This window comes from Seriola aureovittata, chromosome 8 (assembly GCF_021018895.1).
Source record: "Seriola aureovittata isolate HTS-2021-v1 ecotype China chromosome 8, ASM2101889v1, whole genome shotgun sequence".
Taxonomy (NCBI): domain Eukaryota; kingdom Metazoa; phylum Chordata; class Actinopteri; order Carangiformes; family Carangidae; genus Seriola; species Seriola aureovittata.
The window spans coordinates 10,458,455-10,530,543 of record NC_079371.1 but is presented as its reverse complement, the minus strand read 5'-3'; the positions used below and the strand labels follow the sequence as shown (position 1 = coordinate 10,530,543).

The 72,089-nt window shown below is 37.2% G+C and overlaps 4 protein-coding genes across 6 annotated transcripts; 1 reads left to right on the top strand and 3 right to left on the bottom strand.

The window, feature by feature from the left end:
- Positions 1–47,611: 47,611 nt before the first annotated feature.
- On the bottom strand, positions 47,612–54,278 carry eif4ea (eukaryotic translation initiation factor 4ea). 2 transcript variants are annotated; one of them, XM_056383763.1, is made up of 7 exons: positions 54,186–54,278; positions 52,807–52,910; positions 52,296–52,391; positions 51,861–51,924; positions 50,303–50,416; positions 49,762–49,901; positions 47,612–49,030 (listed from the first exon to the last, which is right to left on the bottom strand). In XM_056383763.1, the coding sequence occupies exons 1-7, from the start codon at positions 54,201–54,203 to the stop codon at positions 48,916–48,918; spliced, it is 651 nt and encodes a 216-aa protein (XP_056239738.1). In that variant the 5' UTR covers positions 54,204–54,278; the 3' UTR covers positions 47,612–48,915. The 2 variants fall into 2 exon arrangements, with proteins under 2 accessions (XP_056239738.1, XP_056239737.1); XM_056383762.1 differs by lacking the exon at positions 54,186–54,278 and adding an exon at positions 53,791–53,829.
- Positions 54,279–56,009: 1,731 nt separating this feature from the next.
- On the bottom strand, positions 56,010–60,106 carry LOC130174130 (alcohol dehydrogenase class-3). Its single transcript, XM_056383759.1, has 9 exons — positions 60,026–60,106; positions 59,355–59,456; positions 58,857–58,998; positions 58,669–58,756; positions 58,209–58,428; positions 57,358–57,618; positions 56,957–57,092; positions 56,323–56,461; positions 56,010–56,218 (listed from the first exon to the last, which is right to left on the bottom strand). Exons 1-9 carry the CDS (start codon positions 60,041–60,043, stop codon positions 56,194–56,196), a joined length of 1,131 nt encoding a protein of 376 aa, XP_056239734.1. The 5' UTR covers positions 60,044–60,106; the 3' UTR covers positions 56,010–56,193.
- A 483-nt stretch (positions 60,107–60,589) lies between these two features.
- gar1 (GAR1 homolog, ribonucleoprotein) lies at positions 60,590–63,441 on the bottom strand. Its single transcript, XM_056383764.1, has 7 exons — positions 63,348–63,441; positions 62,900–63,093; positions 62,058–62,212; positions 61,873–61,932; positions 61,641–61,767; positions 61,238–61,348; positions 60,590–61,114 (listed from the first exon to the last, which is right to left on the bottom strand). The coding sequence occupies exons 2-7, from the start codon at positions 63,075–63,077 to the stop codon at positions 61,104–61,106; spliced, it is 642 nt and encodes a 213-aa protein (XP_056239739.1). The 5' UTR covers positions 63,078–63,093; positions 63,348–63,441; the 3' UTR covers positions 60,590–61,103.
- A 21-nt stretch (positions 63,442–63,462) lies between these two features.
- Positions 63,463–71,775, top strand: LOC130174131 (alcohol dehydrogenase class-3-like). Of its 2 annotated transcripts, none has more exons than XM_056383760.1 (10): positions 63,463–63,560; positions 63,636–63,682; positions 63,933–64,034; positions 64,469–64,613; positions 64,688–64,775; positions 64,874–65,093; positions 66,072–66,332; positions 66,418–66,550; positions 67,339–67,477; positions 68,602–71,775. In XM_056383760.1, the coding sequence occupies exons 2-10, from the start codon at positions 63,665–63,667 to the stop codon at positions 68,624–68,626; spliced, it is 1,131 nt and encodes a 376-aa protein (XP_056239735.1). In that variant the 5' UTR covers positions 63,463–63,560; positions 63,636–63,664; the 3' UTR covers positions 68,627–71,775. The 2 variants fall into 2 exon arrangements, with proteins under 2 accessions (XP_056239735.1, XP_056239736.1); XM_056383761.1 differs by having other exon boundaries at positions 63,520–63,560; positions 63,652–63,682.
- Positions 71,776–72,089: the final 314 nt, after the last annotated feature.

Genomic DNA, 72,089 nt, shown 5'->3' with positions numbered 1-72,089 from the left:
TGACTGCGCTTTTGACCTCATTCAGCTTTAATGTTACATTGTGCTAAGTGTGATGCCACAGTACATCAACTGTAAGAAAAGCCTGTGTTTCATCTGAAGGCTTCTCACACGAGCATTAAACAGCCAGATCTTGCAGCAAAATCATTGCAGTTTAATTATCAGCATTAGTGGATTTGCTTGCAGAGGTTAAATAAATACACACTTTTATTCATGTTGTGTTGAACTTTGGCGAACTTTGATGTGCAAATTTGTGCCATGTATCAATAGGAAACATTTTACAGCAGTGATCTCTGAGAGAATGAGGAGCTGGGGGGTCCTAAACCCAGCTATATTATTAGCTGTGTTGCACTGCACACGTTTTTAATCCTCCTCTGCTGGAATACACACTGATCTGCACAAGAGGGAATGTTTGCAGACAGTTAGGAGACAGATATGAGCTGATAAACTGTGTGAACATACTGTATATTGTCCCATAAGCAACCCAGGTAGCCAACTTGCTAAGTGACAGTTAGCTAGTGAGCAAGCTACCTCATTTGGAGAATTGCTGCGACTAACTTGTACTAGCATGTTCTCAGCTAACTAGCACGTTGCTGGCTGTCGCTGCTACACTCCCATGGGTTGTATACGAGGGTAGGGACAACGACCTTTATGGTCGTTTAGGTTGGAGGACTTGTTGCAGCTACAATACTTCACCAACTAGCCCTGTGAAAACTACATCACTTTATGTAACCTCTATTTGTACCACAGGTACAAAATATGTGCATGCACAATGGTCCTGACTATAGAAATTTCCTTGACAACTTTATTAAGTTATTTCTTTGTCAGCTTGACAAATGGATATAATAGACTGACACACCATACCTCCACCCTCCATCTTCACACTTCATAATCACCGACAAGACATGATAATCACTACTTCATCTCTAACTTTATCCCACATTTAGATAGAAGTCATGTTTGTCTTTTTTGTATTTATTCCATTTTGTTTTCCCACATTTACTCAAAATCTTTCCCACATGGTGATGGAGTATGTTGGCTCCTTTCCTGTAACTTCAGGAGACAAGAGATCAAATCAAACCAATGTGCCTCCCAGCACCTCCTAGCTGTTGTCTGCCGGTAAGGTTAGTAAGATTTGCTTTTACCTATGGGCTTCTTCCGTGTGCACAGTGAACTTGGACTGGCCCTTGGCTCTTGGCCATTGCAAAAGAAGTAAAAACTCCACTCATAAGGATATTTGCATACTGAAATGACATTATTGGTTGCCCTGATGCAGCTGACTTAATGCTGCTCCTTCAGTCCCAAAGCCCCAAAAGTTTCTGTCAGTGATTGACACTGAGTGAATTGCAAAAAGCCTTTAATGCCAAAAAGGATTTCAGATATCCCAAAGCAACAGAAAACAATATTTATAATCCCCAAATCATTTTGCAGAATTCAAATTGCCATTTTAAGTACTATATATACCTCACAATTCCAGCACAAACAAGGACATTCTTCCATTTTTGTGCATTTCTTATGATGGAAAAACCTCAAAACATAAAATGTCTGGTGAAGACAGTACATGGGGTTGATAACATTTCATTAGGCAGGCACATGCAATCTCTCTTCTTCAAATAAATCATGACTTCGGTCTTGATGTATGAGAATTGATGACTATTTGGCCCCTATGGGATGGAATAGTGTATTATGTTTTACTTTTGTATAATCTGATATTGGTTGATGTCTTAAATATATAAACATGTATAATGTAGTTACCTTTTGTTTTTGTCTAACTTATGTGTCCTGATCCACAGGCAAGGTCCCTTTTGTACAATCTTAAGTACCACCCTTTAGGTGCACTTCTCCAGGCTATGAACTAAACATGGTGGCACCCATATCCTCTATTTGACATTCCCTACCAGCCTGAGACTGAAATTGGCCTAAATAAATATCTTTTTGTGTCTCATACTTGTGTTTTGTGATGACCCTGATGAAAGGCCACAAACTGTAATGCATCGGTCTAATAAAGTTCTTCTGTATGCTTCAAGTATTGCTGGAGTTTTAACCTCTCCTGACCCACAGGCCCCAGAAACAGTCAGGCTTCACTAAGCATCTACCTACCTCAACATATTTTACAAAGACTACAAAACCCATGAATTCGTTTTATGGTTGTATTTGACAGTAACCCTTATGTTCTGTATTCTGTATTCTGAACTCCCCAAACTTCCTAACTTGTTTCAAATGTGTTTTCAACCACCTGATCCTCTGATCTTAACAATCACATCCAATTACAGTGAACATTATTTGGAAGTACCTTCAATATAAGGAAGCTGAGTATGGGCTTCAGTGACTTTGATAGCTTGGAAACAAAGATCCATTGTACTGTAATCCACTGCCTGCTTATATTTGCAATTTAATACTTCCTTGATGGCGCCATACTGTAGATGGACTCAAATGGAGCTGTAATGTCAAAGGAAGTTAAATTATTTCATGCTGCATGTGATGTACAGTGATCCTTTAATAGTATAAGCTGAGGTTCATGGTCCATTACTGCAACAATCTGATCTGCTGAAGATATTCAATCTATCCCTGTTGCAAAGGGGCATTTTTGCTGCTGACCATGTGCAAGCAAATGACTAATTTCTCCCATGGGTGATGAGGGAATTAAAAAAGCAGGGGCTAATTGGCAGTTGCAAGAGCTAGACTAAAGGCCAGAGGCTGTAGGGCCAGAGCTACCTGGCACATCACGTCTGAGGCGTTACGGCTTCTAAAACCCACATAATCCGTAAAACCGCCTCTTAAAACTATTTTTGAGGACACGCTTTATGTAATTGTTTTCATTCTTATCATGTTTTCTTCTTTATTAATTTTTAATCCTCAAAAAACTAATGGCTGAATTAATTACTTTAATTACTTACTTAAAGACTTTGTTTGTTCGAGTTTTGTTTTTTGTACTTTGTTATTTTGTTCAGTACAAAAGAAGAAAACAGTCATTAATGAGGATCACAGTATATCCAGATTGTTAAAGAACTTTCATACAATAATTCTCATCATTTTCAAACAGCTATGCCCACATTTAATTACAGTATGTCAAACATTTTGTTATTTTTCTCATTTCAGAAGGAAACTATTTGTTTGTATATGTCCATTGTTGTAGTGCTGGTTTGGAGTGGTGAACCAATCCATTCTTTACCTGCAGGAACCATCTGCCCCTCACATTATAAACCTCTGTATGACTTGTTCAAAGCTGTAGAATTTAATCCTCACCTCACAATCTTTTACATCAAGGCAGTTCACAGGTCCTCCCCCGAGAGATGCGGACACTAGTTGGTGATGGACACAGGATCTAATACAATCAGGCTCTGGTCATGATTCCCTCAGGGACCTGCTTTATTCACTTGTTTTCCTCTGTTTGGACTCCCTGATATATGTGCATAGCTGAGCCCTGGGGAGCGGGAGGCATTCAAAGAGGCCTTCTTGATATTCCACTTGTAAAGAGCCCCGAGGTGGAGTGGAGAGGTAGATTGGTGAGAGGGACAGGATAGTTATTTCATAGTATTGGCCACGGATGTTGAAGCTCTAATCTCCCCAAGGTCAAAGGCAGGTATTTCTGATGAGGAGCCTGATTCCCAGGTTGAAAGGTTTTCATTTGGAGCCCCTCTATTAAATAGATGGACCACAACATGCAACCTAAAGCACCTGGAACAGCCTCTCTGACTTCCCTGGAAGATTATCTCACCCAGGAAGAGAAATGCGGTCCTGTGTTCTTGCGTGTCTACATGGATGTGTGTGTGTGTGTGCCTACTCCACTCCTCCCTTGTGTGCCTGTGACTTCCCCTTAAAAGATGGAAGCCATTACATTTGGCGGTGAACATGACACATCACAAATGGAAGGAGGTCACCGTGAGCCAAGCAGACTGGTGAAAGTTTTCCACTTTGATGACAATGAAATGTCATTCCGCTCAGGCAGGGAGGACTGTTCTCAACGACGCCAAATGCCGCCGTTATTAAATGGGCTTTCCTCTTGCGCGTGGCTCCGGCTGCTAAAGGTACTGCAGGGATGAGAAATGCTCAAATTGAACTGAGAGTCATCCAGGCCACCTGTGTCTTTTGAGCCCAACATCTCCAGCTGATCTGATATGATTACACCTTAGGAATAGGAAAATTCCCCACCCCTTGACTCACATCTTTCATCACATCAGGTGCCCTTTTCTGACGGGTCAGGGAGAGAAAGCTGGAGAGAGAGAGAGAGAGAGAGAGAGAGAGGTCCAGGCAGAGGAGGGAAAAGGGGGTGAGATAGGAAAATGATAGAGTAAGGAGGATGTAGAGGGAGGGAGAGACAGAGTGGAGATGGAAAATGACAATATAATATGATTTGATTTGTGGGGCAGAATGGATTCTCAGTGCCCATTTTCTGAGAGAGGAGAGGGGGAACAGGGAGAGGGAGCGCGAGGAAGACAGTGGTGGGTGGAGGAGGTGGGCGGAGAGTGAACAGTAGGACCGCGGAGTTCATTTAGCACTGGAGCCATGAGATGGCTTGACAGCTGCTGGTGGAGGCATTAGGCTGCTCACTTTAGTCCAATTTTGCTCTCTTTTTCTGCCTGTATCCCCCTCTTTCTCTCTCCCTATGTCTCTAATAGCTGTCTTTGTCAGATCTGAAGTGTCCATCACTGCTTTGTGCGGGCCGCGGCTATAGATTTTAGTGGCCGAGCAGAACTCATCATAGTTGCAAAAACAACATTACAATTCATTAATGGTCACAGAATAGCTGCAGGCGATGGGACATTTTAGAGGTCGTAAATTTGGAAAGTCGGTTTCCATAAAGTCTGTAGCTCCAAAAGTTTGGTGCCAAAGTGAGCTACTATATATCTGTCATTTCAGAAACATGACACCTGCTTCCAGTGAATGATTGACAGGAAAAAATTTGAATAAATTTAGATGAATTTGATATGCCCACCATTCTGAAAACAAGACACCTGCTTTTGCAAAGTGAGTGGCAGGAAGAAAATGTAAAAAAAAAGTCATTTCAAGGAGAGTCAGTCACTTGGTTGACAAGTAATAGCTCTGCTAAAGGATAGATTGTCTGTATAGGGATTAATTCACTGGCATCATGTAATGATTCAACATGATTTTGGGAAATGAACTCTTCAATTTACAATAATCAAAAAAATATCGAACTTTAGTTTTGTTTTTTTGTTTTACGTGCACGTAGTATAATAATCCTCGTACTGCAGATTATGGAATCAAACTGCTCTGAATCAAAGTGAATCCATTTTTGAGGCAATGCTTCAACAGAATGACAGTGGTTTTTATTAGCAGCTAAGAAGAAGCCATAATTACTTCTTTCAAGGACCTGAACCCACTCAGCAAGGAGCAAAACAACATTACCTGTCAACAAATCTGTCTGTGTCATTCTGTTTCTATCCCTGTCTCTCTTCTTCACAATTCTCAGTTCAAAGAGCTTCGGTGGTGTAAAAAGCTGAGCAATATTTTCAGGAATTCTGAGTAAAGCATTGGTATAAAAATAACCATATAAAATATAACGCAAATAAAAATAAAAAAAACTTGTGGTCGATAGATATCCGCCTCTTCTCGAAGACGTGAGTAAGTGTGCTACTTTTGGAGAGGATGATGATGATGTTCTGATGAATACATTTGAAACCCTATCAAAACATACATATTTAAAGGACCAGTGTGTAAGATATACTGGCATCTAGCAGTGACGTTGCAGACTGCAACCAACTGAATACCACTCCCATCAACTTATGAAGCTCACGAAAGAAGACGTAAAAGCATGACAGGCCCTCTCTAGAGCGAGTGTTTTGTTTGTCCGTTCCAGGCTACTGTAGAAAACATGGTGGCGCAACATGGTTGGCTCTATAGAAGGTGACCCACTCCCCATATGAAGGGCTCACTCAAAGGTAACTAAAAAACAACAATTCATAGTTACAGTTGATTACACACTAATGAAAACATGATGAATATTATTTTCTGCTATATTTCTGCTAATAGACCCCTGCTAAAGCCTACACAGTGGTCCTTTAATCACTCTCCCAAGGTCGAGCTTACACCAGGGGCCACCTGTGTGCTTTTGCAATGTTCTGTAGAGAAGTAAAAAGGAAACGTGATCAACATTTTATGTGGAGACTTATTTTTTCCAGCATAAATGGTATAGGCATCTATAGCACCAGCTAACATCTGTATTCTACCAGTGTCTTTATTACCCTATAATGATTTTTATCAGCCTGCAAGTTTTCAGTCACCAGATCTGCACATGATGTAACCTAAGGACACCTTTCCTATAGATCTAAAGAGAGAGTGTGTTTCTGTCTGCGTCTCCATCTTTTGATCATTGACCAGACCTGGGAGATGCACAATCTATTCATTTCTTATCCTGAGGTGCTTCCAGGATAGTTGTTCTAAAAACAGCAGGCTTCAAACTCCAAACTGAGCTCTGTATTTCTAATTGAATCCCGTTTCTCATCTGGTTCTGATGCTATTATATTATCTTGTTCCTATATTAAGCCTGGCTGATATTAGCTTGTACAAGTCATAAAAGAATTTACATCACAGACGGTTGCATGTGTATTTGCTTGCATTCTTCTCTTCATTGCATGCTGCACACGTGCTGTATTGTCGTATGTGCCTGTATGTGTTCAATTAGGTTGTCAGAGTATAAAAGTTCTGCACTGACAGACAGTGTTGTTCTACTTTGGTGTAAAAAGGGGTCGTGTCTGGCAGAAGGAGAGGCTATTATAGTTCCTTTATGGATTATGAGGCAAGAGTGTGACCCTTATCTCAAGGTGAAAATCAGTAGCTGCCCTTGTCGCAGTCCATCACAACACTGTTCCCTATTACATTACAGGTGATGGCCCTGGCAGCACCTCATTGCAAACAGTATCCATCTTAACAAGTCATTTCACCTGGTAACAATCCTTACAAATCTTATTTCCCTTAAAACAAGTGAAAAATTCTAAAAGCGAGTGAGGTGATTTTATTTTCCTCCAATGCCCTTTGTCCCAGAACAAGTGACAGTGGCTGGTAATAAAGCCGATCACTCAGTCTCGCTATCAAAGATAATGTCACTGAATTCATGAATTCTTGCAACAGTGTGCCTCAGACCGGAAGCTATTAGGGCTCCCACCTCACAGATGGATTGTTGAGTTTTTCAATGGGGAAAAAAAGTATTGTGAGGCTAATTAGTCAACCGACCTGTTGAGCTGCAATATGCCCACAAGCCCACCCACACTGCAAGGTCTTTGATGCAGAACCAATCTCTAGCAAAAGTCGCTTCCAGTGAATGTGGAGATTAGCAGGTTCAGAGAAATACCACACACACACACATGCACACACACACGCACGCACACACGCACTCATCAGGTTTAATTTGAACAACCTGGGAGACCTTGGTGGTCCCGGAAGCACCCCTCTCCAATAAGAGATAATAATTAATACAAGGTATTTCTCAATGTGTGCCCATGTTCACATTGTGCGGATATAGAGACATTATATGCTGAAGGATGAAGTTCACAAAAAAACATAATGTTCAAAGAAATTAATATTTGAATTCACCAGCTCAAAATGTCTTTTTCTTTTTTTGCTGTTTGTATCCTGCCACCACCATTTGGCTTCACTTAAATATTGTCACTATAGCAACACAGTTCTTTATCGCTTTAACTGACGTCCACCATTTTGTCAGATCTGTGACCAAACAAATATTGACAAACATATTTGGTAACCATGGAAACAGAAACTCGGCTTAATACAACAGCTAACTGTTGTATTAACTGAAACTGATGAACAATTGTGGGTGATTTTCAGATTTGTGACCAAGCAGATATCAACAGCCATTTTTAATCTTGTTGCTTGTTTGAGATATTTTTATTTATATTATTATTTATTTATATATATTTTAGTTTATTTATGATTTATTAGACTTAAATTAACTTTATAACTTCATGTTGCTAATACAGCATTCGAATTGACTGTTGAATTGCTGTTGGGCTTATTTTAACTCTCATGGACTCTGTGTGTGTGTGTTTACTGGATTAATTACAGTGCTGTATTTCCTATGGGCACGTAATATTGCTCTTTCCCCGGTGACGCTTTTGTTAGTTTAACTAATCTGTCAGTTAGTATATACTTTGGTTAATTGTGTTTCCTTGTTACCACACTAATACCAAAAACAATACATTTGGTCTGACTCTCTGTGATTACCGCCACTGAATTTGTTAACCAGCAGTGTTTTCACAGTTTCACAGTGCTTCTGGTAAAAACTTCCAACTCATGTCTTGAAGCTTTTTTAGAGGTTTGTTTAGCTCAGTGGATAATTGTGCACAACAATGCATAGTGAGACACAACATGGACAGATTTCAAAGCACAAATCAACAACTTAAGTTCACTTTATAATTTATTTGTATAACATTTTTTTCATTCTAGTTAGGCTATTTACGCAGCTAAAATTGCATGTAGGTATTGTAGATGAGCCTCAAGATTACATGCAATCCCTAAAGTAGCTAGCAAACCCAGAAAAGATCAGAAAACATGATTATTAACCTGCTATCCCTTTTAAATGAACAGTATGTAGCAGTATGTTAGCTTTGAAAGACCCAGGCTTCAATGTGAAGAGTATAAGGTCACTTGCCAAACAGAAAATACCTCAGTAAGATGTATTGAGGAGGTGTAGTGAGAATGGAAACCAGAAGATTCATTGTGAGAATGACATATTACCTCCAAATACACTCTGGATCCAGAAATCTATTAATGGTTGAAACAGCTTGGCAAATGAACATCTGTGTGTAATTGTGCAACTTTGTTTTTTTCAGACAGTCGATCTATAAGTGTAAGGATGCCTCTCTGCTCTCACACTCTTCATCAGTTTATTCTCTGTGAACCAACATGGGAAGAGCATTCTCCACAAGGACAAAGGTATGGAGCTCTACTTTATGTATCTAATAACCATCTTTTGTTTATTTTTTTGTACATTTTAAATGCATCCATTGAGACATCGTATAATTGTAAAATGATTTAATTCTGTTGACAAAGCTGCTCTACGGTGTATTGAGGCAGAAGGCTGTGTGCAGTTTAGAGTCAAAAATGTTTTATTGTGCGTGTCTAACATTAATATGTGCCAAATAAAACTAAATGGACTTATATAGAGAATAGACCGGCTAATAAATGCTTCACCAATTTGGGAGTTGAAGCAAATAAATGTACCAATTACTATTAAATGCCGCCATAAACTGCAGAAGAACTTAACTAAATTAATGATGATAACTGAATTAATGGTACATAAAACTTACTGCTTGGTATCATGGTTTTTGCAGCAGGGCAATTTCTGAAATTATGGTGGTTATTTGGATATAAGTAGCATTTCCTGATGGGCAGCCTTTTTTTTGAAGGGAAAGTGCAGACAGGAGGCAGCAGGTTCATGTGCAGGCAGATTCTTTACTGAAGATAAGCTCTCAGGAATACTGAGAGTCATGAGCAGAAACAGAAAACTACAGAGAGGCTTACTTCAAGCAGGAACACAAAGTAACAGACAAGACAGTTGCTGGTGAGTTGCCATGCTCTAAGGGTATAGTTGTACTTGGCACTTACATGTGTCAGGTCTGGATCTGTAATTTATGAGATGACCTAGGTTACACTGGGATTAGTATTACTTGATGAAAAATCTTGAAAAAATTCTTGTCAGAAACAGACCTCTGAAAAATCTGGGAAAAAAAATCTAGATTTAGAGTACCCCTCAGTGGTTGACATTTTTTTTTTTACTTTTCCTGCAGCTGCTTCACAGTAAAAGCCTCCAGCAGCACCTCCTGCATTTCTGATTATGTCAGAAACTGAGACTCAAATTTGAAAAAAAAAAAAAAAAAAAAAGCAATCAAACAAAACCTCTTGTTTGGATTCATCAAACTAAACTGTGATCTCATCACAAAATTTGCACTGACTTGTCAAATATGGACAAAGAGCACCTTACACAGGGATGAGATTGGCTTTTTGTTTACAGTCCCATGAAAGACCAGTGCATCCATTTTGTAGATAGGCCATGGATACTGAGATTATAAAGAAAATGCTGGAAAAGGTAAACACAGGACTCCATTAAAGGGGGGGGAAAGGGAATACGCTGAGAACATCTGCTGGACATCAAAGGTAGCACAGGAATACGCAGTAACATGGAAAACTCTCCTACCCACCAACAGGCACAAGGCTGCTGTTAAAAAATAGATAGGAAGGGAAAAAGGATTATACCATCTTTTCACCAGTGCTCAGCTCTAGAATTTCCTACAATCAAGTAACCTGTCAGATAAAGTTTCATTGCATGTTTTACACCAGGGGATGAAAACATGCTACAAAAAAAAAAAAGTGCTGTGTCAACATAATCGATGTCCTCCAGGCACCACAGGTTGGGTAATTCTACATCTGGATTTTTACATATGGTTTTGAATTTCCATAATTTCTGACCTGAGTACTTTGGAGTCCTACAGGGTTTTTTCATTTATCAGCCCCCTGTAGTGATAACTGTGAAATCCAAATTAGAGAGTTAAATTAGAGAGCCGTGGATGCAAATGTGTACCTGGCCATTTTGCTAGTTATGTGAATACCAGACAGCTGAGAGGATGTTTAGCTTTGCGGTTCAGAATTTTCGTCCTCGACTAGATTTTTTCATGACAATCATAACGAGCAATCACCTCCAGTTGATCCCATGACTGAAGGACACATGGCAAATGCCTCTATGTTGTGTAGTTGTTTTACAAGATTGTAGCATACAGGCTGAACAAGCAGGAGAAAAAACCCACCTCAGCTTTTCAGAGGCCTGACGAGGTTGTGGGCTTTTCATTGACAGTGCTCAATTAAAATACCCCATGTGGATTATGTGCCGAGGTGTCACCATGATGGAATGGCAGTACTCTTTAACCCCACAAGCAATGGTTTTCCACATCAATCCCCGAAAACCACGGCGTCTGCAGTTTTTGATTGTGGGTCAGCCAGACATAATGCTTGATCGAGTTGTGATGGGATTGCTGATGAACCTGCACTGTAAAATCTTTTAATGCCGACTCTTGGATCTGGAACCTTATTACAAGGATCAACTGGTGTTCATCCACTCAAAAGGCCAATATTATTGAAAGATGGCGATGATATTAAACCCACACTATTGAGCCATTTCACTTACTGCATAGAGATTTCATCTCTTGTTCTTTTGACCTCTTTGCAAACGATATTTTTCAGAATAACATTGCGTGTCAAAATGAAGGGCTTGAGGGTATTATTAGACCATAGTCAGTGGAACAAATGAGCAGTCAGCATTTTCAATTTATCTTTCAATCAAAAGCTTGCTCAGCTTTGTCTGGATCCTCAGTCAAAGCAGCATTTTATTTAACATCATTAGGATTGTGTCAGCATATAATACGTGCCTCAATTGGTAGAAACATTCCTCTCTTTTTTTCAGTGGAGATAGATTTATAGTCACTGTCTTGTAAAAATCTGATAACTACCCCTATATTCTGAAGAAATAAATAAATAAAAATGTGTTTGAGTTCAGCTACAGGGCACCTTTGTTTCGACTGCTGTGTGGCTCTGAATTTTAGCAGCTGGCACAATCTGCTCTGAGGCTTAGCCCCGTTCAACCAGCTCCAGAGGTCTGGACAGCAGGCTGTCTATCAGTGCTAAAAAGAGAGCTGGCATGACCTTTTCCATCCATCACTGAAAAAACATTGCTTTTCCTACTGTTCTCCTCTGCTATGAATGCAACAAGTTCACACATGCTCTCAGGGGATTGTCAAAAGACAATCTGGGAAATGTTGAGAATACTTCACAGAGGCAGATGAGGCAAGTTGGGGAAAAGCAGTTACATCAAAAAGAAGTAAACACAATTTCATTGTAACATGAACTGATTAGTAACACACGAGTGGTTACACTTTGCAGGTTCATGCAGGGATATAAGGGCCTCATAAAAAGTGCAAACCAACAGAACAGATGTAGATAACACTCCACATATACATTCAGCTTTAAGTTTGCAGCTGCTGAGGGGAACAGCAAGGGGCCCTCCGTTGCATTTGAGCAATGTACCATGGGATAAACACATACAGAGCAGGATGAAATTCATGAAAGGAAATCAGTCAAGAAACTGTCCATGTGCACAGTCCAACCACATTAATGTGAATGCAACACATGCATGAAAAGAAGCGTGAGGCATCTGCTTCAAAGAATGTAAAATGGGACAAAAATAATTATTTTGTTTTTCCCGACCATGGATATTTGGAATTAAACAGTGGGTTGTTAACAGGTTTTGAGGGTCCAAGAGTGTGGTGCTTGGTTGATAAGTAGTTAAAAACAAAGATGAAAAACATTCATTTTTTTCCACACTATGTTAGCTGTATGCCAATAGCTCATGAATGCCCACACACAAGTACACATTATGCATGCTCACCGCCATACGTGAAGTGGTTTAATTTTTTTTATATTAAGAAGTATCATCAGGAACATCTTGCTGAAGGTGGTCACTGTGTGCTTATAGAATAGAAGCAATTCAAGGATGTGAGAGCATTAGTGTTGATCAGTGAATGCCAGACATGATGGAAAGAAACACTTCAACACATGCTAACTAAACAAATCAAGATTTTTTTTTTTTCTTTTCAATTAAGCTAGTCCAAGTGCTTTTGAAGGCCACAGGACAGAAGGAAGTGGTTGAGGAAGGGAAGCACATTCTTGAATGCAGAATGAAATCCCCAAATAGAGGTAGGCTGCCCTGAACCTCTGCAGCCAGCACTCTTAACTTGAATTGTCTGTCAGCACAGTTTGGAGGACATTAGTCCTGCGTAGACAGCTCCCAGGATAAAGCCTTAGGACAGCCCCGATTGCACAGGCTGCCAAGAGCCAAGAATGATAGAGTGGTCTGTGTATTCACATTGTCTCTCTCACTAGTATTATATGTTTATTAGTCTGTCTCAAAGCCAGCCTTATAAAACTGGCCAAGGCCCTGTCTGTCATACAAACCATTTTTCACTACACAACACAGCACCACTTTTATAGTGTTTCTCTGCCCTTAGAAGGAACAGTCAAAAAAATTCAAATGTGCTCTCTTTTCAGCTGTCAGGTGCCAAAAAGGAATAGCTGAGCACCCAGTTGTTTGAGATATGAGGTCACTGTCGCAATATACTGCAAGTCTTCAACTCCAGTTTATCACATTTCTGAAAGAACAGGTTGCAGCAGCTCCTGCAAGACTAATGTAAGATAGATGTGTTGTGCGGGACCTTTACCTTCGCTATCATTACAGTATTAATGCGGTATATATGTCGGGAGGGGGACTTATCACTGCAGTATTAATGCAATATAGATGCAGTTTAAGTGAATTTCATCATGGTTGCCTGCCACTGTAGACGTAATTAAGCACGTGCAGGATTGGGTTGTGCTGTAATCACCTTTTGGGTATAGCTGTTGGGAATTGCGTTTGGCTGAAGAGTTACAGTACACTGAAGCTCCACTGAGAAGTGGCTGATGAAATTTTCAGCACAATCATGATTGGAAAAAGCTATGAAAATCAGGCCCAAGTTGAAAATATCCCTTTAAAATCGACTGAAGATATAATCTGTGACCCAGGTCTAATGCCCAGCAACGAGCCATAAAGCACTGTCATTCTGTAAATGAAAGGATGGAGAATGATTTATCTTCTCTACATAATCCTGATCACCCACATCATTAGTTATAATAAAATGCTAATAATGTGTCATATGTCTTCAAGGGAAACTCATTTGTCAAACATTCATTTAAACAAGAATCTCTGCATACTAACCTTTTGCAGCAGTAAATATTATTCCTGCCAACTCTACAGCAATAATACATCTCATTTGGTAAACAATAAAGAGACCCTTTATTCATGTTCCTGACAGAGTACCTTGACTCTGTAGTCCTTAATTGAAATGTATATTGATTGTGGTTTGTACACATGAACACAAAAGAACAACTTTTTACTTTTTAATATAAATTGTACAAACAATCAAAGGACTAGTTGGTGAAGTACTGGAGCTGGCAAGTTAATGGCTAATATGCTAGCCAGCCAGGACTGTGGTAGCAACATAGACTGTAAATAAAGATGGACGTAGTCTGCGACGTCACCCATAGGTTTCTGAAGAGCAGTGCTGAAGCTCAGTGTGAACTGCTCTTCCGTTGCCATCTTGGCGGTGCCTGACTCCCAGCTAATCCAAAAATGGGCAAAGTGTAGTGGCATTTGCGGACCCGAGATTTGGTACATGCTGGTTTGTTGCAAGCATACGCTCGCCCACCTGTCACTCAAAGCAACTCTCCCATAATTATGCTTAACTTTAAGCCTTTAAGTTTAAATGGGTAAATTATATAAAAATTCATCACCAATGCAGTTGTTGTAGTGACTCCATTGAAATAAATTAATTTCATTTCAGAGTTTCAGCATTTTAAATGCTGGTGTGACCAGGCCTTTATATTTCCTCTCTTCTTTTGTATTTTAGCTCTGCATTCTAAAGTGCTGCTTACAATAATTGAACATTTTCTATTCTGTAATCAGGACAGTGTCTGAGAGTGGGGAAGAAGGTTACAATAGCACAAACTGGAGGCATAGGAGAACAGATAACAGCTGCTTAAATGTCCTCTGAGACCTCAGAAGATTTTATAAAAGATAATGTGTTGTTGCGTTCAGTAAAATTCTCAGGTTACAAACAAGTACCACCTGCACTTGGTGCATGTGGTTTACCAGTGTTAAAAACAGGAGAAATCCCATGTGCTGCAGCTTCAGTCTGTGTCGGACTGTATCATCTCGCCACTGGCTTCCCATTTTAAACCACTCGTTGAAAATGAACAGCCATGATAGGTTATATATTGCCGCCCCTGCTGTTGTCAGTTTGGCTGGATGTACAGTCATGTTATCTGTTACCTCCTATAAATTCCAATTATCTCCCTCGTCAGATAAGATCACAGTTGCACATACGCCCACATGTCAGCACAGCAATGCACACACAGTGCAGGAGGCAACAAAAATTCAGTGATAGCAATAAAATAATCCTGTCCTTGAATCTAATCTCTACTACCTCAACTGTAGACAAACTCCACTCCAGTGTAATTAAAGCTGATTTAGCATGATTTACACGCTATGGGCAAGATAAAATAAACATGATTAGGTTAGACAAATATTGAGGTCAATATTTTTGAAGGCTTGGAAATTAATAATACATTTTGTATAATAAAAACCTGCACCTTGGGCTCCAAGCATGGAATGCTAAACAGTAGGTTGCTGTGCCAAGCAAGGATCTAGGGCCCCCTGCTGTTAACGAGGCAACCTCTTTGTTAATTGCTGAAAATACGTCTCTTAAGGCATTTCTTATGCCTAGAAATAGGGGCATAATGTGCTTTGAATTTGCAACATCACTGATTTCCTCACTGACAATGTCATTTCATTTTTTTTTCATCTCATTTTGGAACAAACATTTTCACCTGCAACCCACAATTATAGTGTGTTCTTTCTAAAGCAAACAGCTTTATTTGTTCTAAATAAGTGCAGACATCAAAACCTTAAGTGCTAACTTTATAACTTTTGTAGCTTTGCATCTGTGCTGTTAAACAAGAACAAAGGAAATAGACATGAGCTGTATGCTATGCTAGATGCATGCCTCAAAACTTAATGATGCAAAATATGTTCTGCAATTTCTGCAATCTACGAGATCTGGGACACGCTGTGTTTACAGTGATTTCCACCTGAGAAGGACTGGAACCTGAGAAAGAAAGAAAATAATGTCCCGCTCATTGTGAGCTGCTTATCGCAAGCACTCAGCAGTGTCATCCTCTAAAATTAGCTTGTGCTGGCTGAGCACTATCTGGTGCAGATAAAATAAGGAGGGATCAGTTATGCTGCATTATTAATCTTGAGATGCGGAGGGAAAAAGAAAGAGACAAAAAGAAAGGGAAGAGAAAAGAGAATTCAACTGAAGAGGGGGACATGGTGTGAGGAAAGGACAAGATAACTTCCCTTTGAACTCCTTCTACAAGCTGTAGCTGGATAAAGAGGAAAAACATTTACCTAAATGAGGCTGCCACTCTCACCTGGCGCAGCTGCAGATTTGGGTGGGTGGAGAGCGTGCCACTAGTTTGAAGTAAAGAAAAGTCAAGGAGATAACTGTCCCCTCAAGGCTGGTGGGAAATCACCGCAGCCGGGGACACACATGTACATCGGTGCTCTCTCTCTCAGACACTTTCACACGCACCAACAGAAACATGACTGGCTCTTTTTTTATTTTCTGCCCCAAGAGAGATTTCGGATAACCTCATTGCACCCAATCCCACCTCTCACTCGGGTCGCTGCCACATTGCAGCTCTGTATCTATTCTTGAGGTCAAAATTCAATTACATCACGATATAAATGTCTCAATTCAATATAGTGTTTATTTTGTGATAAGCCACAGCCATGAAAAGTTGATGTGTGGTTGTATTATACCTTGACTAATAGCTTGGGGTCTGAGGATCAACTTTTTCTTCTCACTCTTTATAACAGAGTATCTCTTATATAAGGCATTTATGTCATTTGATATTTTTGTCATTCAGTAAATAGCTACTTATCCAGAGCAGCTGTACAGGAAGTGGCTTGAAATGAGGTTGACTCAAACACCTAAGAGCATATAACCACACACAGTCAATTAGTGAAGAGCATGCATTTGTCTTCCCACTGAAAAGCATTTGCTGTGTGATTGGGGCAAAATAAACCATGTGGGCTAGGCACAGAAAATATGCAAAACAGTCAGGATTTATGAAAATGTCTGTTTTTTGTGCTTTTTGGAAACTCCAACAGTATCATATTTACTAAAATAGGCAATAGTATGATGCTCGTTGGCCAAAATGACATTTTCCACAGTGAGCCATGTATGGAAATGTCATCAGAAAGAACAAGGGAGTCCATCAGTACCACATCCACAATTTATGAATTCATGCATCTGGGCAGGTCAGAAAAAAAAAAAAAAATGCCAGCATGGCACTTCATCCACCAGTGATGAAAATCCAACCGTGATCCAGCAGGGTGGTTCAGGACAGGAGAGGGTTTTCAAGATAAAGCTGCTATAAAAAATGAATGACTATTTGCAACAAACACAGTGGCTCCTGAATCATTCATGGGTCATGTAATGGAAAAGTACGAAGAAACAAATGACACAGGAAACCCTTTACACAGACAAACTTCCATGGAACAACTGGATTTGCGGGACAGATATCACTGAACCCCTGCAAGGCCCCTTGCAGGAAAGATCCACAACAATCTATCCAATCAAAACTACCCTTGATCAAGAAGCTACATCTGTTGTATTTGTCCTCACCCACAATAAGATACATTAATACAGCACAAGGTAAAGCTTCAGTGAAGGAAAGTTTAAAAATGTTGACCAATACAATGAAAAAAAATTCTAGTGTTCGTGTTCTTAGAGTAATTGGATTGTGTTTCTCTATTTGTACAGTTAATGATGAAATGAATTTAACCTGATATAAAAAAAAGTGAAGTAGAAGTAATGTGGTCATTACATAGATAACTTTCTGCCTCAAACTTTCTTCAAGGCGAGTCACTGAAATGGTTGAGTGCATAAACCTCAGCCAAAAAGAAATTGCTTTCTTGTTCAGAAAGTGAAAGCATATAATTCAACTGACCAAAAGCCTAAATGCAAGAGATTAGATCACCATAAAGATCCCGTTCTCAAAGAGATGAACACCTCCCTGCCAACACAGAGGACATAGAAAAGCCTGAGATCTGCCTAAATCTCTCTCTCAATTATCATAGTAGAAATGCTACAGGAGGAATCAAGGTCCTTCAATGATAAAGATGTCAGAATAAGAAAAGCTCAAGTCACCTAGAGCAATGAATGCGAATTGGATTTTCATTCATGACATTGGTGCTGGAACATACAGTGCTCAACTATCAAAGTTATGTAAAGGCAGGTACAATGTCAAGTACAACACAACCTCTGTTATAGTGCCAGAACACAGAGCCAGACATAAAGCAACAGCTGCTGCATTTTATTGTTTGTGGTGTATTTTCCCTGCTCCTCTTGTCACATATATACCACATGACATCACATTGAGCTATTTCTTGTAGAGCAACAACAAACATTGGCTTTTTGAGAATCTCTGAGTATATCCTTTCATGACACAGAATTTTGCCCTGAGCAAACATAGGTGCATTCACTTTCTGCCACAGTGTCATTGCTGGGCCGCCACATGGTGCCAAAGTAAGGGAGTTTCAAATCCCACATCTAGTGGGTTTAATAAAAGAGAAAATGCAAAAATCCAAATGAAAATGAAATTCAGAACATTGCCAGACGGGCAGGAGCAAGCGAGGAAGTGAGGCTGTACTAAGCGACAAAGTCCAAATCAGGAGGATGTCAGGGTGAAGTGGATGGATGGGTCAATGAAACACAAGACTTTGACACAGAAGATTCTTGTTTCTTTTAACCATGACGTCCCACAACCTTCACTGCGTGTTTATTATTGTAACCATGACAACGAAGGTTCTCTAACCTTTCGGAATTATAATCTTTCCCTAAACTTAACCAAACTGTGACCGTTCCATAAGCAGAAATGGAGATTTTTGGAAACAATGATGCAGACACCCTTGTCTGGTCCCTGATTGGATCAGTCACGACTACCAATTTGCTAGCGCTTCTGACCTTGTTGTCTTTGCTAGCACCTTGTTCATTGTACTTTCTGCAACTAAAATGGATAGAGAGAATGAACCTTTAAAGGAACAGTTCAACATTTTGGGAAATATGCTTATTCACCTTCTTTTTGAGGATTAGATGAGACATCCCTACCACTCTCATGTCTGTGCACTAATACTATAGACAGAGCAGTAGATGATTAGCTTTGCTTAACGTAAAGACAAGAAGCACAGGGAGACAACTAGCTAGCCCAGCTCTGCCCAAAGTTAAAAAACAGCTCACTAATTAACATTTAGGTTTGTTTAATCTGCACAAAAACTAAAGTGTAAAAATCACTAGATGTGGTAAGCTAAGCTAATTGCCCCCAGGCTGTAGCTCTATACAAACTTGTATCATCATCTAACACTAGGGACGAAACCTACAAAATAAGAATATTTCACAAAATGTCCTTCTATTCCTTTAATGCACTAACGCCAAACCTGACATTTATTATCCCTAGTTTTTCTATTTTTGTCTCATTACTGTTTGTAATGATAGAAAGTCTAAATGTAATGTAATCTATTTTGTGATGTAGGACCATACAGGTTGTGTTATACTGTCACTGACTGTCTAACCAAAGATAGATCACAGCACCTCTGGTTTTGACATGAGATGTGTGATAACACATAGGACTATAATGAAGCTGAATCTTTAATCTAAAGGGATTTGACATCCGCATTCACAGAAAAATATACGTATTTATATCATGTAGGACTTTGTTTATATCTCATTTCAAATACAAGGTGGCTTTTTCCTTTTAGTGGCCAAGGGAGAAAATCAATAGTCAGAATAATGATGCTGTTGTCTGTACTGCTTCCACACCTTCACATTCGCTGTCATCAATTTACAACACAGCCTTTAAACCTCAGCCCTGGTTTTTATTCATCTGCTCTCTTATTCATTTTTAACAGCTGCAGGTGTCGGGGCGAGAGAACACGTGTGTGTGTGTAGTATGTCTGCATGTGTGTGTGTTTGTGAGTGTATGAGAGAAAGCAGGAGGTAGCAAGAACATGAAGAAGATGCAATTAGAAAATTAGAGATGAGGGAGAAAAAAAAGAGAGACGGGAGGTGTGAGAGGGAGGTAGCGAGAGATCTTTTGAGGTGAGATTTCCTGACAGACCTTTTCAGCACACGACACAGCTACAAGCAGGAATATAAAACAGGAAGGCTTTGGTTCAAGAGGTTGGCTAGTGGTCCTCCTGCTCGCCAGCCTGCATAATGATGGGAAAAGAGGAAATGTTCTTACTCCGAGCCGGAGATAAAAGGATTTGTAAGGGTATGTAAGTACAGAAGAGGAGTCGAGAGAGCGATCAATAATTAATTTACTTTCAACAGTCAAGGGCAATTAACACGCTTTTTTGCCCATTACCCACCTAAAAGGGCCGACGCTGTGGCTCTAGCCCCTAATCTCACTGACCATTGTCACAATCAAGGATTACACAGCTAACAAATCGATGCACACGCACACACACACACACAGACACAGACACAGACACAGAAAACACACAGGCTTCCCTGAACACTGGAGACTTGGATTAGAGGCAGTTTTGTAAAGTTACAAATGTTGAACATGCAGGATTTTGTTGCATTAACCTCCATCCCCGAAAAAAACAGAATGGCTGAATGAGTCGCTGTTTGTTTTACAAACAAAGCTCTGCCTCCATGAACCATCACAAAATATGCAATTGCTCCAAACACAATGGCATATCAATACCTGATATGGCCTGAATATTTAGAGTAGAACCTGAAGAGTCAGTGTGGTGTGACCGACTGTACATAAGTTTTTATAAAAGGTTTTTGTGAGACGTTTTACGAATGTTACTCTGGCAACAGTGGTGATGTCAGGGAGACCTTTCTGTACAAAAAAGGTCACAGAATTGAACCCCTTGTCTAATGAATCATTGCCTGTCTCATAGGCAGCTATTGGATGTTTCATTTCATTTCTAAATAAACATTGACTGCCACTATGTTGTCCCTGTTGCTCCCTCTTGAGAGATATCTGCGCATTCACTATGTGTGTCTTGAATTCTAACACATCAAAAGCCAATTGTGTTCTAAATTCTAAAATATTTGTCCTTGGAGATCATCATCATAAGCTCTTGCCGCCAGTGAACGATTTTTTAGATAGAGATCTCCACTCCACTCACTCTACCACGTTCATCAGTATTTCTCATATGGAATATGTTGCCAAGGAAACAGCATTTACGCCTGACAAGCTGACCTCAGAGTCAAGATCAAACTCTGCGTAAGAAGCATATTTCAGCAGCTCATCCTGCCCCAGTATTACCTGATGTAAATATATTGCAGATTTTTTTTTTTTTTTTTTTTTTTAATAAAGTGGGTCAAAAAACCAAACTTGTCCAGGGAGGCAGGCTCAGAGATGGATGATACCCAAAGCTTTGGGGAGTAGATTTAACATAGACTGTATTCTGGAGCTGTGACACCAGTGATTACTGCTGAACCGACAGGAGGGAAAGCTCATTTAACTAAGAAACTGCCAGGGGATCTTTTTCCTGCCCAAACTGAATGTGTGTACTAAAACTGACGAAGGGGAATGAGTGCGTTTTTAAAGCAACTTACTCACTATGTTACGCACATCTACGTTGTTGTTTCACCACATGGGTCAGAGCACAAAGCTGCCAGGAGCAGGTAAGTGTTCAATTCACTTGCTCAAGGACAAATCGGATGAAGACTCAACATTTATCTATTTTAGATTTTTTTCTGTATAATAAAGACCTGAGGATGTTTGTTTTCTAACTATTTCTTTTACCCATTTCCATAGTTTCATTCCCTCCCTCAGAGACTCTAATCCGATCTTGTTTCTGTTTATTACTGGCTGTTGTACTGAGGGACGCGTCTTATTACCAGTGGCTCTTTTTGAGCAGGCAGTGCTATTTCAGGTCATTACAGTTCTTATTTAACATGATCTAGACAAGAGTCAAAAAAGGAAGTAAAAGACTGACAAAAAACATAAAGGACATTTTGTAGATCAAATTTTATTAAGTGGTAAAGTGTGAACTGCCTATATGTTTTTTAAAAATAAGATAGGATTAATAGGCAAACACAATGAAGGAGCAGCCTCTGCTTTGTTTAGCCAAGATTTATAAAGGCTTGGCCCTGAGCTGCTTTAGGACCGCTGGCGTTTTGTGGGCTGACTCATTATATTCAATTCACAAAAAAGTGTTTGTTTTTTTTCCCTTTGTCATGTAGGTTTAAGCATGATGTTTGTCCTTGTCCCTGTGGTATGATAAACAATAAAATAAACCAGTTCTGCAAACATAAATGTCTTGTTGATATAAAATTGCAGATATACAGAGTTAAAAGTAACGGTAAACTTTTCCTAACCTTACAGACAACAATGCTGCAGCTAGTTTGAATCCAGTGGACATCAGAACTAGTTGATCCAATAGACACAGGTGGGCACTGAGTTTCATTCCTGTGATTAACCACATGGAGGAATTATAGTGTGTTGTAATCTGATCTACATTGTTTGCAATCCCTGTGCATTTATTAATCAATTTCTTATTTTTAGCAGATGTTTACCTAGTCAAAGCTCAAGAAAAAAAAAAAACACTTTCATTAGCAGCTATTTTTTTGTATGTGACAACAGTGTAGAAGCACAAGCAGTTGTCCATGTGTAGATTGCTTCACCACAGTCCAGGGCAGCGTACTGTTCTCTCTCACTGCAAATCAGTGAAGTGCGAAATAAATGACCTTACATTGGTTGTTCACTTCATTGAACAATGTAATTTTGCATGCACAGATACATATAGTTCAGTTTACTTGCACTGCTCAGGATTACAGACATATTAGTGTAAGAAATGTGTGAATGAAGATAGCTATAATTACCCTTTAACACTTTAATTGTGATTAAAAAATACTCAGGGTTTGTGATCAACTACTGATAAACTGCTCATACACAAACTATGGTCGTCATTTCCTGCTTGGAAAAAGTAACAATGGAGTACGACATTGGTCAGTACTTGAATTTACTGGGATCCTTATGCATTAGACATTAGAGACAACTCTGACAGCATTTCCCTCTGAATGCTTGGAACAGGCTCTGTTTGTGTATGAGCGGCACATCCCAGCGTTGGCTGCTTTTAGCCCTACAGCCTTTCCATTTCCAGTGAGTCAAGAAAAAGTTTTAATTTATTTGCATAAGCCTTTTCCATCAAACAAGTTTTTCATAAAGTGGTTTACAGAACAAAGCACATCAGTGCTGATTAAAACAGGAGACAAACAGAGCAAAGAGTGACAAGAAGATTCACTGTTTCCAATGATCTGTTTTTATATCAAAATCACTTCACTGTGATATCAAAAAGACATGAAGCTAAAAAACACATTCTGTAAGTATTCTCATTCATAATAGTGTTTGTTGTCTTTGGTTTTGACTGAAATGTTGGGATATTAATTAACTTGACTATTTGGCCTTTTTTCTGTTAATGTGTGTAGCAGTCCTCCGTGCTACCACTGCAAAGATAGTCTGCCACAAATGTCATAATATGACAACTGTCTCAGGTAAAGAGTGCAAAATTTAAAGAGTATACTTGACATATAGACTGATAACACAATCCTTGCCCAATTAAAATTCTGAATATTAAAACAGTTCTGTAAATGTCATCATTTAAAGCATAATTCAGCTCTGCTCACATTCTTGGTTTGTTGACTTGTAAATGCCCAAGTCAGATTTGGTTTGTTTGTCAAAGGTCACCAGATGTCATAATCCAGATGTTGCATTAAAAAAAACATAGTGTAGTTGACTGCCAAGCAACACAGACTGACAATAAACTTGTGAACTTTAATTACTCACCATATAAATATATAACCATATAAACATAATCAAAATATTTATTTAAACTGGATCATATCAATCTGTGTTGTTGTTCCACTGATTGGAAAGCTGTATCAAATGCAGTCTGAACTCCAGAGCTTGTGTTTGTGCACATGTATGTGCCTATGTATGACGCTCCCATACATGCCACTTGGCAAATGAGTGGATCCCTTCCTCTGGTTCAAACTGAAAGATGACAAGATTATTATTGACTGTAGGAAACTGTCAGTCGCACCATGGATAATAACCTACCTACTGAGCATAGCTTAAATTCCTCAGAGGCAGCCACTGGTGAGGTACTATGAACAAGAAATAGTTCAGTGACATGTCTGTCATGAAACACAGAGGGAATAGACATCTCCTGCGGATGCAAGGAACTATCTGCAACCTTTTATGCTACAGCCTCGTCCAGAATGGTGTCATATCATGGGGTTTATAACTCTTGCACTTGTGCATTGGAGGTGGTACAAAAACATCAGTCAAATGCAGGGTGCACGGCTTGACTCTCCCTGTCCCCTTTTGTGCGCCATACAGGGCTGGTGAGCAGGAGGTTGACAGTTGCCTAAGGCGATAGGGGGATTTTTTTTTTCTTCTGTTGTGGTGGTGCTATTTACAGATACCTTCTCTCCCTTGTGTGTGCAACAGACGCACTCAGTGGAATCCCAATTTCCTTTGCAAAAACATTTGTGGAGGATTGAAAGATTGGAGGGGTTATCTCTTATGTACAGTTATACTGCCTCCTTGTGGCCACTTTATAAAAAGAAAAGTCACTGTCACAATCACTCTCATGAGTTATCACAGACAGTTATTATATGGTCATGAGTATGCGGACACTGTCCAAATATTTTATTTTGGTCTGGCGCTGTTTTTTATTTTGATCATACTATACTTCCAACTTTGTGGCAAGTGTTTGGTGAAGGCCCTTTGCCTCATGAACAAGAAAAGAAAATAATTTGTTTTTGATTTTGGTTTGGAAGAATCTGAATATCCTGACCTCAAGCATCCAACACCTTTAGGATGACTGACTATGATCCAGGGCTCCCAAAATCGGTAAGTTGGGTGACTTTAGTAACATTCTTGTAGCTGAATTGGAGCAAATCCCTGCAGCCAGGTTCCAAACTCTGAAACCAGAAGTTTGGCAACTGCCAAAGCAGCTTACTACTACCTATGGTTTTGTGGGTACAGCATTGGAGCTTTATTGAGGGCATGCATGTCGGCCATAATAATTCACATAATTCACTTGCTGCATATCCCAAGAAGCTTTTGAGCATGGGCTTTGATCTCTGTAATAGCCAACATGCTCAGAAACAAGAAAGTGCAAAGTGACCAATTGATGAAGTCAGTACTGTATTTAACCCCAAAAGCGTAGGTTTGGTCTCAACATTGGTAGGGACTAAACAACCCCAACACCCCTCAAAAACAAAGAGATTGACTTTTTAATGCCGTCAACCAAACACTTTAATAACATAGGCTATAATAACTGAATTTAGATTCAGAAATGCCCATATACAAATGTGATATAGGTATTAGTGTTGAATTTCCATATTTTAAATATATGTATATATGTGGTAAAATCATATAGTATAGCCTATGTATGTAAGAATTACATGTGAAACCTGTTAGAAATTGGAACAATATAATATATTGACATATATATATACATATATATATATATATATGGCTAATAAAACCATGTATTTTAGAATGTCTGTTTATATTATAAGTTTATATTATATGCATATGTTAAATAAATATATAACTATTTAAAGTCTGACAGTAGTGTTCATTATATATGTAAATATAAAAGATAGACATGTATGGTTACATTTAATAAGAAATTGTTTAGAAAATCATGTATCATATGATCATGTATATATGTCATAAGAATATCCTCTTATGAATGACACATACAATAACATCACTCTTGATATGGTGACAACAGCATAAAAAGTTATAGTGTAGTGAGGTATAAAAAGTCCTAAAAACGTCATAGTATAATAAGGCATGAAGAGTCATAGAAAAATGATAGTATAGTGAGACATTAAAAGTCATACAAACATCACAGTATACTAAGGCATAAAAAGTCATATAGTAAGGCATAAAGACGTTTTAGTATAGTAAAGCATGAAATGTCATTAAGCGACATAATATAGTTAGGCATAAAAAGTCATAAAAATATCATAGTATATTAAGGCTTAAAAAGTCATTGTATTTTCATTAGAGTTGTGTTTTGACCCAATGTGCATATCTTTTGACTGTTGGAGGAGGCTGTAGTCGGGTTTCGAACCTACAACCTTCACACTGGGAAGCAACTGTTTTAACCAATACACATAAAGACAGCAATAAGCATAGAGACGGCATAGTAAGTCATAAAAACGTCGCAGAATAGTATGGCATAAAAACTTATAAGAACATCATAGTTTAGTTAGGTATAGAAACTCATGAAAATGTCATAGAATAGTGAGGCATAAACAGTGTTAGTATTGTAAGGCTTTAGATCTGCATTTTGAACTAATGTGCATTTTTTTTAACTTTGGAGGAGGATTTAGTCCTACGATCTTTACTCTGGAAAGCAACTGTTCTAACCATTGCACCACAAAGCTTTCGTACAATTGGGTCATAGTATAGTAACACATAACAACATCATAGTATAGTAAGGCATAAAAAACTCATAGTATACTAATGCATAAAAAAAAACTTAGTATATTAAGGCATAAAAAGTGATGAGAAAGATAAAGTATATTATGACATTTTCATAGTATAGTAAGGCAAAAAACGTCATAGTGTAGTAAGGCATGAAAACATCATGGAATAGTGAGGCATAAAAAGTCTGAAAACGTTATGGTATAGTAAGTCATAAAAAGTCATAAAAACAACATAGTATGATAAGGCACGAAAACTTCATAGTATAGTCAGGGATAAAAAGTCATAAAAACATCATAGTATAGTAAGGAATAAAAATGACATAGTATAGGAAGAAGTGAAAATGTCAGTATAGTGAGGCATAAAAAGTCATAAAAATGTCATAGTATAGTAAGACATAAAAATCGATAAAAACTACATAGTATAGTAAGACATGAAAACATCATAGTATAGTTAGGCATAAAAATTCATAAAAACAACATAGTGTAGTAAGGCATAAAATCGACATATCAAGTAAGACATGAAAACATCATAGTATAGTAAGGCATGAAAAATCATAAAGACAACATAGTACAGTAAGGCATAAAAACGACAGTATAGTAAGGCATGAAAACATCATAGTATAGTATCGCAAAAAAAGTAATGAAAACAACATAGTATAGTAAGGCATGAAAACGACATAGTATACTAAGGCATGAAAACGTCAGTATGGTCAGGCATAAAAATTCATAAAAACAACATAGTATAGTAAAGCATGACAACGTCATAGTATAGTAAGCCATGAACAGTAATGAAAACGTCATAGTATAGCAAGGCATTAACAGTCATAAAGATGATATAGTATAGTAAGGCATAAAAATCAATAAAAACTACATAGTATAGTAATGCAAGAAAAAGTCATAGAATAGTGAGGCATAAAAAGTGATAAAAACGTCAGAGTATATTAAGGCATAAAAAGTCAAAAAAACGACATAGTATATCAAGGCATGAAAACGTCATAGTATAGTAAGGCATTAAAAGTCATAAAAAAAAAAACACATAGTATAGTAAGGCATGAAATGTTATTAAAACGACATAGCATAGGAATGCATGAAAGTCATTAAGATGACATTGTATAGTAAGGCATAAAAAGTTTTAGTTTGGAAAGGCATAAAATGTCATTTTATAGTAAGGTTTTAAAAGTCATAGTATAGTAAGGCAAAATAAAGTCATAGTATAGTAAGGCATAAAAGGTGATTGTATAGTATGGTATAAAATTCAATAGCACAATAAGGCATAAAAACATCACAGTATAGTAAGGCATAAAAAATGTTAGTATAGTAAGGCATAAAAAGTCTTAGTATAGTAAGGCATTAAAAAGTCATAGTATAGTAAGGCATAAAATGTGATTGTATAGTATGGTATACAATTCCATAGCACAATAAGGCATTAAAACATCACAGTATAGTAGGGCATATAAAGTCTTAGTATAGTAAGGCGTAAAATGTCATAAAAATGTCATAGTATAGTATGGCAAAAAAAAATGTCAAAAACACAACATAGTATATTAAATCATAAAATGTTATAAAGACGTCATGGTATGGCAAGGCATGAGATGAAATAATATAATTAGGCATAAAAATGCCAAAAAAACGTTATAGTATAGTAAAGCAAAAAAATGTTAAAAATACAACATAGTATATTAACTCATAAAAGGTTATAAAAACGTCATAGTATGGTCAGGCATCAAACGGGAAAGTATAATAAGGCATAAAAGGCCAAGAAACGGAAAAAAAATTTTATGGAAGAAAAATGTCAAAAATACAACATAGTATAGTATGGCATTAAATGTCAAAAACACAACATAGTATATTAAGGCATAAAATGTCATAAAGACGTCATAGTATGGCAAGGCATGAGATGAAATAATATAATTAGGCATAAAAATGCCCAAAAAAACGTCATAGTATAGTATAGCACAAAAATGTAAAAAATACAACATAGTATATTAAATCATAAAAGGTTATAAAAACATCATATTATGGTCAGGCATCAAACATGAAAGTATATTAAGGCATTAAAGGCCAAGAAACGGAAAAGATTTTATGGAAGAAAAATGCCAAAAAATGACATAGTATAGTATGGCATTAAATGTCAAAAACACAACATAGTATATTAAGGCATAAAATGTCATAAAGACGTCATAGTATGGCAAGGCATGAGATGAAATAATATAATTAGGCATAAAAATGCCAAAAAAACGTCATAGTATAGTATAGCACAAAAATGTAAAAAATACAACATAGTATATTAAATCATAAAAGGTTATAAAAACATCATAGTATGGTCAGGCATCAAACGTGAAAGTATATTAACGCATTAAATGTCAAGAAACAGAAAATAATTTTATGGAAGAAAAATGCCAAAAAACGTTATAGTATAGTAAAGCAAAAAAATGTTAAAAATACAGCATAGTATATTGTTGGGTCTGAGCTCTATTAGTAACTGGAAATCATTATTACTCGGCCTCACACGGGGGCATCATTAGTACTCGACCTCACCCGGGCGGCACCATTATGTTAACAGTACTCTACCTCATGAGCTGGACACCAAATATGTTAGATTTCGGTTGTTTATCAATTTATTGGCTATCACAAATTAAGAAAATATTAATATTAAAAATATTAATATTAAAGAATAACTTTAAAATGAATTAAAGTTCACGGGGCACCAGCCTAAACTAATAGGCAAAATAGCCAATATGCTTTTAGTCTCAATTTATTACAATTATTCTGGAACTCTGATTAATCATTAGCTTACTAACTATAACCAAATTACCAAATCAATAGTAAGTTACAGTTGAAGGATTGGAATTCTACCGAGTAGAGGTTGGCAATATTCACGCTTGTGCAACATTAAACACACCAGTAGTTATACTTAAAAAGGCATTTATTTACAATGGAGCAGAGTAAAGTACAATGTCTAATCTAGCATATACAGGTGTGTGTGTGTGTGTGTGTGTGTGTGTGTGTGTATGTGTGTCTGTGGGGACACAGACAAAGGCAAGATGGCCGACTCAAAGTGGTCACTGTGACCACATGACCTGAACAAAGAAGACTACAAAGATGGCGGTAAACAAAGAAACTACTAAAATGGCCGCTGAGACCACCTAGTGTGTGTGAGAGGGGAGGTGTGAGTTTCTTTGTTAGCCTAGCTCATGTAATCTAAAGGTACCAGGTTAGAGGGGGAAGGTTAGCTTCATGCAGGTTCTAGGACTGAGACGTACTGCTATGTGTGTGAACATACGAGTACTCGATTAACTGTATGACTGACCACAACCTAAGCAAACATTACAACAACAAGACATCAATCAACAAGTACATTAACAAGTTAAGGCTTCTGCTGATTAGCTATGCTGTGCTGTGCTATGCTGTGCTGGGAGAGGTTAGGCCCAGTCCGTTAACATTACCCGATCCTTGGAACAAGCAAAGAGGTCCTTTCCAGTGGTTTGTAAAATCCAGTGAGTTTGGGGGGTTTCCTGGTGGAATAAAGTCCTGTCTGGCTGTGTTGCTTGCTGGTATCTCCTTTGTTCTCCTCACAGAGTTAGCTGTTCCATGCTAACTCTGCTACGACTCCTGTTGCTTGGAAAATCAGCTGGCCTTGTGTTGTAGCCGCTGATTCTGAAGAGGATTTGGTTCACTCACAGTTAATCCGAAGCAGGTCGCTGTTGTGGAGGAGAAGAGTGTTTGCAGGCTGCTGGTTGCAGGCCAGCGAGAGAGCTAGTTTCTCAGGTAGCAGAGCTGACCTGGGCTGGGGCCTTGTTGCCCTTTGAAGAACCGAGAGGAGAGGGCTGGAGCTGCTCTCCAGAGCAAGCCAAGAAGGGAAGAGAGCGAGAAGGGGTCTAGAAGACTGGTTTTGTTTGTGACACCTTAGGGGGTCACATGTCACACGCTGGCCCACACTGGCTGGCCAGTGGGGTCCATGGGGGGGAAGGGTCATCCCCAGGTGTGAACCGTGAGGAACTGTGGGGTGTGAATTCCTTTGTCCAGTGGAGCAAAGAAACATTTGGTCTATTGAATGACTGAGTCCCAACAGTCCCCCCTTTGTTGTCAGGATGCCACCTGACGTGTCATCCTGAGAGCATAATGTATAGTCCATTTGTCATTTCATTCAACGGGTAACATCCGGGCATTTGTCAGCACTATCTATCTTGGCTAAGCAAGAACAATCAGGTTACAAAGCAGAGTTCAGATAATAACCACAATGATCGAATAGTGTAAAACAACTAACATGTTTCCTAGTTACTCATGGTGTTAGTGAGGACAGGAAAGTCAGTGATGTTAGTTTGTTAAGGTGAGATATAGAGGGTGGCACCTAGAATGACAAGATTTGGAGTGTCTGGGTGAGTGTGCCATGTATATGCAGTGTCCTAAACTTGTATCTGATTTGATTCAGAATTTAGTTTGCTGCTGCTGCTGCTGACAAACCCATTGTGTCCATCTGGAAGAGTGTAGGGTACCCTGAGCCTACTTACTGTCAGTACTCAGTGCGGCGAACTCTGGAGCGCCGGTGCTTTAAGTTTTCTTTAACCTGTGGCACAAAGCTGTAGCACTTTGAGTAGCTGAAGGAAGAACATTCAGAGGCATTGTCACTGTCTGAATTAACATGGTCAGAGATGACGTGGTCATTGTCTGATCCATGTGTTGACTGGTCCTGTGTCTGAGCCAGAATTTCTGCGTAAGGCCGTCTCCTGCTCCTGTTGTGGGAGTGCCTATCTCTACTCACTTGGTGGGCGTGGCGGTTACGCTCAGCACCCATATGTGGTCTTTTATCACCCCCCTTCGATCTGTTCTGAGGGTGATCTTTTGAGGTTACATGTCTGTGTGACGCTAAGGTGTTTGAGTTGCTAGGCTCAGTTGTTTTCCCCCTTGCCTTGGAATTAACCATGGTTTCCCAAGCCATTTTTGTCATTTTCTTTATTTCCTGCATGGTGGGCTTACCTTGATGCATCATCAGTGTAACATTAGTGCGTACACAGGGATGGAGGTTTCGTAGGAACAAAGACTTGAAGGTGGAGTTCTCCTCTAAGCCTGGTGTGTTCCTACCCTGAAAATATGCATGCCTCAAACGTTGGTAAAAGTCATTGGGATGTTCATGGCGGGAGTGTTTGATTTGTGAGGCTGCAACCAAAGATTCTATCTCATCCGCAGCAGGAGAGAATTCTTCTGTCAGTGCTTGACAGAGCTCTTTGTAGTCATCTCTGACACTGGGAGGCAGTGATTGCATAAACTTGTGGACTGCTTTTGAGCTGGTCTTCCACACAAGTTTAGTTTTCTCCCTTTGGGTTGCATGGGGCAAATCAATTAAGTTGTGATCTAACTCCCTAAAGTAGTTTTCAATATGTTGATCAGAGTTGTCTGGATCAAAATGTTCAATGTCCTTTGCTATGAACTCAAGCACTTCGAGGCGGGGGCACTGTGAGGTTCCTACTGATGAAGGCGAGACTAAGCTAGCTGGACTAGAGGAAGGAGCTGAACAGCGGTCATCACTCTCATGGAGGTGCAGAGAGGAGGCTGAACAGTCCGGAAAAGTTTTGGTCCTTCTGTTGGAGGGGTGAGCACAGGTGAAAGTGTTATGCATCAGTGGCTGATGGGAACATGAATATCCTCTACCGGATAAACTACCTGTCTCTTCAGTGTCAGTTTCAGGAAGATGGGAAGTCAGGTGGGTGTAACCTCGGTCTCTCAGTGGAGGTTGAGGAGCTGACTTTATTTCCCAGGACTTAGGGTCAGTTGGGAATTTGTCCCATCCTCTGAGTGGAGGCGGAGTTAACCTGTCATTAAGGGAAGAGTGTGAAGCAGAGAAACCAGAATCACAAGCACTGACCGATCGTGGTGGAGCAAAGCATTCTGATTTAACCCTTAACAATTCTTCCTTGTGTGAACAGAGATCTAACTCTGCTGCATGCAGGTCTCCTAAGTAGCGCATGGCTTTCTTGTTAGCTTCCTTAACTTCTTGGAGGAGAAAAGCATTTTGAGCTCTAAGCGATTTTACCTCCTCCTCTAGGGCTGCTTGGCTCTGAAGTGAAATGCTGGTTTGCCTGTGGAAGTTCAACAGTACACATCTTAACAATGGGCCTTTGGATGCAGTCTGAGCATCACCTTTGTCACTGAGTAGCAAGTCTATTTCTTTACTGCACTCACTGGAATTTAACTTGCTGATAAATTCTAGGTAGCCAGGCTTCAGGCTCTGTGCTAGGGAAGAAATAAACTGCTCTACACAGGAGTTCTCCATTGTTGTGTCTGGGAAAGAGGGAGGTTAAACAAGTTTTTCACAAAACAAGAAGGCAATATAGTTGGCTGTGGTGTTGCGCTGGCAGACACCTTGTAGTGTGGTTTGGCAGTACACTAGCCTAACTAAACAATGCAGTGGCCTACACTATGGGGGGTAGCTTCCTGTGGAGGAGGCGTAGCTACACTAGTGGGCATAAAGATTAGGGACAGTAAAGGCAAGTGCAGGTTTACTGTCTGCTTAAGAAATGTTTCAAAAAGCAATGACTGAGATGCAAGGCAGTAACAGTCCAAAGATTATCTCTTCAAGTCGACTCAGGCTGTAATGCAAGGCAGTAACAGCTAGGTGCAGAACTTGGGTTTCACAGGGCTGGTAGCACGCTGTGGCTCTATCTCAGGCTCTATTTCTTACTCAGGCTGAAATGCTTGGCAGTAACAGCCAGGTATAAGCTCTCTGTGTTACACAGGGTTGTCGGCACACAGTGTTTAATGTTAAAGGGAGCAGCAATTCTGACAGCTTTACTAGATAGCATTGAACACGTGGTATTCAAATGCTGAACTGAGGTTCTTACATTTCCTACAGAATAAACTCAACTGGAATTGTTAGCAACAATAGCAGGCTCTTGATACTAAGGCTTAAGTGTTAGCTATTAATAACTGGAGGACGTCTAATATTACTTAAGGTAAAATTAGTAAACCAATTCTCACCACAGTGCACTTGTTTGTAAGTACACCTGGACGTTTACTCCTGTGGTGGACTAAAAAAATTTCCAACCTTTGCGGTTTTGGCCAAATTATGAATTTAATATTGCACAATTATGAATATTTGCCAACAGTACTCGGCCTCACACGGGGCACCATTATGTTGGGTCTGAGCTCTATTAGTAACTGGAAATCATTATTACTCGGCCTCACACGGGGGCATCACTAGTACTCGACCTCACCCGGGCGGCACCATTATGTTAACAGTACTCTACCTCATGAGCTGGACACCAAATATGTTAGATTTCGGTTGTTTATCAATTTATTGGCTATCACAAATTAAGAAAATATTAATATTAAAAATATTAATATTAAAGAATAACTTTAAAATGAATTAAAGTTCACGGGGCACCAGCCTAAACTAATAGGCAAAATAGCCAATATGCTTTTAGTCTCAATTTATTACAATTATTCTGGAACTCTGATTAATCATTAGCTTACTAACTATAACCAAATTACCAAATCAATAGTAAGTTACAGTTGAAGGATTGGAATTCTACCGAGTAGAGGTTGGCAATATTCACGCTTGTGCAACATTAAACACACCAGTAGTTATACTTAAAAAGGCATTTATTTACAATGGAGCAGAGTAAAGTACAATGTCTAATCTAGCATATACAGGTGTGTGTGTGTGTGTGTGTGTGTGTGTGTGTGTATGTGTGTCTGTGGGGACACAGACAAAGGCAAGATGGCCGACTCAAAGTGGTCACTGTGACCACATGACCTGAACAAAGAAGACTACAAAGATGGCGGTAAACAAAGAAACTACTAAAATGGCCGCTGAGACCACCTAGTGTGTGTGAGAGGGGAGGTGTGAGTTTCTTTGTTAGCCTAGCTCATGTAATCTAAAGGTACCAGGTTAGAGGGGGAAGGTTAGCTTCATGCAGGTTCTAGGACTGAGACGTACTGCTATGTGTGTGAACATACGAGTACTCGATTAACTGTATGACTGACCACAACCTAAGCAAACATTACAACAACAAGACATCAATCAACAAGTACATTAACAAGTTAAGGCTTCTGCTGATTAGCTATGCTGTGCTGTGCTATGCTGTGCTGGGAGAGGTTAGGCCCAGTCCGTTAACATTACCCGATCCTTGGAACAAGCAAAGAGGTCCTTTCCAGTGGTTTGTAAAATCCAGTGAGTTTGGGGGGTTTCCTGGTGGAATAAAGTCCTGTCTGGCTGTGTTGCTTGCTGGTATCTCCTTTGTTCTCCTCACAGAGTTAGCTGTTCCATGCTAACTCTGCTACGACTCCTGTTGCTTGGAAAATCAGCTGGCCTTGTGTTGTAGCCGCTGATTCTGAAGAGGATTTGGTTCACTCACAGTTAATCCGAAGCAGGTCGCTGTTGTGGAGGAGAAGAGTGTTTGCAGGCTGCTGGTTGCAGGCCAGCGAGAGAGCTAGTTTCTCAGGTAGCAGAGCTGACCTGGGCTGGGGCCTTGTTGCCCTTTGAAGAACCGAGAGGAGAGGGCTGGAGCTGCTCTCCAGAGCAAGCCAAGAAGGGAAGAGAGCGAGAAGGGGTCTAGAAGACTGGTTTTGTTTGTGACACCTTAGGGGGTCACATGTCACACGCTGGCCCACACTGGCTGGCCAGTGGGGTCCATGGGGGGGAAGGGTCATCCCCAGGTGTGAACCGTGAGGAACTGTGGGGTGTGAATTCCTTTGTCCAGTGGAGCAAAGAAACATTTGGTCTATTGAATGACTGAGTCCCAACAATATTAACTCATAAAAGGTTATAAAAACGTCATAGTATGGTCAGGCATCAAACGGGAAAGTATAATAAGGCATAAAAGGCCAAGAAACGGAAAAAAAATTTTATGGAAGAAAAATGTCAAAAATACAACATAGTATAGTAAGTCATAAAAAGTCATAAACATGTCATAGTATAGTATGGCAAAAAAAAATTTAAAAATACAACATAGTATATTAAATCATAAAAGGTTATAAAAACATCATAGTATGGTCAGGCATCAAACGTGAAAGTATATTAAGGCATTAAAGGCCAAGAAACGGAAAAGATTTTATGGAAGAAAAATGCCAAAAAATGACATAGTATAGTATGGCATTAAATGTCAAAAACACAACATAGTATATTAAGGCATAAAATGTCATAAAGACGTCATAGTATGGCAAGGCATGAGATGAAATAATATAATTAGGCATAAAAATGCCCAAAAAAACGTCATAGTATAGTATAGCAAAAAAATATAAAAAATACAGCATAGTATATTAACTCATAAAAGGTTATAAAAACGTCATAGTATGGTCAGGCATCAAACGGGAAAGTATAATAAGGCATAAAAGGCCAAGAAACGGAAAAAAAATTTTATGGAAGAAAAATGTCAAAAATACAACATAGTATAGTAAGTCATAAAAAGTCATAAACATGTCATAGTATAGTATGGCAAAAAAAAATTTAAAAATACAACATAGTATATTAAATCATAAAAGGTTATAAAAACATCATAGTATGGTCAGGCATCAAACGTGAAAGTATATTAAGGCATTAAAGGCCAAGAAACGGAAAAGATTTTATGGAAGAAAAATGCCGAAAAACGACATAGTATAGTATGTCATTAAATGTCAAAAACACAACATAGTATATTAAGGCATAAAATGTCATAAAGACGTCATAGTATGGCAAGGCATGAGATGAAATAATATAATTAGGCATAAAAATGCCAAAAAAACGTCATAGTATAGTATAGCACAAAAATGTAAAAAATACAACATAGTATATTAAATCATAAAAGGTTATAAAAACATCATAGTATGGTCAGGCATCAAACGTGAAAGTATATTAACGCATTAAAGGCCAAGAAACAGAAAATAATTTTATGGAAGAAAAATGCCAAAAAACGACATAGTATAGTATGGCATTAAATGTCAAAAACACAACATAGTATATTAAGTCATAAAATGTCATAAAGACATCATAGTATGGCAAGGCATGAGATGAAATAATATAATTAGGCATAAAAATGCCAAAAAAACGTCATAGTATAGTATAGCACAAAAATGTAAAAAATACAACATAGTATATTAAATCATAAAAGGTTATAAAAACATCATAGTATGGTCAGGCATCAAACGTGAAAGTATATTAAAGCATTAAAGGCCAAGAAACAGAAAATAATTTTATGGAAGAAAAATGCCAAAAAACGACATAGTATATTAAGGCATAAAATGTTATAAAGACGTCATGGTATGGCAAGGCATGAGATGAAATAATATAATTAGGCATAAAAATGCCAAAAAAACGTTATAGTATAGTAAAGCAAAAAAATGTTAAAAATACAGCATAGTATATTAAATCATAAAAGGTTATAAAAACATCATAGTATGGTCAGGCATCAAACGTGAAAGTGTATTAACGCATTAAAGGCCAAGAAACAGAAAATAATTTTATGGAAGAAAAATGCCAAAAAACGACATAGTATAGTAAAGCAAAAAAATGTTAAAAATACAGCATAGTATATTAACTCATAAAAGGTTATAAAAACGTCATAGTATGGTCAGGCATCAAACGGGAAAGTATAATAAGGCATAAAAGGCCAAGAAACGGAAAAAAAATTTTATGGAAGAAAAATGTCAAAAATACAACATAGTATAGTAAGTCATAAAAAGTCATAAACATGTCATAGTATAGTATGGCAAAAAAAAATTTAAAAATACAACATAGTATATTAAATCATAAAAGGTTATAAAAACATCATAGTATGGTCAGGCATCAAACGTGAAAGTATATTAACGCATTAAAGGCCAAGAAACAGAAAATAATTTTATGGAAGAAAAATGCCAAAAAACGACATAGTATAGTATGGCATTAAATGTCAAAAACACAACATAGTATATTAAGTCATAAAATGTCATAAAGACATCATAGTATGGCAAGGCATGAGATGAAATAATATAATTAGGCATAAAAATGCCAAAAAAACGTCATAGTATAGTATAGCACAAAAATGTAAAAAATACAACATAGTATATTAAATCATAAAAGGTTATAAAAACATCATAGTATGGTCAGGCATCAAACGTGAAAGTATATTAAAGCATTAAAGGCCAAGAAACGGAAAAAAAATTTTATGGAAGAAAAATGCCAAAAAACGACATAGTATAGTATGGCATTAAATGTCAAAAACACAACATAGTATATTAAGGCATAAAATGTTATAAAGACGTCATGGTATGGCAAGGCATGAGATGAAATAATATAATTAGGCATAAAAATGCCAAAAAAACGTTATAGTATAGTAAAGCAAAAAAATGTTAAAAATACAACATAGTATATTAAATCATAAAAGGTTATAAAAACGTCATAGTATGGTCAGGCATCAAACGGGAAAGTATAATAAGGCATAAAAGGCCAAGAAACGGAAAAAAAATTTTATGGAAGAAAAATGTCAAAAATACAACATAGTATAGTAAGTCATAAAAAGTCATAAAAATGTCATAGTATAGTATGGCAAAAAAAAATTTAAAAATACAACATAGTATATTAAATCATAAAAGGTCATAAAGACGTCATAGTATGGCAAGGCATGAGATGAAATAATATAATTAGGCATAAAAATGCCAAAAAAACGTCATAGTATAGTATAGCACAAAAATGTAAAAAATACAACATAGTATATTAAATCATAAAAGGTTATAAAAACATTATAGTATGGTCAGGCATCAAACGTGAAAGTATATTAATGCATTAAAGGCCAAGAAACGGAAAAGATTTTATGGAAGAAAAATGCCAAAAAATGACATAATATAGTATGGCATTAAATGTCAAAAACACAACATAGTATATTAAGTCATAAAATGTCATAAAGACGTCATAGTATGGCAAGGCATGAGATGAAATAATATAATTAGGCATAAAAATGCCAAAAAAACGTCATAGTATAGTATAGCACAAAAATGTAAAAAATACAACATAGTATATTAAATCATAAAAGGTTATAAAAACGTCATAGTATGGTCAGGCATCAAACGTGAAAGTATATTAACGCATTAAAGGCCAAGAAACAGAAAATAATTTTATGGAAGAAAAATGCCAAAAAACGACATAGTATAGTATGGCATTAAATGTCAAAAACACAACATAGTATATTAAGTCATAAAATGTCATAAAGACATCATAGTATGGCAAGGCATGAGATGAAATAATATAATTAGGCATAAAAATGCCAAAAAAACGTCATAGTATAGTATAGCACAAAAATGTAAAAAATACAACATAGTATATTAAATCATAAAAGGTTATAAAAACATCATAGTATGGTCAGGCATCAAACGTGAAAGTATATTAACGCATTAAAGGCCAAGAAACAGAAAATAATTTTATGGAAGAAAAATGCCAAAAAACGACATAGTATAGTATGGCATTAAATGTCAAAAACACAACATAGTATATTAAGTCATAAAATGTCATAAAGACATCATAGTATGGCAAGGCATGAGATGAAATAATATAATTAGGCATAAAAATGCCAAAAAAACGTCATAGTATAGTATAGCACAAAAATGTAAAAAATACAACATAGTATATTAAATCATAAAAGGTTATAAAAACATCATAGTATGGTCAGGCATCAAACGTGAAAGTATATTAAAGCATTAAAGGCCAAGAAACAGAAAATAATTTTATGGAAGAAAAATGCCAAAAAACGACATAGTATATTAAGGCATAAAATGTTATAAAGACGTCATGGTATGGCAAGGCATGAGATGAAATAATATAATTAGGCATAAAAATGCCAAAAAAACGTTATAGTATAGTAAAGCAAAAAAATGTTAAAAATACAGCATAGTATATTAAATCATAAAAGGTTATAAAAACATCATAGTATGGTCAGGCATCAAACGTGAAAGTGTATTAACGCATTAAAGGCCAAGAAACAGAAAATAATTTTATGGAAGAAAAATGCCAAAAAACGACATAGTATAGTAAAGCAAAAAAATGTTAAAAATACAGCATAGTATATTAACTCATAAAAGGTTATAAAAACGTCATAGTATGGTCAGGCATCAAACGGGAAAGTATAATAAGGCATAAAAGGCCAAGAAACGGAAAAAAAATTTTATGGAAGAAAAATGTCAAAAATACAACATAGTATAGTAAGTCATAAAAAGTCATAAACATGTCATAGTATAGTATGGCAAAAAAAAATTTAAAAATACAACATAGTATATTAAATCATAAAAGGTTATAAAAACATCATAGTATGGTCAGGCATCAAACGTGAAAGTATATTAACGCATTAAAGGCCAAGAAACAGAAAATAATTTTATGGAAGAAAAATGCCAAAAAACGACATAGTATAGTATGGCATTAAATGTCAAAAACACAACATAGTATATTAAGTCATAAAATGTCATAAAGACATCATAGTATGGCAAGGCATGAGATGAAATAATATAATTAGGCATAAAAATGCCAAAAAAACGTCATAGTATAGTATAGCACAAAAATGTAAAAAATACAACATAGTATATTAAATCATAAAAGGTTATAAAAACATCATAGTATGGTCAGGCATCAAACGTGAAAGTATATTAAAGCATTAAAGGCCAAGAAACAGAAAATAATTTTATGGAAGAAAAATGCCAAAAAACGACATAGTATAGTATGGCATTAAATGTCAAAAACACAACATAGTATATTAAGGCATAAAATGTTATAAAGACGTCATGGTATGGCAAGGCATGAGATGAAATAATATAATTAGGCATAAAAATGCCAAAAAAACGTTATAGTATAGTAAAGCAAAAAAATGTTAAAAATACAACATAGTATATTAAATCATAAAAGGTTATAAAAACGTCATAGTATGGTCAGGCATCAAACGGGAAAGTATAATAAGGCATAAAAGGCCAAGAAACGGAAAAAAAATTTTATGGAAGAAAAATGTCAAAAATACAACATAGTATAGTAAGTCATAAAAAGTCATAAAAATGTCATAGTATAGTATGGCAAAAAAAAATTTAAAAATACAACATAGTATATTAAATCATAAAAGGTCATAAAGACGTCATAGTATGGCAAGGCATGAGATGAAATAATATAATTAGGCATAAAAATGCCAAAAAAACGTCATAGTATAGTATAGCACAAAAATGTAAAAAATACAACATAGTATATTAAATCATAAAAGGTTATAAAAACATTATAGTATGGTCAGGCATCAAACGTGAAAGTATATTAATGCATTAAAGGCCAAGAAACGGAAAAGATTTTATGGAAGAAAAATGCCAAAAAATGACATAATATAGTATGGCATTAAATGTCAAAAACACAACATAGTATATTAAGTCATAAAATGTCATAAAGACGTCATAGTATGGCAAGGCATGAGATGAAATAATATAATTAGGCATAAAAATGCCAAAAAAACGTCATAGTATAGTATAGCACAAAAATGTAAAAAATACAACATAGTATATTAAATCATAAAAGGTTATAAAAACGTCATAGTATGGTCAGGCATCAAACATGAAAGTATATTAACGCATTAAAGGCCAAGAAACGGAAAATAATTTTATGGAAGAAAAATGCCAAAAAATGACATAATATAGTATGGCATTAAATGTCAAAAACACAACATAGTATATTAAGTCATAAAATGTCATAAAGACGTCATAGTATGGCAAGGCATGAGATGAAATAATATAATTAGGCATAAAAATGCCAAAAAAACGTCATAGTATAGTATAGCACAAAAATGTAAAAAATACAACATAGTATATTAAATCATAAAAGGTTATAAAAACGTCATAGTATGGTCAGGCATCAAACATGAAAGTATATTAACGCATTAAAGGCCAAGAAACGGAAAATAATTTTATGGAAGAAAAATACCAAAAAACGACATAGTATAGTATGGCATTAAATGTCAAAAACACAACATAGTATATTAAGGCATAAAATGTCATAAAGATGTCATAGTATGGTAAGGCATGAGATGAAATAATATAATTAGGCATAAAAATGCCAAAAGAACGTCATAGTATAGTATAGCACAAAAATGTTAAAAATACAACATAGTATATTAAATCATAAAAGGTTATAAAAACGTCATAGTATGGTCAGGCATCAAACGTGAAAGTATATTAAGGCATTAAAGGCCAAGAAACAGAAAATAATTTTATGGCATTAAATGTCAAAAACACAACATGGTATATTAAATCATAAAAGGTTATAAAAACGTCATAGTATGGCAAGGCATGAGATGAAATAATATAATTAGGCATAAAAATGCCAAAAAAACGTCATAGTATAGTATGGCAAAAAATGTTAAAAATACAACATAGTATATTAACTCATAAAAGGTTATAAAAACATCATAGTATGGTCAGGCATCAAACGGGAAAGTATATTAAGGCATAAAAGGCCAAGAAACGGCAAAAGATTTTATGGAAGAAAAATGTCAAAAATACAACATAGTATATTAAGTCATAAAATGTCATAAAGACATCATAGTATGGCAAGGCATGAGATGAAATAATATAATTAGGCATAAAAATGCCAAAAAAAAGGCCATAGTATTATATGGCATGAAAAGGTCATAGTATAGTAAGGCATAAAAATTCATTAAAAATATCATAGTATATAGTAAGGCATAAAAATTCATTAAAAATGTCATAGTATAGTGAGGCATGAAAATCGATAAAAACGTCATAGTATGACAAGGCATGAGCTGAAATAATATAATTATGCATAAAAATCCCAAAAAACGTGATAGTATAGTATAGCAAAAAAATGTTAAAAATACAACATAGTATATTAAATCATAAAAGGTTATAAAAACGTCATAGTATGGTCAGGAATCAAACGTGGAAGTATATTATGGCATTAAAGGCCAAGAAATGGAAAAAAATTTTATGGAAGAAAAATGCCAAAAAACGACATAGTATAGTATGGTATAAAATGTAAAAAATACAACATAGTATATTAAATCATAAAAGGTTATAAAATCGGCATAGTATGGTCAGGCATCAAACGTGAAAGTATATTAAGGCATAAAAGGCCAAGAAACAGCAAAATATTTCATGGAAGAAAAATGTCAAAAATACAACATAGTATATAAAGGCATAAAAGGTCATAAAAACGTCATAGTATAGTATGGCAAAAAAAAATTAAAAATACAACATAGTATATTAAATTATAAAAGATTTTATCGAAGAAAAATGCCAAAAAACGACATAGTATAGTATGGAAAAAAAGGTAAAAAATACATCATAAAAACATAAAAACAACATAGTATAGTAAGGCATAAAAACGACATCGTATAGTAAGGCATGAAAACGTCATACTATATTGAGGCATAAAAAGTAAAAAAACATCATAGTATAATAAGGCATAAAAATCGAAAAAAAAACGACATAGTATTATATGGCATGAAAAGGTCATAGTATAGTAAGGCATAAAAATTCATTAAAAATATCATAGTATATAGTAAGGCATAAAAATTCATTAAAAATGTCATAGTATAGTGAGGCATGAAAATCGATAAAAACAACATAGTATAGTAAGGCATGAAAACGTCATAGTATAGTAAGGCATAAAAATTCATGAAAACAACATAGTATAGTAAGGCATAAAAACGACATAGTATAGTAAGGCATGAAAACATCATTGTATAGTAAGGCATGAAAACGTCATAGTACAACAGGGCATTAAAATTCATAAAAACAACATAGTATAGTAAGGCATAAAAACGACATAGTAAAGAAAAGCATGAAAACGTCATAGTATATTAAGGCATAAAAAATCATAAAAACGACCTAGTATAATAGGGAATGAAATTGTCATAGTATAGTAAGGCATATAAAGTCATAAAAATAACATAGTATAGTAAGGCATAAAAATGTCATAGTATAGTAAGGCATAAAAACGACATAGTATAGTAAGGCATGAAAACCCCATAGTATAATAAGGCATAAAAAGTCATAAAAACAACATAGTACAGTAAGGCATAAAAAGTAATGAAAACATCATAGTATAGTAAGGCATTAACAGTCATAAAGATGGCATACTACAGTAAGGCATAAAACGTCCTAGTATATTAAGGCATAAAAAGTCATAAAAGTGACATAGTATAATAAGGCATGAAAACGTCATAGAATTGTAAGACAGAAAAAGTCGTAAAAACGACATAGTATAGTAATGCATAAAAAGTCATAAAAACTACAAAGTATAGTAAGGCATAAACAGTCATTAAGTGACATAGTATACTTAGGCATAAAAATTCATAAAAACATCATAGTATAGTAAGGCATAAACAGTCATGAAAACATCATAGTATAGCAAGGCATAAAAAGTTGCAAAAACATCATAGTATAGTAAGGCATGAAATGTGATTAAAATGACATAGTATAGTAAGGCATGAAAAGTCATTAAGATGACATAGTATATTAAGGTATAAAAACTCATAACAACATCATAGCATATAAAGGCATAAAAAGTCATAAAGATGACGCAATATAGTAAGGAATAAAAACATTACAGAACAGTATGGCATAAAAACTCAAAAACTTCATAGTATATTAAGGCATAAAAAGTCATAAAAAAACAACATTGTACATTAAGGAATGAAAACGTCATAGTATAGTAAGGCATGAAAAGTCATTAAAACGACAAAGTATAGTAAGGCATAAAAAATGTCATAGTATTGTAAGCCATAAAAAGTCGTAAAAACATCATAGTATAGTAAGGGATAAAAGGTCATGAAAACGTCATAGTATAGCAAGGCATAAAAAGTCGTAAAAACATCATAGTATATAAAGGCATAAAATGTCATAAAAACGACACAGTATAGTAAGGTATAAAAATGTCATAGTATAGTAAAACATTAGAAGTCATCAAAAAGTCATAGTATAGTAAGGCATAAAAATTCATAAAGACGACACAGTATAGTATGGCATAAAAATTCATAAAAACATCATAGTATATAAAGGCATAAAAAGTCGTAAAAGCAATATAGTACAGTAAGGCATGAATAGTCATTAAAACGACATAGTACAGTAAGGCATAAAAAGTCATTAAAAAATCATAGTACATTAATGCATTAAATGTAATAAAAACAACATAGTCTAGCAAGGTTCAGCACAGTGATGAAGTCTTGCTTCAGAAGCCCAAAAACATGCACATTAAGTTAATTGGCAGGTCTAAAATGTCCATAGGTGTGAAAGTGTGCGTGATTGGTTGTTTCTCAAATTCGAATATTCAAATTCAATTTGAAATAAGATTTATTGGCATGACAGATCAGAAATCTATATTGCCAAAGAAAATAATAAAAAAAATATAAACATTGGCAGATGATTGATTAATGATTATACAGTAATATGCAAATATCAACAATAATTGTAATAAAATACAATATAAGAAAAGGCATTAGAGCTATTAAAGCCATTACTGCACATTGACTTTTCTCCCCACATAGGAAGACATATAAAGACACATAAAGATCGGGGAGGTGGATAAACTCAGGATATAGGCGACTTATTTTTTCAAAGAATATTTCTCTCTGTTTTTCTCTGTATGTCAGCCCTGTGATGGACTGCCGACCTGCCCAGGGTGTACCCCACCCTCGGCTAATGTCAGGTGGGATTGGTTCCAGCCTATACCGCTTATCCTATTAGGGTCACAGGGGGCTGGAGCCACTGTCAGTGTTGCTTCTGTTAATTACAGGTATTAGCCCGGATTAGCACTTCCATCTGTCAGGACATCAGGGTCATCAAATCCACACACCTCAGGTGTCAGCTGTCACCACTAAAAGTTTCTAATCAGTTAAAAAGAGCATAGGAAGGAAAGTAGGTTCTGCATAGATCAATACTGAATATCTTTGCCAATAGGTGATCTGGCAGCATCATCCCCTTATTTAAGGCTGAAGAACTACTATATAATAATACTATATTTACACTTTATTATAATATAATAAAAACAACAACGTGCTAAATTATCATGGAAGAAAATAATGTGATTATTTATCAGACGATATTATTATGTTATCAGATAGTTAATTACATTAACATAGCCTAATGTATTACATTTGTACTGACAAGAGGAATATTCAAATCTGACACATTTATTACATAATTGGCAAATACACACTTTTATACATCTGTCTTTGTAAATTTAAGACACCTGCTGACATAGTGCATTCCCAAGTCCCTTAGCCTAATTTTAACCCAAACCCTACCCCTCACCCCTCACCCTAAAAGTCAGTCTTAACCCCAAAGCAGTCGGTTGAAGATGTGCCATAAAGTGAGGACTGGCCAAAATGTATCCACTTTTCAAAAATGTCCTCACTCCCAAGACCTCAAACTCAAACTGGTCCTCACAAAGATAACCATACAAGTAAACACCCATGTGCACAGACATGCACGTACACACACACACACACACACACACACACACACACACACACACACTTTCAAACAATAAATGGGCAAACAATCTCACTGACCTGTACCAGGAGGGCATCTGAAAACATCTGAGGCCTCAAGGATTGACCATACCTGCAGTAAGTTAATCAACTAGAACTTGTGTTACAGCTGAACAATGGAGAATAGAAAATACAAAAATAAATACATCAGGCAGGGCTAAGAGCTCCACGAATGATATAACACCACCTGAAAGAGATATTTCTGAACTTATGAAACGAGGTGACATTATGTGCAAGTAAATATGTATTTGTATCAGGTTTATTACAGAAAAATGTCAAATAAGGAAGGAAATAAGGAAATAAAATTTTTAAGAGCCAACTCGGCCAGAGTGAACCAAGGATACCATCTTCAATCAAACTTTTGATTTGGGCCAGACCTCTTGAATTGAACTATTACCATGTCTTTCTTTTTGTGCACAAGTGCCTGTGTCATTGTGGGAGAGAGCTGTGGGTTCAGTCCACTTTTCAGCCATCTTAAGAGAGGAGCTGAGTAGCAAAAAATATTTCATAATTAAGCTGTGAAACTGCCTGCGCCTGGAGTCTTGGTTTCAGATGGTTGTGAAATGCCATCTGCAAATGTGTCTGTTTTGTTTCCTCCTAAGGAAAATTTTTTTCCAGGTCTACTGTGAGTCAGACAGAAAATGTGTTTGATTATATTCAGCTGTTCAACAGTGGCACATAGTGGTTTAAATGTCTAACCGTGACGCTCCAAAGCTTTCAACAAAGGTCACGTGTTGTGTTTTACATTGTGAAGTAAACCTTTTAACCTCACTATCTCATGAGACATTTCTGTGGATCTCTCTTCTAATTTCCTCTTCAGTTGTCTCTGGTGTTAAGATGTGCCTTGATTGATTGTGTCAATTACAGGGAAGCTTATTTCAAAGGGACAGGAGGGGCTAAGCTGCTATTGCTCCCAAGTAGCAGTCAATAGATGTGATAGATTACTCGAAGCCCCTTTTAGTCCAACTGCAATTTGTGTAGCCTTATAACGGTGAAGACCATAAATGACTGTAGCTGCATCTATTACAGAAATCTCTAAATCCACCTTAATATGGTTGCAAAGCCAACAAAAAGCTTTAACACAAACTTAAGACAATGCAGAAGTGACTTTATAATGATCTTTTTTTTTTTCAAACAGCCTCACACAAACATTTCATTATAGACGAACAAACCTTGTGTTATCAAGCTTATGCAAAAACAAGGGGGTTCAAGGAGAGACAGAGACCAGCTTAGAGAAAGGAGTTCGCAGACATAGTTTACGGCTGAGCAGGCTCACTAATCTAGATAAATGGAGCTTTCATTAAACTGAATTTTAAGGTTGAATAGTATATTAGTGTTGTGTCTAATGTATACAGATTTCAGACTACTCACTGAGGACTTAATTAGGAACATACTAATCCTGGGTAGAGCGTCTCATTGCTCAAAACATCTTCAAATCTTTGTGGTATGGATTCGAACAAGAAAGGTGGAAACGTTCCTTTGAGATTCTGCTCCATGTTGACATGATCGCATCACACCATTTCTAAAGATTTGTCAGCTTCACATTTATGCTGCCAATCTCCTGTTCTACCATATCCCACGGGTGTTCATGGTGCATTATCCTGTTGGAAGTAGCCATTACAAGATGGTGAATTGTGGCCACAAAGGGACGCACATGGACACAGTAACAATAGTCAGATAGGCTGTGGCATGCAAACCATGACTGATCTGTAAAGTCACTTACATCACATTTCTTCCCATTCTGATGTTTGATGGGAACATTAACTGAAGCTCCTGATTGTATGCAGCTTACTGCTGCCACGTGATCGGCTGACTGGATAATTGCATGTATAAGCAGGTGTACAGGTGTTCCTAAAAAATTGCTCAGTGTGGGTGTTTTCTGCTTAGAGTGAATGTCATGCACTCCTCTGCCTCTTTTCAGTGTTCTGTTCTAACAATCAAGATAAGTCCTTAATGAATGAAAACGGCTTGTTTTGAAACAACAAATTCCACTGTACATGTTTATTTACATCACATACTCACACCTTTGTACATTACTGCTCAGAAATACGCAGCACGGTGTTACATTCAAGGCACAGTTCAATCCCTCCAAAAAGTACTTTTTGCTTGTCACATACAAAAATCTGGAATGGAAATAATTATACTTTGTAAACTTTAGCAGTAGAGTATCAAAACTCATACCAATCAAAAAAGTAAACTTTCAAACTCAAGAAAACACTTTACACTGTAATATGGCTTGTCTGCTTACAAAACAAAAATCTTAAGTACCTAACAATATGTATATTTGGAAAATATCATTACAGACATACAGTGGTACAAAATGCTGTTGTCATGACATCTTTCTGTGAAGCTTTAATTTCTGAAGCTGCTAATTCTAGATATTTATCTGAGTAGTATAAAGTATGCTGACAGCTCAGGTATGAACACAGGATTACCTGGGCTTCTGGTCCATTTAGTGAAATCTGTAATTCACTTGAGTGGAAAAGAAGTCAATTTCAAACTCTTTAGACACTCAGTACGAAGCACCATATGTATGTAAATACATTTTCCACTCTTCAAAATGCAGAACATCTTAATTTCAAGAATAACATCTCATACAAGTAGCTTGAGAAGAAACTAAAGAGTTCAAACTCAGATGTCCTATTTGCAACATTGGCAATAAAGTGACTTCTAAATATGTCAAACTGATAAATACACAAAAGACCTCAAAACATTCTGACTTTTCTTATGTTTCTATGAGAACAGGAGGAAAAAAACATTACTATCAATTTGGCACTCAAGTTCTGTTCACTTTCAGAGGGTGTGGGTTACAACCCAATGTGTAGTTAAAAATATGATCGCGCAACAAAATGTACAATAAATCCATACATTTATACTGTAAATTAAGTGGCATGTACAGTTCTAACCAAAAGCTACAGTTTATACCAAAGTAGAGTAAATAACTGATACCCACTAAGGGCTGGCTAAAATCAAAAATTCACCAAAAATATGCTGTTGCATTTGAAAATGAAAACTGGCCATCAAAACATATTTTACTCATCTTCAGTCCACCACCACAAAATAATTATGTTCTCAAACAACAGTGCTACATTTTAACTGCACATATATAAACAAAAGCTTTGGTAAAGTGGCAACAAATGGGCAAACAAAAAAGAAGCAATTTTATCTCCACTTCAAATCTTTGTTGGTGGATAAACATGTCACTTACATTCATGGAAAAATTACAGAAATTCTATGTTGGCAACAGGAAAAAAAAAAAATGCACGGTTGATTATTCCGGGTAAAGGTCCTCAGGCAACAAACTTGTTCTTGGTTGTGGAGCCACTCTTTGTGGCTGTGTCAGCATGTGACTGGTATCCAATGATCACCTTTGGGGGAACGCCTAATCTCTCTTTATAAACACGCCTAAAAAGGAAAACAGAAGATAAACATGCACTACATATTAGGAAAAGGCACATTTAAAAAAAAACAAACAAAAAAAAAACAACTTTATAGGAACACATTACACATTTAAGTCATACACTAATTTGTGACAAACATAATCCTTACTAATGTTATCTCTCTACTACAGCATCGAGCTGTAGTGAACTAGATTATAGAGTTTATCCTCCGATAAGGCATTTTCAATGTATTTTACCACAGAGGGATTTTCCACAGGTCGGATGTCCAGCTGTTGTAGGTATCTTACCATTGTGCTAATGAACAAAATTAGAGCTACTTATTTTAACCATTAGGGTTAAATATCTTTACTTCTTTTGAAAAAAATAAAAATAAAGCAATGCAGCTGGGCAAAACCTCAAATCACCAGATCAATAAACAACAGAAAAATGTCTGCAAGTATAAAACAAGACTGAATATTATAAATCCAAGATGATTCTTTTCAGGATAGAGACATTTAGCATAAGAGCCAATATAATAAATACTTCTTATTGTTTTGATGTCACTTCTAGTTGCATCACTGTGTACAACTTATTGCTCAGGAGACTATTTTATGAAAAAGGTGTATGTGGAGTTCGTATGTGGAGAGAAGACATTTGACAAATTGGCTCTGTACAGTTCCAGTAAAACTAGACTTGTTAATTTTATATTTGACACCTGTCAATTTTCCATCAATAACTGTGGTATCCTCAGCTCACCCTATGTGTGTGATGGCCTCTTTGTTTTCATAGTCTGTGGTCCATATTGCTATTTTATCTCCTTTGGCTCGGATGTTAATGACAGCTCCACACACGTCATCAGTGTAGTCATCAAAAGCTTCACCCACCAGACACAAGAGCTGTAGAAAAAAACAGACATAATTTCAAAATGTCTTGTTACCGGGGAGCAGTTGTTCACTTTTTAGTGGCAGTTAGTAGCTGATAACTGCTGATCTTTTTCACAGCACACATTTTGACTTGTCACAGTAGAAAAAGCACCAGTGTTACAAAGAACATTTAAGAACGACTCCACTCTATTTAATGATCCCAGTAAGCCATTATTGTGACAGTGAGCCAACATGCACAATACCAGGACCCTGAAACCAAAGCAGCTACATGGAATTCAGCCTTCATTAATTCTATTATTTACACCTGTGTTTTTCCCACTGTGATGTGTCAAATGTCTTTGGTGAAAAGTGCCTTAGATAAGACTAATAATGGTATGGTTAATGTAAACAATGCTCAACAGGACTGAAAATACCGTTTCCAACCAGAACCGGTCCAGGTCTGATTTGCGCTGCTGTTTGGACAAAGTTATCAGCCAACGGCCACCTCGTCGGTTCCTTTCATCTTCCCACATGGGCTCAATTCCATCCTGTTTCCAAATGCAAATTAAAGCACACAACACTGTAAATATATCAACATATCTGTAATGAACAAATCTTAATTTAGACCAGGATAGGAGCAAGCAGTACATGTAGCATGGGTGGGAGATATGACCTAAAATTTATAGCACTTTTTTTTTTTGCTTAAACAGTTACAGTATTACAAAATCAAAAAGGGATACTCCACTCAAAACATAATTCTAGCTCTTTCTACTTTATTGGTAATGAAAGAGAACATATCTTAACAAAAGAAAAAAAAAAAGTTTATTGGCTCAAAATAGGAATGAGTTTGGGAGGAGTAGCCTGCCCCATAGTGTAAGTTAATTAGTAAATGTAATACAATTCATTCTCAGAATTAGTAACAGCCATGCTGTTGTGCTGAGCTGTGAGTGAACTGCACTGCTGAGAAAACTGCATCTGAGCAATGAAGAATATTTTAGGGGGAAAAAATGCTGTGTTTCACGTTTACCATTTTATCATTTCTGTTTTCAACTATGTGCTAAAATCACAAGCAGCACCAGATGATGTTATTTTTGGTGTGGTGAATTAAGGTGTGTCCACACCTAACTTGTTTTGTCCAAACAACCACAGTGATAGCACCTGATAAGTTGGATTCGCTTTGCCTCCAGGATGACTTTGGACAGTTTGATGAGAACTTTGTGATGAGATTGCAACATGGACCACAAAGAAGGCAAAATGTACAAAATGCTGATTTTAGAATTAGAACTAAAATGGTGTGTGTGTGTGTGTGTGTGTGTGTGTGTGTGTGTGTGTGTGTGTGTGTGTGTGTGTGTATACAGCTTTCTCCTTTGATGTGTACATTCAAACCAGCACTTCACTAGAATAGGTGTGCGTTTTCCTTCAGTTCTTCAAGAATGTGACACAACAGGCTAGATGTGTGACACTGGCTAAACCAAACAAGAGATGACACAATTAATGTACTGGTCACGGAAACTGTCTAGAAGAATGCTTTGTCTTGTTAGATATGCACATGTAACCATGCCAGTGCATTTTTTAACAGATGAAGTCCAGTTTCAGTCCATCTTGATTGATGCTCATAACTGACTCTTTCTCCATAAGTTGTTTGTGGCCACCAGAGAAGACAAAGTCAAGTCCAGTGAAGTGCAGCCTAACTCACTGCTAGTAAATGGAATAAACTGATAATGCTAGATTACAAGCCAATAAATCTCAAATGACTGAATTACCCATCAGACCCTTTGATTTCTATTTTAAAATGATTGGTTCCGTTATAAGAATATAATGTGCTTTAAATGGACCAGAACAGCAATACAATACAATAAACACCATTGTTTTTCTTTTTGGCTCTGAACAAGTGGACTTCAACTACAGCCCTTGACACAAAAGGTTTTAAGGTTTAAGTTTTAAGTGGTTCTATTGTACAATGTTGAAAGGCAGTGATAAAAGCATTCTTACCTTGAACAGCGAGTAGTCACAGCCAGACATCAGGTTACTTGAGAGCTGAATGTGGTTGTATAATCTGAGAAAGGAAGAAGGATATTTGATGTACAAAAACACACAAGAGAAAACCTGTTAGCAGCCTGGCTAAAAACATGGTGCAACATGAATTTTAACCTCACATACCACCAACAACTGACAGATCTTTTGGTTTTATTTTAATTGATCCACCATCAAATGTATTCTGTTTCACAGTGTATAAACTGGCACAGGTGTCAAGGGGACAACAGGTACAAAAAAACAAATCCAGGATATCACTTGCTATCATTCTAATTTAATTCTCCCCTCCCAAATGGTTAAACTGATCTGCAACAAATCTGATCATGAATGGGTAGGTTGGGTGTAATTATACAGCTTTTAGTGCAGTCATATGCAGAGCAATAATATGCTTACGCCCAGAAGTCTTCCACAGTGTCAAATTTAGAGATGAGACGGAGGTTGGCTTGCCATGTTTTGCTTTTGTCATTCTTGAAAAACCAAAGAGCCCACCTGCAAATCAAAGAAAAATCAAAGAAAAGTTATTTCAGACTACAGTTGCATGCATTGCCTCCACTTATGTTGCTCTTACACAAATTTGTTCATTAGAGGACCGCACATTTCCTACACAGCTTTTGTACTTGACATTGAGGTGAAAGATACCCAAGTCAAATCCTAGCTACTTTTAAGTGTCTTAACAGATTATATAGGAACAAACTAGCAGTATCATTCCTCTAAAATTAAAATTAACTAATTATTGTCTTCCCAAAGTTTGATGGCATTATATGAATCTGGTAAGAGCTTAACTTTACCACTATCAGCTCTGTATTAATGCACTTGTTCTCAAAGTTGTCTGCAAATCTAATTATAACTTCTAAACTCTGTTGGGGAAAAAAAACAATAGAAGGCACATGAGCTGCAGTCTTACTTGTTTTGTAGTGGGTGTTTGATGTATGCTTCAGGACTTACAACCTTTTGAATGGCTGTTTCGCATTTTTCCTTTTCAGGATTTGCAGGAACTGAAGTTGACGCCTAAAGAAAAAAATAAAAACAAAAAAAACAGCACAAACATGCATTAAAAAAGAGATTTGTTAAATTGGCATGTTTCTCCTATACCATATGTGATGACATATACTGGCACTGTTGCGCTTTTGTAATTACTAACTTTTGTTTGATTGTCATACATTTGACCTTTTTTCAAGCTGTGATACTTTGTGAGTGGGCATGGGATGTGTGAGGGAGCGGATTGTAGATTGGAAGGGGGTGTTTTTATTTTGGGAGTATGAGTAGTTAAGGAGAAGTTTGCAGTTTTTGCCACACATTGACCACACACATATGCAGATCTCAGGCACAGCAGGAGTGTAGTAGAACACAAATTTGTAAATAATATTTCTACAATAACACCCCAATAAATCCCCTTCTTCTAATGTCCATGAAAATAATATAAAATCATTTTTCATTGTACCCTGATTTATAGCAGCAGTTGTGTTCAGGATTTTGGCAGCTAACATCCTAAATAAAATTAAACTGTTTTTACAAATACATTTTACCAAATGTGACAAGCACCTTCCACAGACCAAACGTAACAGGGACACCTGACAATCCAACAATAAACCCTGCCCAAACCTACGTTGATAACATCCACCCAGGTAGAATAACGTAAATTCACAATGATCTGCGTAGACATGTACTTGCAGAAGACGTCTTCACAACAGTATCATTTGTCGCACGATCACTGTTTTACACTGCATAATAGGCACTGATGTGATCTGTTTAACCACTACAGATCCAGGTTAGCTAAAAAGGTAACCTTTTTTAATATTAACTTTTTTCATAAATCCTAGCGCTAACGTCTAGTCTATCCATTAGCGTTAGTCGGATACACATTAAACGGCTGACAAACTAACGTTACCAATGCGTGGTTCCTCTCATTCATCCGAGGATAAGAGTTTATCTCAGGGTACTGAATGAGGTATCCACTCGGTCAACAAGGTGTTCACTAGTCGTGTTTCCCCCACGATGACTACAGTTTAGCAACAGTTCCTGTGAACAGTGGAAACGTGTGGCAAGCTGTAATGTTAGGAATAATTTAGGAAAAAACGACTTACGTCCATCTACAACGCTAAATTTGTAATGTTTGACTAGTGACTAATGTTACCTTCCAGAGGTAATAACGGTAAGTTTACAGAATTGCCGGAGCTTTATGTTACTCGTTCAAACCTGTCGGTAACTTGGATAAACGGCTTGCTTGGATGGTAAAAGCCCAAGTTGAGTGATGTAGCTGCGAGTGTGTAGCAGTGCACTCACCACCAGAGCGGTCGCCATCTTCTGGAAAACACATTCAGTTTTCTGGCGTGTGTTAAAATAGCTGATTGGGCCATCTGGTGCTCTACATAGCGCATGCGCAAGAACAATATCGATTATAGACAGTGGTGGAAGAATTCAGATCCTTTATGTAAGTAAAAGTATTACAATCAAACGACGATAAAAATAAAAAATAAAAAACAAGCGGAAAGCTTTTCGTATTATATAAAGCATTATCAGCTAAATATACTTTAAGTATCAAAAGTAAAAGTAGTCATTATGCAGAACGGCCCCTTTCAGAGTGTTGTTTTATTATTATACATATTTTTGGAATATTATCACTTTTTTATTCTTCATTAACATACAAACACATTTTAATGTTGTTATTGTGGAGCAAACTGTTGGGTGTTGGGTGTAAGGTATATTTCATACACTGATCATGTGTTGTACATATAAAATCTTGATCTGAAAGTAACCAATAACTATAGATGTATTGATGTAGATATATAAATGTGTTGCAATAAAAAAAAATATATATAATAATCACCTGTGAAATGTAGAGAAATTTAAAGTAGCAAAAAATGGAAATACTCAAATACAAGTACCTCTAAATTGTACAGTACAATATTTACTCAAGTACAGTGCTTGAGTAAATGTAGTTTATTACTTTCATGGTACAACATGGTATTCAGGATGGGCAGATTATTGTTAAAAATCCTAAAGAAATATCCAGTAATCAATTGTCATAGAAAAATAAAACAGCAGATGAATTTGTCAGTGAAAGGTGGCTCAACAGTGCTCTCCAAGCTCTATTTGACTAGAGTAATTGCAAATAAAAAGCTTATAAAAAATGTAAAATCAGAAGTCCAAAGTTATTTTTCTATTTCTCATTTTCCTTTTTGGTATTTAACAAAGAGGGAATAGAAAATAAGATTGGACTTTTTTGCAGTCATCCCAAAGCTTTAAGCAATGTTGTTGATAGTGATTGTGTCAGTGTGTTAGTGTACATACTGTCTGGGTTGCAGCGTGACCTTTGGAGCCAGGGTGATACCTGCAGTCCCTGGTGGTTTATTTATATTAAACCTAACAGGCACAAAAATTAAGAAATGAAGACAACCTGTGGCTGAATATTTTGCATATCAACTTGTCTTGGATTGCAAAAACACCGTTATCTGTATGTATGGGACTAGTTAGAAGTGCAAGCATCACGGAAAAATAACTAGACAAATGACAGCCTAGATAATTATTGCATTGAATGAGAGGAATGTATTGCAAATCCCAAGCTGTTGAAATATGTTGTAGGCTGAGTACATACCCTTAAAAATATGCATATATTCTGTGATGTTCAGGCTTAGTACACATCCCTTCTAATAATCGATGTTCCTCTGAGTGCTAGAGCAAATATTTCTGATGGTGTGATTACTATTATCTTTTACTCAGGATGACCTTTGTGATCCCATCATGCAGTGGTACGCTCTGTCGGAGCCTTTGAAGACCTCACCAGAATTCAGTGCATCATTAATGCATTATTTATTCCAGATATTTTACCTGGAATACTTATTTTATTCAAATATTGCATTATGTAAAACATATCATGATTAATGTGTTTATTTTATTTGGATATTTAGTGTCCTGCATGTAGTCCTTGTCTAAATTCTATTGCATAATACGAGTAGAAAGTATGAAAGTGGCACTGTGTACTGTAACTTTCAAGTAATATGATAAAATGCTGTTCAGACAAATGCCTTTATATATAAATGTAATGTTTTCTTATAAAATGTTATGTCAGTCAGTAAATGAGCAACAAAAGGAAAAGCAAAGAACATATGCATTTCCAAAAGATTTTAATGATACCATTTTTGTTTTGATCAGGTATTCTACTGTTAATAAATGTATGTTCTAATACTTAAAGTTACGTCAACAAAGTGCAGAAAAATGCAATAAGTGCTGCAACTATGGAGGGAAATTGTTGAAAGGCTGGACATGAAGGATGTCAATGCTGTAGGCACTTTCAGAAGGTCAGCACTGCGCGGATACTACAATGAGAAAAGAGAATATATGTTAGGCTGGGAAATAAAGAACTACAGCCAACAGAACTGCAGAAAGCAAAAATGTGTATATGCTGAACTGTTCTTCTCACCTCTTTCCGGCATGCATAAGGTCAAATCCCTCATTGATCTGCGCAAAGGGAAGGGTGTGGGTAACAAACTCATCCACCTTCAGCTTCTTGTTCATGTAGTCTTCCACCAGTTTAGGAACACTCTCCACGCTCTTCCAGCCTAGGGTGAATATGAAAACTAGTTAAACAACCTTAATTGTCAATTAGCCAAAATTAATCAGTATGAATAACACAAATGTAGCACCAAAAGGCCTTGAGCAAGACACTTATTAACCAGAAAACTATATAAATACCTGGTCAAGTTTGACTTGGTAGAAAAACTAAAATAACCCCAAATCATATTAAACTACAATAACTACTGTTTGATCACCACCTCGAGGCTAATTAAATACCACTACATCTATATACATTTTCATAAGAAAGCAATCTGCTGTCTTTGTGCCAAATTATTAAAAGAAAAGTTTTAGCTACAGTTTAAACTCAGCCTGATAAAAGTGGATGCTAAAAAAGCCTATCGCTTTTTACATCAGCCTACAACTGCTTCCCGTCTCAGATGATAATAAGCAAAAGGGTTTGAACTTGCCGAAATTTTGGAACTGCTGCCAGACCACATTAAGCTCTTTATGACAAGAAATTCTCTAACAAAGTCACCCACCTCCAAAGGCTGTTCCCCTCCACACTCGGCCTGTCACCAGCTGGAAAGGTCTGGTCGAGATTTCCTGTCCAGCTCCGGCAACACCGATGATGACACTTTCACCCCATCCTTTGTGGCATGCCTCCAAAGCAGCTCTCTGAAATAATAAACTGGTAATTTTTCTGGTTTCTATGCACTGTCAACTTATGAATAATGTTTCATATGCTGCTTGTGCCACCTGTCAACTACACTGAACACAATGCATATGTGCACTGGCTCTTCTATGGACACCAACAGCCAAATTAAGATGATACATGAACACTATCAACTTATAACAGTGTTTTACATGTTGCTTATTCTATATCTATGTGATGTGCCACATGTTTTGCATTAATTAAATGTGAACACACAGTAAGTCTCACCATGATTTGCACATTTCCAATGCACTCAAAGGAATAGTCCACGCCCCCGTCAGTCATCTCCACCAGAACCTCCTGGATGGGCTTGCTGTGGTCTTTGGGGTTCACAAACTCAGTGGCTCCGAACTCCTTGGCTTTCTCAAACTTTGCAGGGTTGATGTCCACACCGATGATCCTGGTTGCCCCAGCTACCTTGCATCCCATAATAACAGCCAAGCCAACAGCTCCAAGGCCAAAGACAGCGCATGTCGAGCCAGGCTCAACCTGAGCATGCATGAAGAAGAAAAAGCAATGTGAGAATTCAAATATTACAAAATCATTATTATCACTGAATGTTAATAAAATTCTATGTATGAACTTGAAATGTGTTTTGGCTGATGTAGCTGATCACATTTACTTATACAAATAACAGAACTGGATTTTCTTGCACGTTACATTGAGTTGTGGAGCAATTTATTTCTCTTTTTAATGTATGTGCCAGGGATTAAAAAAAGTGACAAAAACTTAGAAACACAGATACCATTAAATGTTTTTTGAAATGTTGCAAGTAAATTTGTTAATGCATTATTGTCTGTTTCCAAGTTGGAAACTGAGCCCCTGGCAACAATTCACATCCGTTCTGCATGATTAATATGGGTGACCTATTTCAGAGTGAAGCCTGGCAACAGTGACAAAGTTTGAATCTCTTTCATTGGTCCCTTGAGGATATACTGCAACAAACATGTTTTTCATTAAAATAAAAAAACTTTAAACAATAACATGTGTCACAACTTTACAGTGGTGAAAAAAAAAAAAATCATCAACAAATGTTTTTATTTTTTGTTAGGAGGCAACCAACAGCCTGTGATACCCACCTTGGCAGTGTTAAGAGCAGCACCATAACCTGTAGAAATGCCACATCCAAGAAGGCACACTTTATCCAGCGGAGCATTCACGTTCACCTTGGCTAGAGAGATGTCAGCCACCACAGTGTACTCTGAGAAGGTGCTGGTACCCATGAAGTGAAACACTTGCTTTCCCTTGCAAGTGAAGCGTGAGGTCTTGTCAGGGAGCAGGCCCTGGCCCTGGGTTACTCTGCAGGGTGGAAGCACAGAGAGAAGATTGTTTCATTTTATGTGTGTATGATGAAATACAATTGCTGTGCACATCAATGCACAGCAGACAGAAGCTCAAACTGATGATGACTGAGCTTTGATTTGGCTGCCGTGGGGTGATGTACCTGAGGCTATGAGACTTACTGCTGAGGTTGCCTTTTGACATTTTTAAATTTCAGTCTTATCACTAAAGAAAAAAAAGACAATCTGAAAACATTACCTAATTTTCTGGCAAAGGTTGGTCTTGGGATTTTTGCAGAATTTGCATTCACCACACTGTGGTACATACAAAGGAATGACGGTATCACCTTTGTCAAAGAGAATTGTCAATAATTAAAATCATACAAGGAGTACTTCTTTGTAACACAGCACAAGCAAGTTTCAACATTTTGACTGGTGGCTCCATACCTGGTTTGAATTTGGTGACACCTTCACCGACACTCTCAACAGTCCCTGCACCCTCATGGCCCAAGATGACAGGGAAAAGACCCTCGGGGTCACTGCCACTCAGGGTGTAGGCATCTGTATGACACACCCCTGTAGCAAAAATCTAAGAGGTAAAGTGTTATTTAACGTTTATGTCAGGCACAGCAGTGAGATATAAAAAAAAAAAAACTGTTTGGCTTGATCTTCACAGCATTTTCTAAAATGTTTAAGTTAATTCCTCATTTATGAAACAACGTCATCATTCACATTATGTCTTGTTTGCATTGTGGAAAACAAAGGGGAGATTGTTCTGCTTCTTGTGCTGATGAGGCATGACCCTGAGAAGAATACAAAAGGTGGACACAAAGAAAAATACATAAAGAGCCTGAGCTGGCCTTCCAAATCTCTCTTATTAGTTGCATTCATGTTATGCCTCTCTGGCATGGCAAACGTTGTGTGGTTTGGTTTGGTTTTGTTTACCTTGATGCGGACTTCATGGGCCTTAGGTGGTGCTACCTCCACCTCCTCAATGGAAAGAGGCTTCCCAGGTTCCCAAGCAACAGCTGCCTTGCATTTGATCACCTGAAGGCAGAGTACAGTATGTTTTTCATACAACGCTGCTACACTTAAATGAGTAACTTGTGAGTAACACCCACTGTGGGTGGACTGCAGCTGTACAGTGCCTGTGACAGGCCGAGCTAGCTGCACAGTGTAGTTAGCCTTTGAACTGTATGGAAGCTTATGCAAGAGTTTCGATTCTTTACTGCTGGAGTACTGTTAACGTTCTGCTTTAATAACATTAACATTAACGCTAAATGTGCGAGATGTGAGTGCAACGTATTGGTCAATAAACTAGTTCCATGTGCTTTAATTGCTTTGTTAACTTTACATTTCTTTTAATTTATCTCTCGGGACAACCGTAAAAGCAGATTGCACATACCAGTTGCGACCAACCGACCCCAGATCCCCGTTAAGTAATCGAACAGTGATTCTTTGTACTTGTTCATTCAACGCACGTGACTGCGTGCAAGTAAATTAAAAGAACCTTTATTTTTTATGCTACAAGTGAAATTGAAGCCACCTCAACGACAAGTGCATTAGGAAAGAATGCATTTAAAACATTCTTACGGATTTTGGGGGAATCTACTTACTGTCCCAGCTGTCTCCATGTTCTTTTCCTTCAGCACGACAGGCCGGGGCGGCGCGTGGCCGTAAAGGAGTCAGTGGCTGGACCAATCAGAGAGCAGAACGCGCAGGGTATGCATGACGCAAACACGTCTGCTACAGAAAGGTCTCGAGGAGACCACAGAACAGCTGTACACGGTTTGAAAATATAATTGTGTAATTGCTTTATAAGTAGTGGATATAATTACCAACATTTAAGTGTAGAAACTCATTTTTGACGTCAGAAGTAAGAGTTGGTCATCATGAATATACTAAATATGGGAAGATTAGGGTAGTGATTTTTATTAAACTTGGTGGAGAAGGTATTGAGATGGAAGAAGTAAAAGTAAAAAATGGCACTGCAAAAGTCCTGCATTGAAAATGTTAATTCAGTAAATGTAAGTATAATTACTGCCATATAAAATGTTTTATTTTCTATTCTGGCTAAACATTGTTGGATAAAAACATCTCCAACTAAGTACAATTTATGTATCCTGCTTCAGAATGTCAGGGATTCTTGTAAGGCCTGAGAATATAAAATAGAGACACAGTTACAAAGCACCTTTTATTCAAGGTCTTTAACAAAAATGTGACAATAATTGACTTAAGATTTTACAGTTATTAGTATGTTTTCAACTAACACTGAATAAAATCTGACTTCCTACACATTTTCCAACAACTGACAAAAGTAATGTGTGGAAGTGTGTGAATGTCTCTCCTGAAATCTTTATCAAAAGCACAAACATCCATCATGGTCAAACATTTTAACACAATCAGCACAGGATAATGACGTGCCTGTTCACAAAAGGAGTCTGTAACCCTTCACAACAGGCTGAAAAGGTCCCCGCTATGTTCCACCTTTTAAATAAAAATTATCAAGATTCATCACACCTTTAAAACTGGTACAAAATAAAACAAAATAAAAAGATACACTCAAGTTCTACAAATAGAGGCAATGTCCAACCCCTGAGTCCAACAAGACAGGCACTGGCATAGAACACAGCCTTTATGCTTGAGAAGGTGTAGATAGGGAAGAAAAGATCACACCACACCACCACTGTCAGATCATCTCCCGCCTACAAGTAAACAAAAAGAAGAAGATAAATGCAAGTATTACACACAAAAACTACATAACAACACATGCATCTTCACATTAGGAAAGGCAACAAAACATCTTGGAGCACGGAACAAGGGCCAACCTCTGAATCCACGTCCGCCACCACCTCCTCTTCCCCTGAAACCTCCACCGCGTCCACCGCCTCCAAATCCTCCACCACGGCCACCTCCGCCCCTGCCACCTCGAAATCCACCTGCAACAAAAACAAAAGCAAAGTAGAATTGATCAAATTTCCAAGAAATGCTTTTTTTTTTTAATTCAAAGAAGCTTCACTGAGAGCTAACCTGTCTATTACAGGAACACCCTGATCGCATGCACACAGGTACACACGTCCACACCCAGAAGCTTCCCAGCACAACCAGTCTGATTTAATGCTGCAGTTCTCTTCTCTAAACTCTGAGCCACCACTGGCCAATGATCTACATATTCACCAAGAATAGGAGACAGATCTAATTAAAATGAGACATTAAGTTTGGATGCCTCACCTCCACGTCCACCACCTCTTCCTCCACCTCTACCCCCACCTCGACCTCCTCTTGGTGGCCCCTTCTCTCCTGGCGGCCTTGGGAGGAATCTCTGCAGCGGGAGGAGCTTCATTGGATCTATATAAAACTAAAATGAGAACTTGCAAATTACATATAGTTTATTACACAGAGGCTCTGTAATGCTGTTAAGAATGCAAATGAACTACATTAAAATGTTACTGATGTTTTATACCTTCTGCAGTTTCTTAAACGAAGATGCCTTCATATTTTCAGAAAGTTTGACTGAAAAATACTGCAAGGACAGGTTAAGGAATGAACTGGAACAGAAAGAATGATATCTAAACCCCAGATGTTCAACTTTCTTTCTTATTTTATTCAGCGGTCCAGAGACTGAAAAAAGAGTAACAGAAAGGATACAAAGTCCCGGAGCTGGCCGAATATCTCATCCACCTTCCCGATCTGCTCCTTGTTTTCCAAGTACACTGGGGCATTGAAGTAAGGAACTTTGTTTTCCTCCGTTGTACACCTACACACAATATCATCTTCACAAGGATGCATGAACTCTCCCAGTGCTGCAGAGTGGAAAGACATTGAAAAAGTTGGTTGTGTCAAACCTGGAACAGCCATCAAGATGCATTCCGCTTTAAATTTCTGTCCATTGCTCAAAAGAACACCCAGAATGCAAACTGTTGCGACATGAAAACTTATTTATGAAAAGAAATCTCAAAGATGGAAGGAATTGTCAAAAATTAAGTACACAGAAAAACTGTTAGGCATAAACACAGGGGTTGAAGTTTACAACTCGTAAGTGTTCAGACAAGAGACAACAGTCAGTTGTGTGAGAAATAAAAATAATTACATAACATTGCTGATTTAGCACGCAGTCTACCAAGTTTGGTTTAATTACCATGGAGAACAGGCTTTAACTTCCATATTATTACACCCAGTGTCTGATATAGTTTCCTTTTGTAATTACAACTTTCATGTTGACGTTAATGGTGTTTAAAGTTGGAAACGGGGTAACTTTCCAATGACATTAACAGGTGGTCAGACTCATTATACAGGTGAAATATTTTGAGTCTGTGATGGTTACGTGTTTGGTTTAGTTTAAAGTTTTCTAGCTACTTCTTATATTTATCACAGTGAAGCTCATTGTTGAATCCTCAGCATATTGACCAATATCAAATGGCTCAATAGCAGGGATATCATCCTCTGCACCATGTTTTCAACATGACTATTTAGTGATTTGACGATCTTACCAACAACGTATTCTGGAGGACCATAGTCTTGCTGTCTGTTGAAACCACCTCTGCCACCACCCCGTCCAAATCCTCCACCTCTGCCTCCACCAAAGCCTCCTCTACCTCCTCCACCTCGGTTAAAACCTCCACCTCGGTTAAAACCTCCACCTCGTCCGCCTCCTCCTCTGAAAGACATTTTCTCCTCGAGTCCTCTGCGATCAAACAAAAGACAACATAAAAAATGCGAATCAGTGGTTGGTTAAATCCAGCATGTGGACTTCCAACACTGTGGACTTAGAAGCGCTAAACAAGTTCTAGCTAGCATGCTAACTCAAGTCCGTCGTCCAAACTATAAAAAGTCACCCGCATATCCTCACACAAAGCAATAAGTTATACACTTGCTTCTAAATGTAAATAATGAAAAGCCTACAAAGCTTTCAGCACACATTTAAAGCAGAACACTCACGAATTTGATCGGCTTGCAGCAGCTATTTACACCGAGAGATATCCATGCGACGACAACACGTGTGACCAAAGACGTAAAGCTACTCATCAGTGTCGGAAAGTGTCGTAAATTCACTCACAAGCACAGACTGTATATAAAAGCTGCCCTGCCCTTCTTTTTTCAAGAAGCAGAGCAGCAACTAGTTGGCTCATCCACCGAAAAATAACAGACTCGGTCAGTATGACACCATATGGCGCATAGTTATTTCTCTGTGACTAGAGATTTAAATATTCTTTTGTTCAAATGCAGGAAATTTAATTTGCAGACATCAGTCAACAATGTCAACAACAGGTCAGGTAAGAAAAACAACTTAATTTACATTGTATGTTTGTTTTATAAAGAATATTATTATTAATACTATTGTTATATTTATTACTTTTTTTTTTCATTCTGATGTTCATTGTCCATTACTGGCCCCTATTTTGTACCTCACAGATATTTATAAGGGAATTAGGTCATCATTACACACACAGCAACCGCACCCAGCCAGAGGCTTTAACACAGCATTTTACTCACATACTGTGACTTTTTTTCTTTCTTTCTCAGGTGATCAAGTGCAAGGCAGCTCTTGCTTGGGAACCTGGCAAACCTCTGGCCATTGAAGATGTGGAGGTGGACCCACCTAAGGTCCATGAAGTCCGCATCAAGGTCAGTTGCTTATCCCAAAGTTGGCTGCAACACAAGAAAACCTGAGCATGTTTATTAGTTGGAACTTATTGTTTGGGTTGTAAATGGATGCACTTGTGAAAGTTGCAGGGCAGAAATTTCAGTAAGGACAGCTGTTGTTTTCTCAGAAATAATTGTTTGGAGTTGTTTTGACAGAATAATATAAACTAATTGAAACCATAGCGCAATGTTAAGTTCCCTCAGTGACAAATCCATCCGTGACTAAACATAAAATTGTATTACTCATATAGGCATCACTTCTAGTTTTTACTGTGATCATACAGACAAGAAATGTTGACAGGAAGCATTTGAATACATTTGACTTCCTCTGTCTCAGTTTCTTTCCTATTAGTGGCATATTTTACACCAACTATAAATAGTTCATAAAACTCAAGTGAACCTGCCTGTTTGTACAGATTGTTGCCACAGGTGTGTGCCACACAGACTGGGAGTACCTGTATGGGCAAGGAATGAAGGTCAGACCATTCCCATTAGTTCTCGGCCATGAAGCAGCAGGAGTGGTAGAGAGTGTTGGTCCAGAGGTCACCAAATTCTCACCGGGTAAATTATACAGCTCACAGCATACATAGAACATACATAGAACTGTAACTGAATTAGCTTTTTGTTGTTTTCAGGGGATAAAGTCATTCCTCTTTTTCTGCCTCAGTGTGGGGAATGTGAACGATGTCTGAGTCCTAAAACAAATCATTGCAGGAAAAACTGGTGATTTCATTACCACATGTTTACACACAGACACGCACCTTTGCTGTATTGCTGTCATGGTGTTTCGCTGCATATTGATCCTTTATTGGGGCTTTTAGGGCAAATATGCAAGTAGGAGTTTTGGCTGATGGCACAAGCAGGATTTCTTGCAAGGGACAGCAAGTATACCAGTTCCTCGGTATCAGTTCCTTCTGCCAGTACACTGTGGTTCCTGACACCTCGCTTGCAAAAATAAGATGTGATGCACCACTGGACAAGGTGTGTCTTCTAGGCTGTGGTGTCTCCACTGGTTATGGAGCAGCTGTTAATACAGGCAAGGTATGAGGATACTTCCACTCAAGTCATAACTTGAATTCACACTAACTCTGATGTGGACCAGTGGTTATTCTGTGCAGGTCCCTGTAGGTTCTTAGAACATGAGGCATGCAGATGCAAGAAATTTGCATAAACATTTAATCGCAAATATGTCCATTTATAATTAGTTGAGCTTATTTTACCAAAATGGATTTACCGTCAGAAGGAAAACATCTTAGTTGCAATATGTATTTGACATTTTCCTAAGTTGCTACCTATTGATGTTAACAGCATTTGGCAGGAGAGCAGTTATTTATTCTTCCCACTAGATGTCAGTACATAACATGAGCACCATGTAAGTGTAGTTAATGGGTTAAAAAGTACTTACAAGTTCCGTATTCCACACCTCTTGTTTTTTTTTTTCACAGTTTTTTGTTTATTTAAGTAAGATGAATACAAAATCAAACAAAGAACATTTTGTAGAAAAGACTTAAGATCTGTAGAAAAGATACAAATGAGTACATGTTTTGTATATGGAACAAACGTGGGACTGCTCAGTAGTAATTTAAGGACAAGCTCTTAACTGAAGGGAAAGTGATACCGTGAACAAAAGTGAGATAATGATAGAGCATTCTTGTATCTGTTCTCTCAAAATATTCCAGCCAATGGAAAATTTAAATGTGGTGACTGTACAGTGAAATTCAAATTATATTTTTGATATGATAAGATATCAGTATTTCATTTCAACAGCATTTTTTTGAATCAGGCTTGCAAAGTCCTCGATAAACAATGAAGAAAAGCCAAGAAGGCTTAAAACCCTGGTTTACACAAGCACGCTTACACAAGAATAAAATGCCACACAAGAAAACAATTAGATTGGCATGTATGTGATTGATATGTTTAGAAGAATGAAGTCAAAATGTTAGTTAGTTAAGTTATTTGTGAACATCAGCTGTCACTTTAACAGCTGTCTGAGTTGATTCCCACACGGTGTGCATCCAGGTTGAAAAACATTCCTCATGTGCCGTGTTTGGGCTCGGAGCTGTTGGACTGGCCGCCGTCATGGGCTGCCAGGTTGCTGGGGCAAAAAGGATCATCGGGGTCGACATCAACCCTGACAAGTTTGAGAAAGCTGCAGTGTTTGGAGCCACTGAATGTGTCAACCCCAAAGACCACAAGAAGCCCATCCAGGAGGTTCTGGCAGAAATGACAGATGGAGGGGTGGACTACGCTCTGGAGTGTGTTGGAGATCCAGCTATCATGGTGGGTGTACGACAGTTTCACACATTTTTTCACATGAGTGTGTCACTATGTAAATGTATTTTAAAGGCAGTATTAATCATCCTAGACTGCTGCATTTGAGTCTACAAAAGATGCCTGGGGCTCCTGTGTGATTGCTGGATGGACAGAGACGGGAATGATGAACGTTGTGGTTGAAAAGATCCTCATGGGACGCACCTTGAGTGGGACTTATTTTGGAGGTGAGCTTAAAACAAGTTACCAGGCCTATTACATAATGCTTCAGCAACAATTTATGGCAAGTGGCATGATAGAGAAATGGAGTGACTGAGTGACTAAGTGGAAAGATAATAAAAATGCTACCACACATTTTCAAAGCCCAAGGTAATGTCTTGAGATTACAATGTTTTGTCTGTTCAACAGTGAATCAATGTTTTATACTTTTGCTTGATTAATGATTAATTAGCATTAATTATAGTTAACAGTTAATTGATTATCTAGATTTTAGTCGATCCTCAGTCAGGTAATGGCTTTAGGAGTTTTGATGGAAGTCCCCTACAGTCAAAAAGTCACTGTTGACTCAGAAGAGGCAGGTAGCTAACAGAAGCTTCAAGCTAGCCAGACCAGAAAAAAATGCAGACACACGTTACATCTTAAGTAAAGCAAAAGGCCCTTGGTCACTTCTATATCACAAAACGAGAGAAAGATCTCACTTATGTAATGTGCGTGTAAAGTATGGAAAGATATGCTCACCTTCTGTTAAAAGCATCAAGTCCTAACCCAATATCTGGATTATGCCTCTCTGGAAACACACATCTCTAAATGAAGTAAAGTAGGTCCACCAGTGCAATAACATCTGATATGGATTGAACATCACAGATTTAATGATATCTATGTATCCAAGGGCGATAGTCACTTAAGGCAGGAAAATGGAAAATATAGTAAAAGATGACAAGAAAAGTGCTCTGTTCAGCAGCTCATTAATGGCCGCTGGTTCATGGGGACTCAATTTCATTAACCTTTTCTAAAGGTTGGAAGAGTGTGGAGGATGTGCCTAAACTGGTGGATGACTACATGAACAAAAAGCTGAAGCTGGATGAGTTTATCACACACAACCTCCCACTGGATCAAATCAATGTGGCCTTTGGCCTTTTGAAAAGTGGGAACAGGTAAGAACTGATTTATTTGTAGCTGCTAGTTTTGGTGTTTTTGTTTGTGATGTGTATATCCTTGTATAACTCAAATTATAGGGGCACAGATCTGTTCATGGAGTCACAAATTGGAGACTCATTATCTATTTGGGGACAAAAATCGGCATCCCACAAAGTTAAGGTTCAGGTTAGAATGCGGGTTAAGCACAGCATTTTCCTAAATATTATGACCTCGCAGTTGTTTTTCAAACTGCTGCTATGGCCATCTTTGCATACTTTTGCATACCATATGCATACCCTGCCTTTGCTTCTTTTTATCTTGAAACTGTTCCCACACACCATGAAATATCTGATATATAAAGGACACTGACATGGATGGATCACTGTCCTGAAATGACAGGAGGCCCCTGGGCCACAACCTTTGTGTGAAGTGGCTCTTAAATATTTTGTTTGATAGTCATAGAGTTCAGAATATTTCAGCCTGAGGTACTATATAGGGGTAAGTCTTAGAATTTGATTAGTTCTCAGGAAAACATAATAAAATTTACAAATAGATGATTTTTCAGGAATATATTTGATATACTGTGTGTGTGTGTGTGTGTGTATGTATATATATATATATATGTGTGTGTGTATATATTGTTTCTGTCTATAAGGGCTGTAACTAACTATTATTTTATCTGCACATTATTTTCTTCATTAATTGCTTCTCTATACAATTTCAAGAAACAGTGAAAAATATCCACCATAGTTTCACAAATTCTAAGGTTTCCTCCAAGACTAAGAATAAGAATTGTATTACTCATGTGGGCATTACCTCTAGTTTTTATTTTAATACATTTGACTTCCTCTTCCTCTTCTAAGTACTTCTATTTGAATATATTTAAATGTGTTGTTTTGCAGCAACAACAGTCACAAATATTTTCAGTTTACAATTGTAGTATTCTGGCTTCAAGCTGAAGCCAGGTAATGTTGACTTTAAAGGGGAAAAAACTCTATCTAAATAGTTGATTGATTAGTTTTCTGTCTGAGTGAATAATTGTCTAATCATTGCATTTCTCTTTTCTGTATTATGTTTTGGGTTTGGCCAGAGAACTATGACTTCACTTATCCTAATCATTTCTCTTCCTTTTTTGCCCTAGCATCCGTACTGTAATCAGTCTATGAGATTCTCAAGAGGAGGCTCAAGCTCAAGCAGCTACCTTACATGTAAGAAGATTGGCAGTCATGTCATTGCATTTTGTATACAACTTGTGATTGATGAATTGATGATTGAAGATGAATGATTATGCTCTTTTTCTTAAAAGATATTGATAATTAATATTTTTCCATGCTTGACCTTGTAGCAAATGAGCACACTTGCCACTAGATGGCAGTCTTCTGTCACGTAAAAGCCTCTGTGTTTGTGTCCATGCATACTATCTAACTTTGTAAAGACGTTGCTTTTCTGCAGAGATTTCTTTGTTTTTATTCAGATTAAATTCTACTGTCGTTTTGTTCTTGATATTCAAAGACTTGATGATCATAGAAACACCACAGAACATTTAGTACACTTCCGTAACCTAATACCGAATGTAATGCTTATACAGCATCTGCAGTAACGTCAAGACAAATCTCCACATCTGTCACACTTGGCCGCCACAGTCATTCTGGACTTGATATCAATGTGAAGTGATAGTTGGAATTAAATACGTTTGTATAGAAGATGGGGTGAAAGACACAGGAACCAAATGGCTGAATCTGTCATCAGCCTGCCTCATGTGGTCAGGCTTACCAAATTTCGTCCTTGGTAATATTATATATTGATTTAAAAGGGAGTCAGAGAGAAGGGCTAAAATAACAGTTGTGGCCTGTCAGGACAGAAGACAAAGGGTTGTTTGGTGAAGGTTGTTCTAAGTTCTTCTCAGTGAAGCACTGAAATAGCTGTCGAAGGAATTTGTTTTATTGAAGTTCCATTCAGATCAAATGTGGACCTTTGGCAGTTCCCCCTGCTTTTCCATCTTTATTTAAAATGGAAGATAAATTGGTGCTCTTCCTCTAATGTTGGTCTCCTCTGTCTGTGTGCTATCAATCACAGATTATACATTTTATACCCCCCTCCTGCCCCCTCCTCCTCATAAAGAATCTCAAAGCAAAGACGGTTTTCGAGAAATAGAAAGCAGAATACTGCAGAGAATGAAACAGTAGAGAGAGATAACGGAGGGAGATCAAAAGGAAAAGGAAGACAAGTTTTGACAGGTGGTTATGTGACTGGGCACGCTCAACTATAAATGTTGGACATGCTCGCAGATTTATAAGGCTTTCTTGGGGACATGTGTCTGACTGTCTGCCTCATCTATGGGAAATCTATCCAAAGTGACGACCATAAGTCTCCTACTGTTTTTTTTCTCTTTGTGTTTGAACTCTGCAACCTCTGGAATTGTCACAACATTGTGCAACTGATACAGGGAGGACGTGCTATCTGAATTATAACCACAGCATTGTACACATTTTTGTCCATCTTGTCATGCGTCACATTCATCTGTGAAGCTTTTCTGCAGATACCGTCTGGATAGGAAACTTTGGCATAACGTGGCATGGAGTCGAGTAGTGATAGAGACAGCAACCCTAACATTTGCAAATCATATTTACATATATATTTCTATGTTCGTTCTCCCTTGTTTTTACCTATTGCTGTCATCACTCCACTGCGACAACTCTTTCAAACATGAGACTTCATGAAGATAATTGACAAACAATAGAAATGCCAGATGAGGTAAATGCCATCACAAAAATAAGGGTATGTCTGGAAAAAAAAAATGTCAAAAAGTGCCGCCTTGCCTTCCACAATATTTAGGTTGGGATCAAGAGATTTCCCCTTATTTATTAAGCTATATTCCTGTGTGACAGGCAGATAATGACATACTGAACATGATGAGAGCATAAAAATAGTGGGTGGGTAACACCCTATTTTAACAGACAGTGGTTTTATAGTCAAAAACAACAAAAAATATAATACACCATTACCCACTATTTATATTTGTTTTGTTTTTTTATATTTGTTTCACTTCATCTTAGTCATGCTTTTTCTGGCTGTTTTCCTCAGTGAAAACAACTGTGATGTGAAAATTCATATTCATAGCAAGTACCAAGAGAGACTGTTTCATTTACTGAAGTGTAATCTGTAGACTGGGTTTCTCAGATTTTTTCACCAAGATCACAGTGATAAAGAACATAAGTCTGCTGTTCATTTACTCCAATTTCATGCAAACCTTACACACCTTTTTAGTGTTAATAGTTTTCTGCATGCTGCAACTGAGCCTGTAGCAACTTATAAATAATCAGCTTTTTTTTACAAAAGACATTTCTTGCAAGGACAGGTGTAATTAATAAAATAATCAAGGCTGGATTCCATTTGGCTGCTTCTGTTTCAAGGTCCTGGTATTGTGCATGCCTGCTCACTGTCACGCTCTCATGGCTTACTGAGACTCTTGAATGTGCTTTTCCTACTATGACAAGTCAACATGTGCTGCTCTGAAAATCAGCCATGTTACATAACTAGATATGGGATTTTAGCCATTTTATATGCAAGCCCATTGCAAGGGTTTATATTACTGCATATGTGTAAGATGACATTACTGTGCTGTCACATAAACTGTTTGTACACCTGTTGGTCTAAATGTCTGCCATATGTCTCGTGAACATCATAAACAGAAGACGTGAAACCACATTAATAAAAGAAAAACTACTGTATCAACATCTCTGAGAAATAAGCCAGAGGAGCAGCACATCTGAAAGAGACATAGCCAGTTAGGCAGAGAGAGATAGAGGGATGGATATACTGTATAGTCCCAATGGCTATGGAAGAATGGCCCACTTAAGTCACTAAAGACTGCCAATGTGAGGCCCCTGTTTTATCCACAAATCCTGGCCATTATACGGCTAATGTCAGGCATTGCCTGTGACATCCCTGGTCTTTCTTTGACACGGTTAGCTTTAGCCTCTGTGTCAGTGGAATATACTCAGCTTCAGCAGGGGACAGCACAGTAGGCTACAGTGCTGGATGTCTTTGAGGGGCAGTTTTAGTTGTCCGCTGCATTAATGAATTGTGCTGTGACAAATTTGACACAATAGTTTATTGTTATCAACTGAAACATTGACATTTTTAGGATTTATGAACAAACTTCCACATTCTTGGCTTGATAAAAAATGCATTGTGACATTATGAATGGTCTTAATATTTATAGTTGGTAGTGATGTTTTTCAGATGATGACAGTGGTCTACTTTTACCATATTGTCCAGATGTGCTGTTTCAAAATAAAATCCGAAAACCTTTTTTTTGATGTTTCTATACCAAACCCAAAGTTTGGATGCATTACACACACATATAAAAAGCATTGCAATTGAATTGAAAAATAAGACGTTGTTGGCACTCTTCATGCATACATTTTAAAAGTCCATGGTCCCACACTTCAGAGGCTTTTTTGTAATACCAGACCCCTTACCACAATAATGACTATATCACGCTCCTCTCATTGAGCCATGCAAGACCATATGTTTTGTATTTTGTAACCTGTCAATCATATTGTGTCAGTGTTTTATAGTTAAGTTGCAACAGAAATAGACAACAAAGAACGGGATTAGACAGAC

Bases quoted from the DNA above. Each gene is read 5' to 3' on its own strand.
- eif4ea (XM_056383762.1), bottom strand. From the start codon at position 53,814: ATGAATGAGAGGAACCACGCATTG. The intron at 51,925-52,295 runs GTAAGCATATTA...TTCCTTTCTCAG, and splicing joins ACTGTGGAAGACTTCTGGGC to ATTATACAACCACATTCAGC. The intron at 50,417-51,860 runs GTAAGAATGCTT...ATTTGGAAACAG, and splicing joins GTGACTACTCGCTGTTCAAG to GATGGAATTGAGCCCATGTG.
- LOC130174130 (XM_056383759.1), bottom strand. The intron at 58,757-58,856 runs GTATGGAGCCAC...TCTTTGACAAAG, and splicing joins TGTCACCAAATTCAAACCAG to GTGATACCGTCATTCCTTTG. The intron at 57,093-57,357 runs GTGAGACTTACT...TTATTATTTCAG, and splicing joins TTGGAAATGTGCAAATCATG to AGAGCTGCTTTGGAGGCATG.
- gar1 (XM_056383764.1), bottom strand. From the start codon at position 63,077: ATGTCTTTCAGAGGAGGAGGCGGACGAGGTGGAGGTTTTAACCGAGGT. The intron at 61,933-62,057 runs GTATCCTTTCTG...CTGTCCTTGCAG, and splicing joins TCGGCCAGCTCCGGGACTTT to TATTTTTCAGTCAAACTTTC. The intron at 61,768-61,872 runs GTATAAAACATC...TTCTCATTTTAG, and splicing joins CGTTTAAGAAACTGCAGAAG to TTTTATATAGATCCAATGAA.
- LOC130174131 (XM_056383760.1), top strand. The intron at 64,614-64,687 runs GTAAATTATACA...TGTTGTTTTCAG, and splicing joins GGTCACCAAATTCTCACCGG to GGGATAAAGTCATTCCTCTT. The intron at 64,776-64,873 runs GTGATTTCATTA...TGGGGCTTTTAG, and splicing joins AATCATTGCAGGAAAAACTG to GGCAAATATGCAAGTAGGAG.